General features: G+C 31.9%; 2 protein-coding genes across 2 annotated transcripts; one reads left to right on the top strand and one right to left on the bottom strand.

Annotated features, from left to right (window-relative positions):
- Positions 1-15,323: 15,323 nt before the first annotated feature.
- LOC134702407 (uncharacterized) lies at positions 15,324-22,569 on the bottom strand. Its single transcript, XM_063563310.1, has 5 exons — positions 22,461-22,569; positions 19,462-19,522; positions 17,986-18,228; positions 16,950-17,134; positions 15,324-15,532 (listed from the first exon to the last, which is right to left on the bottom strand). The coding sequence occupies exons 1-5, from the start codon at positions 22,461-22,463 to the stop codon at positions 15,479-15,481; spliced, it is 546 nt and encodes a 181-aa protein (XP_063419380.1). The 5' UTR covers positions 22,464-22,569; the 3' UTR covers positions 15,324-15,478.
- Positions 22,570-41,063: 18,494 nt separating this feature from the next.
- Positions 41,064-59,154, top strand: LOC134702405 (uncharacterized). Its single transcript, XM_063563307.1, has 2 exons — positions 41,064-41,286; positions 56,232-59,154. The coding sequence occupies exon 2, from the start codon at positions 56,515-56,517 to the stop codon at positions 58,747-58,749; it is 2,235 nt and encodes a 744-aa protein (XP_063419377.1). The 5' UTR covers positions 41,064-41,286; positions 56,232-56,514; the 3' UTR covers positions 58,750-59,154.
- Positions 59,155-72,089: the final 12,935 nt, after the last annotated feature.

The raw sequence follows: 72,089 nt of genomic DNA, 5'->3' as shown, positions 1-72,089 counted from the left end.
CCACAATACGCATGGATGTTCTTAAAATAAAATATTATCTGAATTTACATGTTAAACACTTGCTAAATTTCAATTGTTTTATTTTTCGTCAATTGTTGACAAACGGGTGGCAATCGTTAAACTTCGGCTTCAAAACACGAACTTTAATTACCTGCCATATTTTCACAACAACACTGACCGATTGAAAAAAAAATGACAATTATACGAAATTTACACGAAAAAAATGATAAATTCGAGCACATAAGACTAAGTTTATGATATTTGTATGCATTGGTTCAAGAATTGGAAGAACATTATTTTTCACCGGTCACTCGTTTCTTATGACTTTAAGATGTATATATATAGCAAACAGATAGATAATTAAATGAACGTAGTCACCTTTCATATTGGCAGACTACAAAAGATAACTAGATAACTAACTAGATAGATAACTAAATATTTACAATAAATGAAGCATCCAATAAAATAAAATGAATCCTGGGATACAGAGATTCATTATTTTTTGTGTGGTGGGTCCTGGGATACAGAGACCCCCAATATCAAATGTTTTGGATGCTAATGGAAATATGCGACAAAATGACTCATATCTAAAGTAAACGCAGCGAAATGTCTCTAAAATACTTAGTCTTGAAACAGAACACGCACATAACGTTAAGAAGGTAAACTTCAACTATCAAAATACGGACTTGTCAGAGATACGTACACTGGATACCAAACTGATACGCTCCATATACAATTGACTGCTTAGTTGACGTCTCGAACCATTAATTGTAACAGGAACATTCTGAAAAAAATACATCAACACACAGCAAAAATTGTCCAAATATATTATAAACATATAGCGGTGGGTGGGTGGGTTTTTAAAATCCTCAAAATAAATATACGTCTGCTTTCGTCGAATGTAGCTATTGAAAAGATTGCATTCGCAGTCATACTGCGCGTGATCAATCGGATAAGTGATGACCCACATTAGACAAAAAGTAGCACGGTCAAAGACACAAATTGCTTACACTAATAACCGAATTTATGCTAAATCATAAATTCTATTATTATTGATGCGCAAATTTCAGAAACACAGTTTTGGCAGTATTTGGCCACAGCTTTATTACAAACTACAAAATTATAAACATATATAACTAGATAAACAGTTAAGATATATATATATATAGCAAACAGATAGATAATTAAATGAACGTAGTCACCTTTCATATTGGCAGAATACAAAAGATAACTATATAACTAACTACTAATAGATAACTAAATATTTACAATAAATGAAGCATCCAATAAAATAAAATGAATCCTGGGATACAGAGATTCATTATTTTTTGTGTGGTGGGTCCTGGGATACAGAGACCCCCAATATCAAATGTTTTGGATGCTAATGGAAATATGCGACAAAATGACGCATATCTAAAGTAAACGCAGCGAAATGTGCCAAATTGACCAAGGCAGTCATAAATTACTGACGGGTCAACCGCCATTCCAAGCGGATAGGGCTGCGTAAAATATAGAAATGTACCATACATTTTAGTGTCTTTATTACATTAACCGCAGTGAAGCCAAGGTAGACAATGCTTTTTCGAGGGGTACCAATCTCACAGCTATGTGTTATGTAATTCATTATACTGAATGTCCTAGTAATATTGTTTTATACAGATTAATTTTATTTTAACAGTTTCTATGAAGATACGTACATTACAACGTTATTGGTATCAGAAAAAAGAGTTAAGCAAGATGGTTTTTGTTTTATTTTGACAGTCAAATAATAAAAAAATCTGAGCCAAAACGTAGAGCTTAAGCATTGTGTTTAATTACTTGATGTAAATTAAATGCATTGTCCTTTAAATTGACGATTCGACGAGAGGGTAACATACCAAAATAATTTCACCCGCTCAGCCATGTGATAGAGTAAACTAACACTCTCGCGTTAGCCAATCAAATAATGGCATTTTAACGTGAAGTATAATAAAATAAATTGAAACATAAAAAGTCGTTGAGATCACATATGTTGACGAATATACATCTCCTTTAAAAAAAAGGCAAATACCTGGGCATTTATTTTTGGAACAGTTATTGTGTAAGGACCACATCTCTCAAAATTCAATAAATTACAAACGAAACGACTTAATTTTGAAATTATGATTTCCCGCACCTGAAAAGTAATATACTAACTTCACCTGCATATGGGATATATATTTCTTAGCTGCTATTCAGACATGGTAAAACGTCACTAGTGTCAGAATAGAAATTTGACAAACCAGAGGTATGTTAAAGTAATGTTTTGTCCTTTTTCCTAAAAAAAACCAACTCATTGGAAGGTACCAAGACCTTGTGATAAATAATTTCGTATTAACATAAAAAAAAATAACCGAAGGTCTTGAAGGATAGGTTCCGGGAACTGACGTTGTTAAATCATATTAACTAGTTATCAAAAGTACCAGGATTATAGTCTTATGTGTTATAGTCTTCTTTTATTAGTTTGTATGATTAGATTAGATTTTATTTTATTTAAAGTGCAACCTGATACAATATACGTAAAATTACAATTACATTTCAATACATTAGCAATAGTATACCATATCGGCCAGCCTTTAGAGGCTTATGAAGCACTAACAATATTCATACAAGATTATAAACATATATGAATATACCCTTTACTGTTTAGGCTATTTGTGATGATATCCATTTGACATAGGTCTGTATTATATCTACCATGATTGTGTTATTGTGCTATGATTGATTTCGTTCCTTTCATTTCTGATAATGTGCTTTGTCTATATACCTGTTTGTGTTTCTTTGTTTTCATAGTGATTAAGATAATAACAAAAACATGACTGCTGTATCCATATGTGTGACATTTTTACCTATTATGTACATTGTATATTTGTTTTGTTCACACATCGTTGTCAATAAAATGGGATTTAGTGTGATTGTCATACAAGTGAGAGGTTTAGCTTGCTATAAATAAAGGCAACAGTAGTATACCGCTGTTCCAAAGTCATAAATCGATCGAGAGATAAATAAATCCGGTTTACAAACTAAAACGAGGGAAACACATCGAATTTAAGGGGAAAACAACGTTACAACAAAAACACTGAAGTGCAACCAAAAACAATCGACAATGGCAACACACAAAAATGATCTATACGACAACAATTGCCATTTTAATGACTTGGTACAGGACATTTTAAGAAAAAAAGGTGGGACCTGTTTTTTTGGCTACCCAAACCTCGCGCTTTTATAGCAATGTTAAAAATAACAATAACATGCCAACATTACATGACAGGAATACAGTACAAAAAAATGCAAGAACAATCAGGACAGAGAAATACACAAAAAACACTAGTGTAACAATAGAATATTTCAACATGCTAACCACATAATAAAGACGAACACGTAAAACATCAAATCAAGTTTAATCCACCATTTTCCACATAAACACATGTCTGTACTAAGTCAGAATTATTACAGTTTTTACTGTTTCGTGTTAAAGCTTTTGATTTTGACATTTTATTACGTACTTTCCGTTTAGAAATTTCCACGGAGTTCAGTATTTTGTTATTATTTTTTTTTTCAATGCAAATGTTGAAGCGTAAACAAAATAATCTGTTTCGCTTTTCCGCATCATTCCTAAGACGAACACATAAAAATGCTTGCATCTGGCAAATATCTAATTGGGTAATACTGGGAATATCAATACGGTAATAAACGGATGAAAAATGTCAGTTCTGCTTGTTTGTTTTATATTTTGAATAGAGTGATGATCACCTTAACTGTATTTGGCAGAACATTTAGGAATTTTTAGTCCTCAATGCTCTTTTTTATTTGGCCTTTATAACAATTTTAATTCGAGCGTCACTGATGAGGTTTTTTGTAGGCGAAACGCGCGTTTGGCGTAAATATTAAATTCTATTTCTGGTATCTATGATGAGTTAATTCATGAATATATCCATATAGTTTGCAAAATATGACCAAAAAAAAACGAAAGATATCAATGAGACATTCAAACAAAAAAGTCTGAGGCAAACAAACAGTGTCATGACAATAGACTAAAAAAGAAGAAAGAGCGAACAGCAGTACATAATATACAACATTGAAAACTAAAAACTGAGCACTACAAACAACTCACAAAAAAAACTACAACGATCTCAGTTAGACCGGAAGGGTAGAAGATTCTTAAAAAGGACGAAATTGTGATTACGACAATTGGAGAAGACCCGTCGTGAACCAGATAGTGCAAAACAGTCAACAATTGGTTCGTAAAATTATAGAAAACATGTTTTAAACTTCACTACATTGAACTCTTTGTTAATTCGCTTCTTTGTAAGCATCAACCACGGATAAAGGAAATCATGATAAAAAAATGGAAGCTGTGGAATAAATTGTAATAATTTATGGTTAACGATACCAATGTTCTTGAGCAGATATGCATTTCGGTAGTACGTTTCTCCAGGGATGCTCGATGTCATCATAAATGACAAATGGAAGCATAAAAATATATGCAATATATTGATATATTGATTTACTTATAGGGTCTTTGCATTGGAACTAAACAAATTTATTAAAAAACAGTTGTTGGCATGACACGGGTAACCGTTGTGTTCTTCTCATATATGTTAATATGATGGTATGATACTAAACCCCCAACGGGAAGGATTATGCCTGATGTTCATATGATGAAATCATAATCTTTCAGTCAGTTTTATTGAAGTCTGGAGCTGGCATGTCAGTTAACTGCTGTTGTTATTTATGTATTATTGTCATTTTGTTTATTTTCTTTAGTTACATCGTCTGACATCAGACTCAGACTTCTCTTGAACTAAATTTAAATGTGCGTATTGTTATGCGTTTACTTTTCTACATTGGCTAGAGGTATAGAAGGAGGGTTGAGATCTCACACACATGTTTAACCCCGCCGCATTTTTGCGCCTGTCCCAAGTCAGGAGCCTCTGGCCTTTGTTAGTATGTATTATTTTTATTTTGGTTTCTTGTGTACTATTTTCAAATTAGTATGGCGTTCATTATCACTGAACTAGTATATATTTGTTAAGGAGCCAGCTGAAGGACGCCTCCGGGTGCAGGAATTTCTCGCTACATTGAAGACCTGTTGGTGACCTTCTGTTGTTGTTTTTTTCTTTGGTCGGGTTGTTGTCTCTTTGACACATTCCCCATTTCAATTCTTAATTGTAACTTTGAAGATCTCCTTATAATTATAATGACTGAATAGCACGGAACCTAACAAAAACTATTGGTATTTATTCATATAGACAATGAAATTCTACGATTACATGTAAATTGTGTTATACATTTAAATAAACCATTTAAGTATGTATATTTGTATTAATTTGAATTGCATGCATTCACATTTAAGATTCTTTAAAATCCAAAAAACGCTAACGGAAATATTTAAGTCAAAGAGTCAACAAAATGAGTTAAGTTCTTTGTTAGGAAAATAATCATACACCTTAAAAGTAATCTTGTATAATTTAGTAAGTTTAAAAGATCAACTGAAATTGTAAACCATAATTATTTACTTGATCCGTTATCGTGGCTTAAATTTCTTTTTACATCAATTCAAAGATTACTGAAAATCAAATAATTTTATATTTCATCCGTCTTTATTCATATGATTTTGAAATTAAGACCTAGGGTTCATGCAAGAAATAGACATTTGTCAAAATGTCACAATCGAAAATAGAGCAAAATCAGAAAAAAATACAAAACAAAAGACTGTATTGTTATCTTAGGATAAAAAAACTGCGAAAACAAGTGGAAAGTGCTCATGAGTTTAGAAGCAATGTATGGATAGTCGATTTTAGTATTTCTTCTTCATAACTCTGTTTGGTCAGTTCTTAATGTAAGGTTCGCATTATTAATTTAATTAAGGAATAACTGTAAAAAAAATCTGTCTATGAAGAAGTAACATAAAAAAATTGTTTCACACTGAAAAACGCGCGAAGCGGGTTATTTAACAGAGTGCGCCATGAACATTTTTCATGTTATTTCGATTTAGACAGAAAAAATGTAAGTCATTTCTTATAATTTAATTCTAAATTCCATTTTAAACCGTAGAAAAAAAACGTTGATGACCTCACGGTCACATGGCTTAATTATGTCTATGGACTGATAAAAAAATAACGTCAGCCATTCAGGAGACGCGTTACATCCAAAATTTAAATATTTGCTCATATCGTGAACACAAACGAGTATAATGAAGTAAACCAAGAGACAACATAAAATTCGATCAATTAGTTTTTCTATATCAATTGACTCAAATTCAATGAAAATACAACCGAAACTCAAATATGTCATCGCATGCAAATGGCGATATGTAAACAAGATAACGCGAACCGGACACTTACGACTGAACACATTTTCCTAAAGCAGAATCGCAAATTACATTCATCAAGCATTTGAATGCGTATATTAATAAGATAAGATAAGATTAGATAAGATTTGTTTTAATCCAATCAAGAAACCCATAAAGGGCATCATTTTACAACACAATATGATTGGAAAAAGCAAAACATGTATATATGTAATATGTAAATATCGGTACGCCATTAAACGAAATAAAAAGTTTCAGTCATGTGTAGATTGTAGTACGATGGATACTGCAATGCTCTTATTAATCAGTTAATGTATCCATTTAACTTGCAAAATATAATAAAAAAAAAGACAGGTAAACTTTGCTTAAATGACTTTCAAACTCTTAATTAGAAAACAAACTTACAATGTCTTGGTAATAAAAACAAATAGCGACGAAAAAAGTACACAGAGACACAATCTCAATAACTAACGACTGGGTTACACGAACCCCCTGAAAAGGTGCTCCGAAAAGGGCAAGCTGATCCAGTTCTACTTTTGACACACATCATGTCGCCCATGTAAGTACCAGGCATGGGGTAATCGTAATTAGTAATCGTAATCAGCTGTAATCGATTACATTTTGCAGTGTAATTCTATGTAATCAGTGATCATGCCATTTCTGATTACTAGTAATCTTAATGTAATCAATTACATGACCCAAAACAGGTGCAATCAGGATTACTTTTAGATTACTTTAAGATTACATTCATATTATTACTTGCTGATTAAAAATCTTGAATACTGGTATATATATAGGAAAATAGTTTTTGACAGACAATATGAAAATGTAGAGCATGAATAAAAAAAATCATTAAACTGGTATTCACTACGATGGGACTTTTGTTTAATGTGATAAATAGTATCATCTAACATTTGAGCATTCTTTTTAATGTATATCAGCAACACACGTGGAAAAACAATGTGCTGATTGAGTCATCATATATAACTGGTGAGTACTTATACTCGACAATACATATTATAAACTCATACACATTTTGTGGGAAAATATGAAATAAATGCAGAAAAGGAAAACATACATTGTGAAAATTTGCGTTTTAAAATGTAATGCAAAACATTCCTAAACAGTCAATAAAAGGAAAATCACAAAAATACTGATCTCAGAGGAAAATTCATAACAGAAAAGTCCATAATTAAATAGCACAATCGAAAGCTGAAACACATCAAACGAATGGATAACAACTGTAATATTCCTAACTTGGTACAGGCATATTCCCATGTAGACAATAGTGGATTGAACCTGGTTTTCTAGCAAGCCAAACCTCTCACTTATGAAAAACATAATCAGCTGCGTATTGATGCACAATTGTGTTATAGTTCTAGCATGTTTCTGATTCGATCACTAAAACTAACTTAACGCACCATGTAATTTCAGTGCTGGTTTTTATAATAGTTTCTAATTCTAAGTTTTTGCGTAAACTATTTATTGTCTATCCTAGTTATTCTCCCTCTTGCAAATGAATTTTCAAAATAGTATCATCTATATTACAAGTTTTGTGTAACCAAATGTTTTATTTTGTTAACAGTTTACTAAAGGAATTTGCTTTCCAGTGTGTGTGAGATAGAGCTGTTATGATATAAGAGTTTGTCTTAAAAGCTTTTTTGTTCATTGATTGCAAAATTCTGATATTACCTCCAATTTCATTTAAGTATGTACAATATTTTTTTATAAAACTACAATGAAATTCAATGGAATTTAAAATCATATTTCAATTTTGACAATGTTAATAAATTTTGTTTTCCATAAATATTATGACATAATATGTATTCAAAATTTTCAAACAAATGATAACAATTAACCATGTATAACTTTATCGATATTGCAATTAAGACAATACAATTTTAATACCCAAGCTCACCTTTTGTTTGTTAAAAAAAATGGAAGTAGTGATTAACACCTGTAAAAACATTTATGGATGTGTCAATTATGTCCTCACTGACAATAAGACTATACTTAATTGATTTTTCATTATTTGTCCATTTTTTTTATGAATTGGGCAATTTGTTAAATTTTTAAGAAAAAACAAAGTTATATCTCTTACATAGACAAAGGACAATTGTTTATAGCTATGTTATCAAATTACACTGTACTGGTCTTAATTCTTTTAAATAAGATTAATAAATCACCTTTTTTGTTAATATAAAAACTTATTAGAAATTCTTTAATAATGCAATATACAATGTAATCATAAGTAATCACAAGTAATCATGATTACTTTAAAGAAAAGTAATCTAATGCTGAAATAAGGTGTAATTGTAATGTAATCAATTACATTTTATAAGCAAAGTAATTGTAATTTAATCGATTACATTTTAAAGTAATCGACCCCATCCCTGGTAAGTACACATTTCTTGATTTGTGTAATTCAGTAGATCACATTCTGGAAAAATAAAAAGAATAGCGGTTACACAACTGGAACTATCCGTCATTACTGTGACAACCAACTCATGATAGCCTTCTAAAGCAATCTGGAACGATTAATCTTAATTTCTGATAGATTCTTTGTGAGATGACCCCCTATCACGGAAATAATAGGAAATACAAGCTCTTGAATATTATGATATCATATACGATAACAACATCTGCATCAGATGTGCATTTCGATACTTTTTGTTTCTCCAGTGGTGCTCGATGATAGAATATTTGAAAAAATAAAACATAAATTTATCTCACTAATTTTATAATGCTCGAACAACAGGAAACAAGCTAAAACATTCTACGATGTAATGTTAGTTGTATATACTTTATCAAACCATTACTATATCTATAATATATTTAAATCCTAAACACACTAACTTTAATATTTTAAGTCAAAGAGTCAACAAATTTATATAAGATCTTTGTTACCAAAATAATTACACATTATCAAAATAATGTTGTATAATTAAGGAAGATTAAAAGATCAACTGAATACGCAAACCATAATTTTTTGCTTGATCTTATACTTTGGTTTTAATGTCCTTTTAAATCAGTTACAAAATTTCAAATAATGACTAATTTAATCTGTTTTCATTCATAAGGTTTAAAATTAAAACCTAGGGTTCGTGCAATTACATGACATTTGTTTAAAATTGTTTGTTGTTAAACGAATTTGTTAAAATGTCTGATTTGTAAAGAGAATGATACGAATTCTTTCAACAATGATACCAAACAATTATCTTCCTTCGAAGTGGTATAAATTCATTGCACTTTTAAACTTGATTTAATGCTCAACATAACTTGAATTTTTGTTGCTTACGTATTCCGAACTAAACTTTTAAAGAGTGGTACCGTAGATCATAAACATATCTACACTAATTATATATATATAATTTAGACTCGTTTATATATTTATATATATATATAAACGAGTCTAAATTGAAACCTACGTTTAAACCTATGATTGCGTTGGATTAAAACCGCTATTTTTATGAATGTGCATGTAAAACAAATTTCGTTGTAGAAAGGTCTAAAAACAGCACAAACAACATTTTCCAAAAGACCAAAAAAGTATAAAAGTATATTTTAACAAAACACATTTGACTAACAGGTCGAACAACTGATGTTCTTTATCCATGCTGACTGCCATTGGCGATTGCCAAATAAAATTGATCACAAGATGTAACAAAATGGATCTTAATATAAATTTAATACTAAACAGAAAAAAGAATAACTTGTGGCCACGATGTTTTGCCACAAACATAAGGTTTCAATATTTTTTTAGTACACCAGATCCGGATATATATATATTTTCTGTGACTGTATCTTCCATTAATTTGTAGGATCCTTTACAATAGATAATTTAGCTGATCTGTAACAATAACATCTTCATGCCTTATATATCATGTACTGTAGTACGCCGCTAGATTAAAACTAACGTGGAAAGGTAACACATGCCCACCGAAAGCTCTTTTTTTGAGAGCCCAGGTGGTCGTGTGGTCTAGCGGGACGGCTGCAGTGCAGGCGATTTGGTGTCACGATATCACAGTAGCATGGGTTCGAATCCCGGCGAGGGAAGAACCAAAAATTTGCGAAAGCAAATTTACAGATCTAACATTGTTGGGTTGATGTTTAGACGAGTTATATATATATATATATATATATATAAAACGTCTGAATAATAGTCAACGATTTTTCCCACGAGGGCGCTGGATCGTTACAAGTAACGATACATGTACACAATAAAATAAATTATATAAACGCCTAAAAAGTGTACATAACAACACCAATAACACAAAAAGGAACTATAAATGTAATTATTTATAAATATTTCGGATAACAGATATCCTTCGTCAGTCAGATTCTGATGTTAAATGAATCATCTTTAAGTCTTCTTAGATTAAACTTTTACTAAATCTTGAAATTTATACAATAAAAAAGGCAAACCGAACATCAGTTAAGACTCTTGCATCATTGCAAAAATATGTTGAATATGAAATAGGTTATATGACTAATTACATCAGAGAGTTCAAATAAATGTTTTAAATAAAAATAATAATGTGCGATATGAACTAGCACAATTCTAAAGCTTTAACAGTGTCGATAATTATGATGTTACAAGAAAGATTGCGTCAATAAGAATTCCAAATAAACAGCATTGAACGGTCTTATTTCTAAATATTTCAGATTTAACAACTGTAGTGTAGTTACATTAGAGTCTGCGATGTTTAAAACAAACGGCCGTTTAAAAAAATAACAAATTTGGACTAGTAAATTAGTTGGACGTGGCTTGGTACTTATACATCCCTCAAAAAATTAAGCAATTTAGATTGTTATATTCAACAGATATATTTTAGAAATGAGTAAGGATAGAAATAAAAACGGGGACTGTAATAATAAGTTATATAACCCAGATGTGAAGCACTGCATGGTGTCGAATTACATCTTTTCATTTATCCCGTTTGGTGCCAAAGTTGTTAATTTTCTAATCCAAAATCTTTCCCGAGTAAGTCTATCCTCCCTAGACCAAGCAGAGTTGTGGTCAATGATAGTAATGGTCAGTCGATTGAGATCTGCCTTAGTGTGGCCAGGGGATCTCAAATGACGACTAAGAGGGAGGTCTGGCTTGCATTGGTAGTCGCTACGATGACCGCTCATTCGTTTGTGAAACGGCTGTTCTGACTCGCCAATATATATATATATATAAGTACGTCTGAGTCAGTGACAACCCTACAACAGATGTATCCATCGGATCGCCATCTTCATGCCTTATATATCATGTAATGTAGTACGCCGCTAGATTAAAACTGACGTGGAAAGGTAACACATGCCCACCAAAAGCTCTTTTTTTGAGAGCCCAGGTGGTCGTGTGGTCTAGCGGGACGGCTGCAGTGCAGGCGATTTGGTGTCACGATATCACAGTAGCATGGGTTCGAATCCCGGCGAGGGAAGAACCAAAAATTTGCGAAAGAAAATTTACAGATCTAACATTGTTGGGTTGATGTTTAGACGAGTTGTTATAATGAAAGGATAAAATAGGAAGTCGGCATACAGAAAAATACAGATTTTGTCAATAAAAAAGTTTATAAGGTGGTCTTATTTGCTTTATTGTCTGATTCTTTAGATATATATATTTAACAAGAATTCGATTTTCGGTAAACAAGTTGATTCCGTAAAACAGATTTAAAAGGCGAAGTCTTAAAGGTTTAGTGTTTGTATTCACATAACAGAACCTGTATGCCTGTATGTAATAATGATTGGGCACCAAAAAATACCTGATATGAAAATAAGTAATTGGTAAATGGTACACCTGTTCTTCATTTCCTCTTTTATTAGGAAAAAATGTTCACCACATCATTTATTTCGAAAACTGACTTACTGATTTGGATTTAATGAATCGTTAGAATTGCAGTATCGGCCATATTAGCCAACATCTACGTTTGGAAATATTTATACGACACAGCTATATAGATGATGTTCTTTCACTAAATAATTCAAAATTTGGTGACTATATGGAACGTATCTATCCCATCAAACTAGATTTAAGGATACTACAGATACAGTTTGGTCGGCCTCATATCTTGACTTACATCTAGAAATTAACAATGAGGGTCGGCTGAAAACAAAACTTTACGACAAAAAGATGATTTCAGCATTATAATTGTGCACTTTCCATTTCTAAGTAGCAACATGCTAGCAGCACCTGCATACGGGGTATATATATAATATGTTGTAGAGATGTCACTGACTCAGACGTACTTATAAATATAATTATTTTCTGTGACTGTATCTTACATTAATTTGTAGCATCCTTTACTATAGATAATTGAGCTGATCTGTAACAATAACATCTCCATGCCTTCTATATCATGTACTGTAGTACGCCGCTAGATTAAAACTGAGGAGGAAAGGTAACACACGGCCACTGAAAGCTTTATTTTTGTAGTGCCCAGGTGGTCGTGTGGTCTTGCGGGACGGCTGTAGTGCAGGCGATTTGGTGTCACGATATCACAGTAGCATGGGTTCGAATCCCGGCGAGGGAAGAAAAAAATTTTGCGAATGCAAATTAACAGATCTAACATTGTTGGGTTGATGTTTAGACGAGTTGTATATATATTTTTGTAGTGTACTGCATCATTTTTATATGATCCATCGCCTCGTAAGATTTATCGTTGACTATTTATTTAGTCATTTAATATTTATATATATATCACAATTGATACGATACTCCCGTGCTTGCATTTCATGATTTTCTTGGTAGAGGGTTGCTGCTCATAAGGAAACTATTAAACCAAGAGTTCCAAATGATGAAGTTGAAATCGTCCCTTCGTAAATTAGTTGACCGTTATGGAATAAAAGAGGGATGAAAGATACCAAAGGGACAGTCAAACTAATAAATCTAAAACAAACTGACAAGGCCATGGCTTAAAATGAAAAAGACAATAGTACACATGACACAACATTGAAAACTAAAGAATAAACAACACGAACCCCACCAAAAACTAGGGATTGGTTTACCGTTTCTGTGACTGTATCTTACATTAATTTGTAGGATCCTTTACTATAGATAATTGAGCTGATCTGTAACAATAACATCTCCATGCCATCGATAACGATCATATCATCTCCATGAAAATAACCGTTTCACAAATGATATCGGATATGTTCCTTACGTCGTAACTACAATCCCCTTCCCTTTCATGAATGTGACCTACCGAATTTAGACTATTTACCGAATTTGTAATCACATAATAAACACGACGGGTGCCATATGCGGAGCAGGATCTGCTTACCCTTCCGAAGCACCTGAGATCACCCCTAGTATTTTATGGGGTTTGTGTTGTTTATTCTTTAGTTTTCTATTTTGTGTCATGTGTTTGGCTGTTTGTCTTTATTAATTTTTAGCCATGGCGTTGTCGGTTTATTTTCGATTTATGAGTTTGACTGTTCCTTTGGTATCTTTTGTTCCTCTTTTAAAGATATGACAATCGCCATCCGTACTTTTTTTCTTTCTTTTTTATAACTTGGCTTTGGTTGGAAAATAAAATCATAAAACTTAATTTAAAAAAGAAAATACACAAATAGATAAAACATTCATATAAGTCATTGTTACATATTTGTTTGTGGTTTTTTTTTTTGTGATTAAGATTATAACACAATATTGACTGCTGTATTAATTAAATATTTGATTCTTGTGTCTGTTAGCTTTGTTCACATATCGTTGTCAATATAACGGAATTTGATGCGAATGTCATATAAGTGAGAGGTTTGGGTAGCTATAAAACCAGGTGCAATTCACCATTGTGTTACATAGGAAAATGCCAGTACCGGATCAGGAATATGACAGTTGTTATCCATTCGTTTGATGTGTTTGAGCTTTTGATTTTGCCATTTGATTAGGAACTTTCCTTTTTGAATGTTCCTCGGGGTTCAGTAATTTTGAGGTTTTACTTTTTACTCAAAATACCAGTACAACAATGTTAAACATACAATTTTGTTTACCTCACGAACTCAATGATCGTAGGAGACAAGATTGAACAAAACATTGAGATATCGAGACAACATCGCCTACACTGTGTCCAGCACTTCAGACCACTCGACCACCTAGACTCACATAACGCACCATATAATTTCAGTGCTGGTTCTTATAATAGTTTTTAATTTTAAGTTTTTGCGTTAACTATTAATTGTCTATCCTATTTATTCTCCCTCTTGCAAATGAATTTTCAATTCAAGAATATAAGTTGAACTTCTTGATAACCGATTGTTTTCGTCAATTTTTGTATGGGGAAACAGTCAATGATATACTATGGTAGGAAAAATCATAAACAACAAATAATTGATGTAGGCCAAGTCGAAATGTAGTAAAACTCAGGATAGATTACATAGAATAATATTCCTAACTGATGGCCTCGCCAGAGGCAACCTGAAAAGAACCATAACATAATTTAACATAACACAAAAGAACAATACAAAGGGGATCCTGGTAGAGTTATCAGATTCCTTGCAATATTTGTGGCATTAAGTCTAGAGGCAAAAACTTCACACACACCCAATGAGAGACCAAATACAAATAAATGGCAGACTTCACAAAGTAAGTTGACCAGGATGAAGGAAAGGGACTATAGATTGCTACTTGAAGAGAGGGTATTTTGGATATTTGTCAAATTTACCTTACAACAGACCAATTAAAGCCAAGCAAAAAGTTGTTACAGTGGTTCTTTTTCTAGCAGAGTGAGTTGAACTCTACTAACTTCAGATTTAAGTGTTAACATATGATTTTACTGGACGAGAGTGTATATTTAAACATCCTACATAGCACCACCTCTCCCTTTTGAACCTAGATCTATCTGATGGATGAGTGATGCCCTGAAGACCACTTGGGTTTATTGATAAATTATTAGTATAACACACATTTATATATAATTTTCAAAACATTACACATCATTTATTTTATGTTTATAACAATCTTTCTAAATGACAATTTGACATTTCCTCAGAGTTTTTATCAGGTCACACAAAATATTCATTCTATGATGTAATTCATTCAGTGAAATTGATGGTTATCTACACTTCCATCACATGCACAGCTCTTGATACTGTTGAATGTCTGTAAAAACTCATTCATTTATGATTCAATCATTCTATGGTAATACAGCCACATTTTCCTTATAACCTGAAGTTAATTGTCATTCTGTTCATTATTTCATGGTCAGGAATCATCTAAAACAAACACAATAGACATTTTATTATCTAATGATATATTTAATTGTGCTTTTTCTATCGAAACCTTTTTCAGGTGGTATTTACAGATATTCCTGCAGCTCAGTAAAATGTTTATCTCTTTCACATTATGTATGTTCTTAGCTTAAGTATTAAGATCTCTGGTAGATAGTTGTTTAATTGTCAATCATACAACATTTTCAATTTTTTTTATATTATTGAGGTTATCAGCTTCCTACTTTTAGATTCATTCCTTAGAAAATTATAATAATTGGTTATTCAGAAAAGGTGTTTTATTAATTTGATATCTTTCCTTGGAAAATGAGGTTTTTAATGTTATCACTGTTATCAATAATATTTATTGGTACTTCATATCCAATTAAAGTATACCTATCATATCTCAAATTTGTCACATGTATTATGTTATTGGTTCCAACCTGATGAGGAATTAAAAAAAATATAATATGCAGTGTGAAAACAATAGCCTGGCATCCTGACCAAATCTAATACTTCATCTATAGTCGAGCAGTGAGCTATGATCCCAGGTTAGAAAATGAAAACAATATACTTAATACTTTTAATACTTGGTAAATAAAACCAAAATCAAACTTTTCTCATAACGATATTTGGGTAAACAGTAAATAAATATACTACTAAATCAGGGACCACCAATTTGGGGGAGAGCTTTCTGTATAAAACTAAAGTCAGGTGCTTTTCTGATTGGTAGATGTTTGTACTAAATATGTTTTGATAATTGGATCAAAACTAGAGTTGCAAAAAATAATAAAATAAATGCTGAATGTACTAATTTTTTTTATTACAGAGTTGAAAAGTAATGGGGATCAGTGAAGGAATTGAGTGCGAATCTACAGTGTTTGTAAACAAGGCCATGTGAATGCCCAAAAATGCCAAATGCCCCTGTTTTTATTGTTGCAAAAGATAGGGCTACATTTGTACTTTCATGAATGATATATAAAATTTTCTAATTTCTGAAGGTAAATCAGGTATAAATTTAATTCAAGACATAGATTAGCATTAAAGTCAATGGGAGATTTTTTACTGAATTTACCCCTATATCATCATCATAAACTTAGTTTAAACATATTTATTTAGAGTGGATTGGGAAACAAGTTTTGCAACTTATATTAATCCCTTTCCACTTAACATACTATGTAATAACTATGTAATCAGATCAAAGAGGGATAACTCAATATTTCAACATAAAAAGACACAAAAACAAGTTCAATTTAAAACCTGATCAAGCACTGTATAAAAAAGATCAAGGGATGTATATTTGAGAGAAAAATATGTTTTTCAGATTAAAAGCTAAATATATGGACAAATATCTTGCTTTGTCTTTTGTGCTCTTTTCAAACTTTTTAAAAACGTTTTGTATATTTCTCAAAAACATAGTTACCTTTAAAAATTCTTGCTTAGTAAGTTGTCCCTTGTTTTGTAGTGTTGGATGGTTGAGAGCTTTAAACGTCATTGCTAGGATATGATCATCAGAAATTGTGTGAGAAAATAGTAGTTTATACATTCTATATATCTCATCATGTGTCAACAGTCCTGTTCCATAGATGTTCAATAGCTCAAACAAATCTGAAAATATAATGTCTTTTGTTCAAAATTGATTCAGAATTGTCAGTCAAACAAAATATTGTAACATTCTTGGAATAAATGAATAGGGGATGGCAGATAACAAATTGGAGTTGATCCAGCCATTATTAAAAAGGGGGTTCCCTACCAAGGAGAAAGTGGGGTTCCAACTAGATATGTCCCCATTCAAATGCATTGATCATCCCCCATCAAGGGGGGTTCCCCTGGATCTGCCTCTGGACAGACATATGTTACTTTATCCTAAATGTCCCACCATGACAAATATATCAAATAATCATGTCTTATATCTTTTAGATAGATCAAAATAAACATTAACCCATCTTATTCACTAAGAAATGATTAAACATGTTTTCCTACAATTAAACTAGATTAACTATTGCACTTCGATAAAGTGCAGTGCAATGAATGGATAAGGAAAATATAATAAATGGACTTCACTGGACTTCACTGGAACAGATACAATTTCTGCTTTTAAAAATTGCTTCGATCTTTATCAATTGATTTTTTTTATATGTCCAGTCGCAAATATTTCATGCATGTTGGGAAGTTCAATCTTGAAACACAATCTTTGTCTGACAGAAGCTATATAAATTTGCAGGTTTAATAAAAACTCCTTGAATATGATAATCATAATTTAACAGATATCTTCCTTCATAATTGGTCAGTGCACGATTAAATTTTTTAAGGTAGTTGGAAAAAGTAGTATTTGTCCACCTAGAAAACTTAGTAATGGGATAGCTTGTTTTCAGATATTATACATTTTGTGGTTTGATTTCGGGGAATTATCATAACAGATTTAATGTATGGCTCCAGGAGGAAACAAGTTTACTTACATTTTTTTTTCTCTTCAGCCTTGATCTGTGTACTTAATGTGGAACATATTTTTATAAACTGTCTGGCATAAATACGTTTTGTTTTGGTATCCACATTAGCTGCTATAACAAGTGGGGCAAACACACTTCCTATAAATTCTGGCATATATAGAACGTCATCATAGCTGAGTCCTTTTGAATTGTTTTCTGAGATGTCCACCTCGTCATATCTGTTTAGCAATGATTTCACTTCAGCATCAGTAACTACAAAACAAGATGAGATATTAACACCTGAATTATCCACTTTAATTCTAAATGAATATGACAAAATATGAGCTGCGTACGATAGAAATTGACTTTATGCAAGTGCAAGTATACATGTACATCAAAGTGTTTGATTTGATTCTGGAATATACAAATACAAAATAAAAGATTTTGGTCTTTATTGTAGGGTTGTTATATCAACTCAATTTTCATATTCAATTATTTAGTAACATGTATACTCAGCATGGATATTTTCAGCTCAAATTATGAGTTAACCGATGTATTGAATATATTCTTGATATTCATTTGCATAAAGATCGATTTTTATCCCATGCAACTCATATGTATATTTATACTACATGTATAACAGGATAATGGTGAGACTGGAGATGGGGGCGGTAATTCATTTTTGCAGTATTTTTTTATATTTTGTGAAGTTTTCTCTTCTTTGTTTTAATTTTTATCATTATTATTATAATTACTATCTACTTTATATTTTACCACCATATTACTTTCAAATCTGTATGTCTATGCCGCTAAGCAAAGGGAGGGGGCATTAATTGCTATCCCTGTCTCTTTGTAGTTTGTATATCCCAAAATTAGTTTTCATTCTGTAACTTTAGTTTGTCTAAATGTACACCAGATATCTTATGAAACTTATATACATAAACCAAGGTTTTTACTATAAACCACAGAAAAAATTTGGGTGGCGGAACTTTTAGTTCTCTATTTATGTCTTTATAATGTTATATGCAAGCAGGGACATCTTCAATTTATTATCCCAAATTTCAATATTTTTTGCCCACTATTTTCTTTTTTGTGAACTCATAATATTCCAGCCCTGATAACAATGAATAATAGTCATCTCAACTTGATTGCTTTTCTCAATTTCACCTAAAGGGCTCAAGCGAGAAAATCAATCTTGTTGAGATGATCAGCAATAATCTATAATTATATAAAAAAAAAAATATAACTCAAAAACTCAAAATAAATACTTTAGTGGGGGCATCACAACAGTAAATGTATTAAATGAATAATTGGTAAAATTTCAGTGGTTGTTTATCATGTTTATCTTCAAAGTTGTTTTTTTTTATATATTTTTTTAATAATTAATTGGATTGAACGGACGGATGAACAGACTTACAGGCTGAAAAACATCATGATCATTGGACCAACAAAAAATGATAATTCCATTACATGGATTACAAGACTATCAAACACAAAAATACTAACATGGTGTTTCATCTCTTATTTCTTGAATTTCTTTTTCTGTTAGGATGGCCTGACCATTTCCCTGAAAAGATAAGAAACTTATAGCATGATTTTTTTTTTATCATACAAGAAGACTTCTTTATAATCTGATATTTGTTGCCTTCAAGACTACCAGTTTAGAAAAGACAAAAACTTGGGAGCCACTTATATATTCATTACAATGTAACATGTGTAACATGTGGCTACATGTAAGTTCAAAATATATGAGAAACAGCTGTATTTACAAAGTACAACCTATACAAACTTTTATTAAAAAGAGATGCATGTAAAATATATGACAAGGTTGCTGATTAAATCATTAGTATTTCTATCTATATCATAACTTAGTAATTCAATTTTATATGAGCTGAAAGTTTTTTTACCATCAGCTCATAGAGATAATTTTTAACATTTTTTCACGTTCCTCCATAAAAATGGAATTTCGAATTAAATTATAAGGAATATGACTTATAATTTTTGTGTCTTTTTTAAATAATTTCAAAACTGTGATGCACATTTTCAATAACCACAGTTATATATTCAGTGTGCACCACATTTATGATGTTATTTCTTCATTGACAGTAATTCATTAATTGAATGTTATTTTTAATTTACAGATACTAAAAACCAGTGTTGTAAATATATCAGATATTTTCAAATCTATTTATTTCTCCATAAAATAAAATTATCATGATATACACATGTACAAACGTCATGAATGTAGCTTTAAAAACATTTTTACTAGTACAATCACAATTTATATTTAAAAAAAACCCCAACTTTCTGATTACTAATTTGCATTTTTCATATTAGATGTTTCATCAGACCAAGAGCCAATGGCTCAAGGGCTGATAATGACCAAGGGCTGATATTAGTCTAATGACTAATGACATGATATAATTTTTTTTTATTCATAAACATGTACATGTACAATTTGAATAATGAACAATGGAGAAAAATTAAAGTTTTATATCATTCAGTGAGTGGCCGATCCAAAAATGTTCATAAAAAGGGGGGGCTCTGGTTGTCCTAATGGGGTTGGCCCAGGCCCCCCTGGGTGCACCTATGAAAGTGATCTTTTTAAGTCGGAGGTTCAAATTTGTTTATCATATAATACTCCATGCGGAGACATTTCAAATATTATAATTACTAGATGCAATTGATAAAATTTTCTTATATCAGCCTCCTAAGCATCCTTTCCCATTTGTGAATGTATGTAAATTTAATAGTATGCTATCATGTCTATCATCATACTGTCATGACTGTAAATATTAATTTATTTGCTCTAAGTACAATGTATATGATCAAATTGGTTATGAAACCTCAGGTAATTAATGATGTAGTGATTGGTTAAACTGCTCCATCACATGGTGACCCCCTAAGGCTAGTCCTATGGATCATTAGTGGGGTCAGTAGATTTTATAGGGGTATCAAGATATCATATCTTTTATAAACATCTGTTTCCTATAGCACTGCTATTGAACTTCATTGTTTACTTTTATACAAAACTTGGTATAACAAAATTTCTCAAAAGAAATAAAGTATGACCCAAGTAGGGAAAAATTCTTAAGGGTTCCGCGGAACCCAGTGTCTCGCCTACTTTGGCTGTTAATTGCCATGATTGCAGGCTCAACGAAAAAGAGGAAAAAAATCAATGAAAATATTCCTCTTGATACTATCTTTTGATTATAAGAAACTTCCATCCAAGTTTGGTAAAGTCCAGGATAGTTTATGAATCTAATAAATTTAAATGTTTTGAAAACTTTAACTGCAGATTGTATGTAATGTTAACTGGGAAAAACTAAGTCTATTTATAAGTAAAATACAGATACACAGGTACAAAGTTTTAAAAAAATTTCCTTCTAGGTACTAGCTTTTGGTCATAAACAAGCTTCTGTCTAAGTTTGGTACAAATCCAAAATAGAATAAGAAAGTTCATAATATTTTAAAAACTTTAACCACAGTGTGAATGTGTAGTTTCCTGTTAGAAAATCTAAGTCCATTTAAAAGTAAAATACCGAAAAAATGTGTTTTTTTTTTTTCAAGATTTACTTCTGGATACTATTTTATGATCATAAACAAGCTTCTGTCCAAGTTTGGTACAAACCCAGGATAGTTTAAGATAGTTATTTAAATTTGAAAAACTTTAACCCTAGAGTGAATGTTATTTTTCCCGGCAGAAAAACTAAGTCCATTTATAAGTAAAATACAGAAAAAATGGAATTTTATTTTTACAAAATTTAATTCTAGATACTATCTAATGATCATAAACAAGCTTCTGTCCAAGTTTGGTAAAAATCCAGTATAGTTTAAGAAAGTTATTTAAATTTGAAAAACTTTAACCCTAGAGTGAATGTTATTTTTTCCGGCAGAAAAACTAAGTCCATTTATAAGTAAAATACGGAAAAAATGGAATTTTATTTTTACAGAATTTAATTCTAGATACTATCTAATGATCATAAACAAGCTTCTGTCCAAGTTTGGTAGAAATCCAGTATAGTTTGAGAAAGTTATTAAAATTTCAAAAACTTTAACCACAGAGTGAATATTTGTGGACGCCGCCGACGACGACGCCGACGGAATGTAGGATCGCTATGTCTCGCTTTTTCGACAAAAGTCGAAGGCTCGACATAAGGGGGATGGGGTGGAATGGTTCAAATGAATACCCTAGGCTTGAGAGCCGACCATACTTTCAAAATTAAAATATCCTGCAACACAAAATGAAGGAAACAGTTGTGAAGGCAAGTGAATATAATTTTCCGAAGGAAATAAACGTTAAGCATGCATATTGCCATTGACATATTGACCATGTCATGCATGTTGACAAATGAAAATGAGTGAATATTTATTTCTAAAGTAGTAAAGACCTTTCGCACCCAATCATCAAATAGTCGTGCCCTAAAAGTAACTGTTCTTGATAACCCTTTTTTAATGGTTTAAATCAAGGATTTGTATTAGTTTACACATCATGAGAACCTTACCATGTTTTTTGTTCTTTTGTTTACATATTTGTCAAGGAAGTTTAAACTTCCAACACTAAAGATTAATCCAAGGGGAAACAATCCTTCATGGTTTTGATAATTCGCTGTGATAATTTTGCAGCCTAAATAAATGAAAATTAAATTGATTAATTTAAAATAAAAGATATAATTACATAATACTTAAATAAATAAAATTAAAAACTGAAAATTTTTAATAGAGAGAAAAAAGGGGGGGTGCACCCTGTGCATACCTCATGCAGTGCCAACATTTAAAAATGCCAATTGGGGTTTTACGTGGAGCATGTCTCTCATAGTCCTTCACAACCTTAAAAGGGGCATTCAAATTTGATTTATGTTGTTTACTTGCTTCCGTTCGTTGTTTTACAATCCTATACCCATCACCCCGTATAACCCCGATACAAATTAATCCGGACGTTGGAACAAGGCGTTCGAAGCGATAAGCAGGACAAGATTTGGGATGACAATAACTTTGAATGCCTCTCTAGAACTTATTTGAGTATATATAAATATGTCAATGAGCATGTTAGTATCTTTATTCAATTATACAGTTGTTGTAAGTTTAAGATATTGTATAAAACGTTTGATTAAACTGCTAGATGCAAAACACACAGACATGGTGCAATTTCATACGGTTTACGATGTAAACAATGCTGAATATCTGTTCGTGCATACACCTTTGAGTATTAGTACCTTAAGCAATACTAAATAACTATACATTGAATTACTACGTGCCTTCAAATGTGCCCTAGAACTTAGAATAAACGCAATATCATACAAAATAAATTTTCTCTGACTGTATTGTTCGTTCCACCAAATGTGTCGCGTTCGTTGTGCGTTTTGAAATAACTTCACTGTACAGTTCGTTGACAAAAACCGTGACAAACACTTTCTTGTCAAGGTTTTCGAGATGGTGTCGGCGACCCTTTTTCTGTATTTTATTGTAAATGTTTATCTGTTAACTTAGTCAAAGTAGTTGAACTTAAAATATCTGTCATACAAAGCCAAAATTGAAATATGTAACTCGCGTACATCTGCATGGAATGTTTCTATTGAAAATTGAGACTTTCAATGTTTTTCCAGATGAAATGAACAGTTAATAAATATATTCCAGAGGAAAGAAAGTTTCAAAAAGTATAGTACAGTCATTAAAACTTTAATGACTTTCTTTTTACAATTTGAGGCTCTTCCAAATGCCGATGTTGGTTCAAAGTCGCCTAGACGAAAGCAGACATACATGAAGGAGCTCGTTGAACTTAATTTGCCGAATGCCATAGATGGCATTCCAACTGCTTTAATTTTTTTATTACTTTTTTTTACATGCGGAGCTTTGTAGATGTGGTGTGATGGCCAGTGAGACAACTGTCCATCAAAGTTTAAATGAATTTGGCGTATAAACTATTATAGTCCAATGTACAACATTTAACAATGAGGAAAATCTATACCATACAGTCGCCGAAAAAAGGCCCCGATATGAAAAAAAAATATGAAAAAAACGATTAAACTAACGGTTAATAATTTAAAATTTATGAAATGACAGATCTATATAACCAATGCACTGCAAGATTCTGACGTTGGACCGACAAAACAAAGTGCGGCAGGTTTAAACATGTGAGCCCCCAACCCTCTCCTTAACATGGAACACTGGTGTAACAGCACAACATGATAACAAAGTTCAGTTGTAATTGGCTAAACTCAAAATGTCGGTACAAGGCACAAAAACCATATACATAAAATATCGACAAAGGAGTAATTGTAGTAACTGATAGTTATTTCAAAGCGAATTACAACTAAGAAGTAAATCGTGTATCCAAATTGTTTTAATCAGTATATCCTACGCTTTTAGGTAAAGACGTAATAAAACGCACGAACTTGTGCAATGCCAAATATGAGCAGTATCGAAAGGATGTACGGTATTATGAGTTCTCATAAGTGTGCGTAAATTATAATAATGTTAAGTGATGTTTTGATTTAACAGGTAGAGCAAAACTTTCTATATTGTGGCCAATTGGTTTTTTTTATTTATGAAAGAATTTGGTGAAGGGTGACTGGGAGATATACTATAAATTATGATCACTTTGGTCTTTTTCCGATCGGCAGTAAAAACTGACTGAAGTTGGCCACCCATTTAGTTGTGTGGGATGTAACAGTACACAGTCACGTCCTGTCCGAATGGGAATATAAAATCCAATGTCTCGTGTAAAGAGAGTACCACGCTAACTACACAGTAAGAACCCCTGCAAAAACTTCAAGAGAGGTCTATAAATAGCCTGTTGAAAGGCACCATTTGTGTCTTTATGAAATATACATCATTTTATCCAGTGGCAATCCAAACGTCCCTGACGTAATTCCGGAGGGTCTCCTCACAGGACTTACATGTATGTGTTGCTTCTTTGTGCTTATCCTGAACATGCATGGCATATTTGCAAGTGATCGTTAAGCAACCAACAATCAGCCATTACGTACGCGTGTCATAAACAAATAAAAGGGTCTATTGTTAAGTACCAACAATAAAGAAGAAACACAGCAAATGTCTAAGGTTAGGTTGGTGATTGATGCTTTGCTAACCCATAATTTACCAATGACGCCAAGGGTAACTGGGGAATATAAATATGGTTCCTGTGGTCTTCTGTGAAATTAATCAAAATTTGAATGAAATGCATATGGGTGAGTATAGACTTTAAAGGTGTTTATAATAACCAGAATGACCTGACCAATCATTTAGATTTTTGCACCACAGTAGAAAGACTGTAATGTTCGAGGAATTTAAGCATTATCTTTATAGCATAAAAATTAAACAAACACAAAAACATAATTAAAGAAAGCAAACCAGTTAATATTGAGTGTTGTCTCTTCATCTTTATATCTTCACATTGAAGTAACTGTATTACTATTGATGGCTATCAGTTACATGTTCCTTGCATACACCTATTCTTGAGCCTTAATGTAACTCTATGGTAATCTATGACCCCCTTGGACCCGCCTCTGAGATTCAGGCCAAAAGGCTTAACCTATAATCCATTGATTATATTTGATTACTTTCTATATCAAATAGAAGATGCGGTATTGAAACAGCTTTTCGCAAGAGACCAAACGAAACAAAAATGAACAACTATAGGTCACCGTACGCCTTTTAAGGTTCATGTGGACCCTATGGCTAAAATGGCCGTATTTTTATCTCAAAATTTTCTCTGAGTACAGGCACCCCTGTGTATCTGGAAAAGTTTTAAGGCATAGCATGCCCTAGATAAATAGAATTCAAATGCATTGTATGATTTAGAAAATTCATAACTTAAATGGATTTTGCCGTACACTTTTTTTCGTATCTGCAGAAGATGATAAAATTAACAAACAGTTGAGTTTACCTTGATATTGTCCACTCAGGTACACAGTTTAAATAACCAATTATTGTCAGGTATCTATTGTCCATCTAATGTCCATGTCAATTAAAAAAGTCCACTTTAATTTTTACCTATGGGGAAGTTCTCAAACCTGTTTCCCAACTTAGTTTATTTTGGCACCTTCTGGAGGAATGAAAAAAAGTGCACGGCAAAATCCTGGTAAGTTTTTATTTTTCTAAAAAATACTTAGAGTTCATTTATCTAGGGCATGCTATGCCTGATTTTTTTTTACAGATGTGCAGGTTTGTCTGTACTCAGAGAAAATTTTGACAATGAAAAAGCCCACACCGCTATAAAGCACACCGAAATAACAAATGTACTCAGTGCATACGAGAAAACTAATGGCTCAATTTTTGCACAAAAGTCACACCGGTGAACAAAAAAATATATACAACCACTGAATTACAGGCTCCTGGCTTTGGACAGGCACATACAGAATATGGCGGGATTAAACATGTTAGCGGGCACCCAACCCACCACCTAACCGTTCATTGACTGTTGTATGGTAAACACTTTCAAATATGCTTTGAAATTAGAAATCGGACGTGTGTATCTGTATGCTTTGTCATAGTTGCATCTGTTGAGTTATTGTATTTTCCTACCAATTCACACTTTTGTATACATGAGGATTTTTTTGAATGTAAAAATTTCCCCCAAGTGTTTTTCGACAATACAACTGACCTTATGGGTTGCTGTCTGCATGTTATGATGGTAAATTATTATTTTCAAACATGCATATTGGTTATAATCATATCAAAGCATAATCTAATACATGCAAAATTCATTGACAAACGCAATATTTTGTCAACGAAGCGTACAGTATAAAAAGGTGTAATGACAACGAAGCGTACACAACATGAAAATAGAGACATTTTAAAACGTGTATTTTTTTGTTTCTAGATACAACATAAACAAACGATCTTTATAAGTTTGTTAATTTATACTATGAAGTTTTCAAAAATGTAAGTTTTAAAAACTATGAGGTACGAGAAACATTAAGTTTTGAATGTTTAAAAATACCAAGCACGTTTTATCATTGATATCGTCGTGCGTTTTTTTATGTTTGTATAAAAAATGTCACATTTTTGAAAAACCTTTTAGTAACTCATAAGTATTATGGCAAATAATATATTGGCGCAAAATATACGAAGAATAGATATTGGATTGTCTTTAAAAGTATGAATTCCTTACTGTCTGAACTCAGTGCTATACTGTGTGCTCGACTCGAACGCGTCAACGTCCGGTTTCATCTGTATCGGGGTTATACAGGGTGCCCATGGGGTAAAATTTATTGTAAAATATTGTTTGAAATTGAATTTGTCAGTTGACAAAATTGCTCTTTAAATATTTCAATTTTTGAGCTTCCGTGGTGGAAATTAACCGCAAATAATGACAGTTGAAAGGTATGACAACCAAAAGCCGGGAAAGGAGGAAAGGCCAATCAAACTTTACGACACCAGTGAGCGGCAATTAACAACATAGTCATGGAACACCACTGACATGACTGACCAGCCACATAGAGATTCATTTGGGTAAATTTGAGATACCAAATCGGTTAGTTATTACCATAGGCACTTGTCTCATATCAGACAAACAAAATCCTATATACCTTGATATTTTATGTTATATATACATGTAGGAAAAAGAAATTCTGAGATAAGTGCCTGTGCTTATTAAGTATAAGTACTGCATCCATATTTATGTGAATTTATCAAAAAGAAGCTAAGGTATTATTGCCAATGAGACAACTATCCACAAAAGACTAAAATGACACAGACATTAACAACTATTGGTCACCGTACGGCCTTCAACAATGAGCAAAGCTCATACCGCATAACGGTCAGCTATAAAAGGCCCTGATGTTGTCAAAAGATTTTTTATAAAGTCACATAGGTCTAAATATGTGTATCAAAAAAAATTAGTATAAGGTTTTTCCATCGGACTGCACAAAAAAAAAGAAAAGGAAATAAAAGAAAAGGAAAGGAAACAAAAGAAAACTAAAGTGTTTATTGTGTATGTATATATAGTTTTGACTAGTTTTATCTAGCCTTATGTTATTGCAGGACTGTAAAGTGATAACTAGTACACCGGAACGCTGTACTAATTGATACTCCTCCCCTTCCCAGCTTTAAAGAATATATTGGACATTTTTTTTTAGCAAATTCTAAAAAAAATATGTATTATATATTTATCCCCCAATATTTCCATATTCCTTATATGATTTGACCGCCCATTTATTATTTATTTGTAATCTTCTTGGTATGTTTGTCTCCCTTCTTTTTGTTGTCTGATCTGTAATCCAACTCAGAACCTCATATTAAGAGACACAGATTTTAGCATCACGACGGGTGCCACATGTGGAGCAGGATCTGCTTGTCTTCCTGAACACCACCAGTTTTAGATTGGGGTTTCGTGTTGCTAGACTTAAGTTTTCTATGTTTTAACATGTGTACTAGTGTACTAGGGCTATTATTTTTCTTTTTGTCTTTTCTTTTTTAGCCATGGCGTTGTCCGTTTATTTTCGATTTATGACGGTTTATATTTCTGGTATATTTTGCCCCTCTTTTACATGAGTCACCAGTTATAATTATATTTTATACGATTTATACGGAAATGATAAATGATACAATGAAAATAAATATTGAATATGTTTTGTCCACATTAGTATCCTTTTGCACCTTATTAATTAAGGACATGCGCAGCTGTTTAATCATTTCTAAACTGAGATTACTGTTACACCGCTGTCCCAGGTTGGGGAGGGTTGGTACCTTCATAAATGCTGCATATAGTCAGCTTGCCCCGAAATGACATTGTAAAACAATTCAAAAGAGAAAACTAACGGCCATAATTTATGTACAAAAAGTGAACGAAAAACTAATATTTAACGCACAAACAAACGACGACCACTGAATTACAGGCTCCTGACTTGGTACAGGCACATACATACAGAATGTGGTAGGGTTTAACATGTTAGCGGGACCCAAACGCCCCTCCTAATTTGGAACAGTGATGTAACAGTACAACATAAGAACGAACTATAAAAATCATCAGATAGCTACAAATACAATTACTACCCAGAGTGGACGTGGACGGGTAAGTGCTGCTAGCTGGTAGGATTAAAGGTCACCGAATATGTGATTTCTTTGTTTCAGTCTGGTTGCTGGTACGTTCCTGACTTGGGGCAGTCACATACAGTATGTTGTTTTTCAGCTTTGTATCGATCTGATGAGTTGAGCCCTTCCTGGCGAAAAGATTTACGTACATTGTAACAGTTGTGATTCGTGTTAAACAAGCGTTCAGTGTCTGCAAGTACTCTTAATATATCGATACTTTTTGTGTATTGCTTAAATGTTGCGGTATTATTTTTTGTGCAAGCTCCGTTACGATTTTTTTATTTTTAGTATTTTTAGTTAAGCCATCTGCAACTGACTATTAAGTATGTTCTTATATTATGCTGTTGAATGACTGCCTAATATTGGAGACATGGTTGACACGGCCTTAATAACATCTTTAATGTCACATTTTGAAGTGCATGTCCCAAGTTAAGCGCCTGTAATTCAGTAGTTGTTGCTGGTTCATGTCTCTCTTATTTGTTTTTCGTATGAATCAAGTTGCACTGAAGCTTTAATTACGTTTGAAAGGTTCCACAATTTTCATGTCTAGGCCTTTACGACTGGATATAAGGTATTGTTTTAGTTCTCATTGTTAAAGGCCTTACGTTTTAGGCCTATATTTTCGTATATCAACGTAGTTAAAACTCTGAACAATAGTAGTCTAAAAGGAAGTCGTACCAGATCTCCATATATGTTTTTAATTGAAAAGGAACTAAAAACTGATATTTTCAAGTATCTTTTCATTGTCATATACTTTCAAACACATGCACAAAAACACCGCTCCTCTGGAACGATATTCAACGTGAAAGTGGTATTTCACAAGCAGGGTCATCTGATAATGTTGATCTATAGGTAGTGCATAGCCAAAACTGTTTTGAAAACTTGAAGAAGAACAATAAATTTAAAACAAAAGCATTTTTATTTTTAACAATAGTAAAATGTAAAATGAATGCATACATGTATGTATAAATATTTCATATTTCAAATAAACAATGAATCTGGCAAAAATAATCACAACAATTAAATGCCCTTATTTTTCACAATGTATTACTGGCTGTAATATAAAAATATGTAAAAAAAAATGTAATAAATGAACTGTTTAACAAAGTCTGACTAGGTTATACATGTAACTTCAACGGTTAATATCACAATTTTATGGTAGAAATAACACTGTTTGTTGAAAAACTCAAAAGTTCATTTAACACCATCAAAGTGATGCAACTAAATGACATAATCATTCCACGACCATGTAAATATTTTCTACTGTTATTTTTTAGTCCAAATCCAAGAAGTTCTAGCACAGCAGTGTTGTCCGGACGTAGAAATACTCCACCAACTACAGCTGAAACGATAGCTATTATCCCCATTGCATACAAAGTCACTGTTCCATAGTATGTGTAATCTATCACAAATTTGGCGCAATAAATAATGTAAATCGGTCCTAATTTACTCCGTAGTCCTTGTAGTTTGGCTTTTAGCTGTGATGGCCTCCGTAAAAACTGCGGAATGACAGCTAGCACGATTCTTACAAAATTCATGTAACACGTACAGTTTTGTGCGCCGACGCTGTATGGTATCCCAAATAAACGTCCAACTGCTATAGATGTATCAAATTTGTAGTCATATGCTGTTAGAAGGATTGCCAGAAAGAAGTCTAATCGTACAGTGTTCATCCATTTCAGATGTTTAACAGTGTTGTATACAACAGAACACCACAAGATAAATGTAATAACACACGCTAATCGAGAACTACTCTCTACTGAACGATTTAACGATATACTTAACAGGACGAGGAAGAACACTAACGGAAGTTTATCGCTCCGGAAATTTCTCTTATAATACACTGTCACAGCTCCAGCAAAACATGTACAGGATAGTAAACACGGTAGCTGTTCCAAGATAAAATCTATTCCTCCCATTGTTAACGTGTTCATTGGTGTTATGTTAGAATAAATAGAATGTAATACTCAGGACTATACATTGTTTTATTTATATACTACTTTAAAGCTATAAATTGCATGCACTTTGTGCATTGATTGGCTTTGACAGAAAATTTCCAATCAGTCGGACTTTTCGAAAGTAAAACTTCTGGAAACATTGGAAAATGAAAGTACAAAAAACCATAAACTATAAATAGATCAACATAATTATGTATTGGCATGCTCGCACAGTCAATATATATGATAAACATTATATAGCGTGCATAGAAAATCATTGATACATCTAATTAACAGTATACATAATTATCTAATTTTTAAAAAAAAAACTTTTTTTTAAACTTATCTATTTTGATAAATCGATACATGCGATATAGATATGGATGTTGTTGAATTTATCGTACAAATCATGTATAATTTATATACATACATGACATACACGAAGAACATCCTTTGTTCGACCTTTTCATGCTGTTAGCATTGTGTTAGACAAATGCGTTTTTTAAAGAATATACTATTTCACTTCTTTTGGTCTTTTGGAAAATATTGTTTGTGCTGGTGTATTTAGAACTCTCTACCGCATGACATTTATTTTGCATGTACACGTATTCAAATAATTGCGGTTATTATCCAAAGCAATCAATATAGCTAGGTTTTACGTTGTTTTCAATTTAGACTTGTTTATATATTGTTTGGGCTTGTATTATATTTTCCTTCGGGTTTATATGATCCGCTCATCCTATTTCGACTCTTTAAAATCCAAGAGTCTATCCTAAATAAAGGTAACCAAATACCTTTCGATCCCTAACGTCAAGGAAGAGACATTATTTGACGAAATCCGGATATGGTGTACTAATTTTACACCTGTTCTTTGCGGTATATCATCTTTTCTGTAAGTTTATTGTTTACATTAATACTTAAGATTCATTTGTTACATTTGGTGATCCGTTTATTTTGCAATCGCCAAATTGAATGGCAAGGAGCGGGGTTTAAGAACTGGTGAAAAGCGTTTTGTTAAAATATATACTTTTTCACTGTTTTTTGGTAATTTGAAAAATATTGTTTACATCCCTCTACCAAGAAATTTGTTTTGCACCTATATACAAATTGCGGCTTCTATTCAACGCATTCATAGGTTTTAACGTTGTTTTCAATTTAGATTTGTATCCTGTATGGTCCGGAAACGAATATAGTCCCTAGTCTGGACAGTGTGCTACTTGCCATTTTTTTTACACCCTTCTTTATTTATTTATTCATGTGTTATGCCTCAAATAACAAGTTGGGGATGTATATAAACTGTTAAAAATTTGGGCCATAAGTTTTAAAGTAAAGTAGTGCCGGATTTGGTCCAGCTGAGAAAGGTTAAAAATTAGCATTATGGAAGCTGTCAAAAGATTTCAATTTCAAAATTGTCCATACTCAAACAAACAAAAATTGAAAAAAAAAAAAACTTTTTGTGGAAAACATTATGATATAATGATACATGTATGTACAGTTTACATCAATAAAAAATCGACAACATATACATGCATATACATGTAACAAAACAATACGCAGAGGTAAACAAATAATCTACACAATAATCATGGTCCACACTGCGGGATTGAGGCTGGATTTATAATTAACAAATAGTTTCTTGTTTATTGGTGTCATCGCGCCGAACTGAGCATGATGCAGCGATGCATTTTTTTACTCATCTTATTAACCGTGTTATTGTTTTGTTCTTATGATGTGCTAGCTGGTACATTAATTAAAATTGTTCTATGTTACATAAAGGGTTGAGCGCTCACAAAAGTATTAAATGCCGCCAAACTATCCTTCTTGTAATTCAAAGGTTGTCGTTGTATGCATGCTGTCTGTCATCTTTTTTCGATTATTGTTTTGAGCATACATTAGACGTTAGTTTTCTCCTTTGAACTGCTTGATATAAGTTTTGTTATGTCGGCGTGTCTTATTGTCTACTATACAGTACATATTTTGCCCATTGTTGAAGGCCGTATGGTGACAAATAACTATTTACATTCTCGTACTTTTGTGTGAGGTTATTAATTACTCAATGGCAATGATACCACATCTTATTTTGATATTCTATATATTCATCTACAATGTATTCAAAATATATATGTGAAGCTACAAATTGCCCAAATCTAAAATTTAAGTGTTGTAAATAAAGTAAATAGAAATAATCATAGATCTAAAATCGACACGTAATTTTTCAAATAATAAAATCATTCAAAAATGGAAAATGTATATTATATTGAAACGCGCGCATGCATAAGGGATAGACTTGGATTAAATTTTGGTAGACTTGGGGTTCGTTTTTTAAATTTTTGATATATTCCTCCTGGCTCACCTTCTGAATCTCAATCAACAGACTGACAAAAGGAATACAAAAAAGAACAAAATACATAATGCAGTAAAACAGGGGAGGGACAAACCCTAAAACTTATTATACAATTAGATAAAAAAAAAAAGTACAAACAAAACAATAATAAACAAAGATGTTCGCCTCTCTTTTATATATTACACAATCTGGTTGGATACTTGGCAAGCAGAAGCATTATTACCTGGCATCAAAATGTGTCCCGAACTGCAACAAGTTCTCTCACATACATGTTCAAGTGGAAAATATCGACCTCATTTGAACATGTAATTATGACTATACTATTTGGTAAAATCAGTTGGTAGGTCATTGTAGAAAAGTACATTTTGCTAAACATCATATCGAAATATATTTATTTTTGTTTTACACCTTTTTAAAAGTTTAAAGAAATGCAGAAAGCTTTTTGATGAATTATATCAATGCTTAAAAGTAAAAGTAACATGAATAAGCAATGATTACGAAAGTGAAAGTGCATGTTGTATTTACTTTTGATATATCACAACAACACATACATCACATGGCATGCATAGTTCGAGATATAGATCCATGAGATATTTATCATATCTACTTTGGGAAAACCAGTAAACAGACAGAATGCATTTTATATGCGTTGTACGCTAAAAGATAGTCCTCTGTTTTAATGTACTCACTTTTAACATGTTTAAAGGCCAAACAAATTGCATACAGCAAATTAAAAAAAAAATAGGAATACTAAGATTAAAAGTCCATAAAGTGTGTATAATTGCCTCATGCTTAAGCATGCAATGCTCCGTGTCTCTGGTCTTCACTTACAATGTAGCTACCACCAATATTGATAATGTAACATAAATAAAAGCCTCTTATTTTGAACATGTTTAAACTACGACCAGTCAGACAAAATTCTACGTGTTTCACCTCATTTGATTAAGGAGGATGTGATTCAACGATTTAGTTTTAAAAAATGTTTTATTTGTTATATTTTAAAAAAATTGATGAGACACAAGTACATATATGTTACGAACGTATACTACTGCTTCAGATGTAATGATCAAAGGGAAATGAGGATAGTAATTCGACTTTTTCATGTTTTGTGTCTTAGTGCTGACTGATTTCAAAAGGGAGCAATAATCGGCACGGTGTGACCGCTGTATTATGAGTAAAATTGAGAACGAAAACGGGGAATGTGTGTAAGAAACAACATCCCGACTAAAAAAAAACCAAGCCGAAAGCCATTACAGAGTCTTCAACTTCTAGCATCCGTAGGCGAGCTTCTGATCAGCTGGTCACTAAACAATTATGTATACTAGTTCGGCGAAAATGGAGGTCACACTTACAAACAAACAGACAAAACCAACAAAGACCAGAGGTTCCAGACATATTCGGCGTGGTAAAACTTGTTTTGTGAAATCTAAACCCTCCCTTTTTCCTCTACGGAACGTGGAATAACAAACACACAGTAATACGCAAAGTATAACACAGTTTATAAGAATTCCAAGTCCGGTTAGAATAGGTTACAGAAAAGACTATAAAAATACGCAAAACGACAACATGAACATGATAAAGTCTTCATAATATTACTAGTAGTACAATAAAAGTTTATATACAATCATTTACAATAAAAACAATATTATACGAACAAAAAGAAGCAATTCATATTTTTCTCAGACGATGACTTAGGTTTTGATGATGATGAATGATTATATGCCAGTACCAATTACTCTTTATGAGGGCATGGAAGTATTATATCGACTAATACTCCCATGATGAGGGTAATCTAACTCTATTTAGTCATTTCAACGGTCTGTCCACATTAACAGGAGTTCTCTTTTCTTGAAATCATGCCCAGGTGAGGTCTTAAAGACGGACAGTGTAAGTGAACTATAGATATGGTAAGGCACGTCTCTTTTTTAGAACATGCTATATCGAAAGAATTATTTTGATTAACACAATGAATAAATATATATGGAAAAAAGTTGTCTAATTGGCAAGCATACCACATCTTCTTTTTATAATTATGTTGACATCTTGGTTTCTATTGTATATGATTAACAAAACAATGTATATGTACATGTATGTAATTGAACATAATAAGATTTTCTTTCCGAATTTCAGCCAATTTCATCTCTGGTACCAATGTGTTACAGCTAGACACAATTGGATCGTAACTACTACGTGCACATTGTTAGTCAGCAACATCTACGACAAATGGATGTACTAAGGTGATTTAAGGCAAAATTAAATAAATCAAGAAATCCACAAGGAAGAGTATTAATTATAGATCAAAATAAGCTTAAAATATTGATAGGTTAAGGAGCTTCTTTTCGAGATATTTGATTTATAAAATATGGCGGGAAAAGGCTGCATGACTCGGACTTTTACATGTAACTTATATTTGAATTGGTTCTATTTGGGTCTCAAATCAAAAGAGAGAAAATCGACCTTTTATGAGCTATTAAATCTTATGCTAAAAGATAAATAGGTGCTATGGGGTAAACTATTTTTATCTTGTGTCGTATCGAAAAACACCAAGGATTACGAACATTTGGCACCTACAGGTATGCCAAAACCTCACATAAACTACATCCTTATGCGAAATATCTAAAAAGTATAATCTCTGATATATTTTCTACTTATATAAACATGACAAAGGGACCTGTTCATTTTGGAATAAAGCCCATCGTGCGAACATATATGTCTTCTTTGACTATTAATGACGTTAAAAAACTAAATCCCTGTGATGTGTATTAGTTGATTTTAGTCTCTGATGCATGATTTTTTTATTATTAATTGGTTTTGGCTTTTAACTAGCTGTCAGTAACTGCGAGTACTCTCAAATCGTATTTTCTTGTTAATTCGACCTGTTGATACTGTTTATAATGCTTTTTTGTTATTTTTATTTATATGGATCTTGTCTGTATACTAGCTTTGATTATTTGTAATATCTTCAATTTTTCACTTATTCTTACTACATTTGTATAAACTTGAAGATTATAATTATTTAAAAAAAACAAAAACGGTTTTTTTCTAAAGTGAATATTGATTGGTTAAAAATATCTCAGTGATGTCCTGCCATGGCTTTATTTGAATTTGTTTGTTAGCTTTTTGGTCATGAATGTTTGTCTCTAATATTTAATTAACTGTGCATTTGTATTCAGATATCGCAGATCAAATTTATTCGTTCATTGTGTAATCATACGTTTTTTGATTGAGTTAAGTCTGCCAATTGATATTTTATCGTGTGTTTTTCTATGCTGTGATGTTATGCTATTGTTTCAGAAAAAGGGAGAAGGTTTGGATCCATTAAAACGTTTAATCCCGCTGCAAATGTTTGCACCTGTCCTAAGTCAGGAATCTTATGTACAGTAGTTGTCGTTTGTTTATGTAATATATACGTGTTTCTCGTTTCTCGTTTTGTTTATATAGATTAGACGGTTGGTTTTCCCGTTTGAATGGGTTTACACTAGTAATTTTGGGGCCCTTTATAGCTTGTTGTTCGGTGTGAGCCAAGGCTCCGTGTTGAAGGCCGTACTTTAACCTATAATGGTTTACTTTTTAAATTGTTATTTGGATGGAGAGTTGTCTCATTGGCACTCACACCGCATCTTCCTATATCTATACATATATATAATTGTATACATCACATACAAGTCACTATAATAAATAATTTACTTACTTACTTACTTACTTACTTACTTACTTACTTACTTACTTACTTACTTACTTATTTACTAACTTACTTATACTTACTTATACTTACTTACTTACTTACTTACTTACTTACTTACTTACTTACTTACTTACTTACTTACTTACTTACTTACTTACTTACTTACTTACTTACTTACTTACTTACTTACTTACTTACTTACTTACTTACTTACTTACTTACTTACTTACTTACTTACTTACTTACTTACTTCAAATATAATTAAAAGATCAAAATCAATTAGACTTAGTTTACTTCCAAGTACCTTAGTTTTAGTAGCATAACTACACAAGTCGTCTATTAAAATCATATTGTTATATTATACCATCACTATCCATGAACTGATTACTGGACAGTGATTGTTGACATGTTAGGGCATATTATATACATGTATACTAAAGTAAATAAAACGTTGTAAATATTTCACCTGACTTTCTGAAAATTGATTTTTATAAAAGTTTATTTCGGCTACCTATTGAATTGAAACAATATTTCTAGTAAATGAACTCCCACAAGTATGTCAAATAACGAGTAATCTTGTAACTTAAGATTGTTTTTTTTTGCATTACTAATTATGCAATTTCTGTCTTTTGATGAGGAAAATATGCGGTTGTATTGACCTTTGAAAAACTAATATTCACGGAGACCAACAGCCGAAGTGAATGTCACAATAGGTTTTTATATAAGCATATTAGAAGTACTTTGTCTGTTTTTTTTAGAACTTACATGGTGCACACAGATATACTCTGCCATATTGCAAACTAATTTGTGGAAGTGCTTTAAGAACTAACATTACGTTTCTTTATACAAAGTCATAGGAAATATGCATCAACAGTAGCTCTCCAAAAAGTATGTCTGCCGATGTCATATTTATATATTATTACACTCATTTAAAATAATTTGTGCTCAGTGCCCTTTATGGAGCTTGAAAATTCTATCAACATTAGCAACATTGTAAGCACCTAACTCAATCGTGCAATAATAATTGAAATATGAAAAACATTTTACTGATTCACGAAATTTTAAAGGAGTAGGTCTGGTAAGGGCTGATTTCGGCCTCAATTTTCAAGTTCATCTAACGAAAGATTTTAGACATTTTTTAAACACTTAAATGACTATTTCAATTGATTCAATTAGTTTATGTGCAATATTTTAACTGATTAAGTCATTAAAAACGCTCCGATTCAAGCTAAAATATGAAAAATCTTTCAAATATGCCAAAAATCATCACTTTTCAGATGTCAAAAAAGATAGTGGCCGCATCCGTGTTCATCCTCATCCTTTATGTATATTATTTATTATCATCATATACAACTTACATTTCAATATTATGGATGAACACGAATGCAACCACTTTCATTTAAGACAGAAACCGTTTAAAATTTTACTAAAATGCTAAAATTGTGAAGATTTCAGTAATTTAGCATGACTTAATGATGCTAGTACTCGATATGTGTGCATTGTATTGTCAAACACAGCACATATTTATGTAGCAGAAGCATTCTACTTTTTTTAATAAATATCTTAACGATTACAAATTTACAATTTTCTTAAACTACTATATTTTGGGGCCAAAAAGGGGTCTAACTGAACCTACTCCGTTGTTAACATTAGACGCAACCAACTACAACTTTCTACTGAAAGAGGTGCGAACAATACAAGAGGGACAGTCAAACTCATAGATCGAAAACTAACTGATTGAAAGCCGTAGGGTGACCTATATATATATACAACTCGTCTAAACATCAACCTAACAATGTTAGATCTGTAAATTTGCATTTGCAATTTTTTTGTTTTTATCTCGCCGGGATTTGAACCCATGCTACTGTGATATTGTGACACCAAATCGCCTGCACTGCAGCCGTCCCGCTAGACCACACGACCACCTGGGCTCTACATAAATAAAGCTTTCAGTGGCCGTGTATTACCTTTCCTCGCCAGTTTTAATCTAGCGGCGTACTACAGTACATGATATATAAGGCATGGAGATGTTATTGTTACAGATCAGCTAAATTATCTTTAGTAAAGGATCCTACAAATTAATGTATTAAGATACAGTAACAGAAAATAATTATATATTTATAAACTTATTAATTTCTGTGTCATTTTGGTCTATTGCGGGGAGTTGTCACCTTGGCAATAATACCACATTTTCCTTTTCACACTTTTTGTAGCATTGTATCGAATAAATATCAGAAAATGTCTTTTTTTTGTCCTTGTGGTTGAAATATATTTTTTAGGTCTGACCTTTGACCTCAATTTTACAAAAACGTGACCACTCTGGATTTTCACGACAAAACTTTTCTTATTGTACACGTTTTCCTCTTTCCGTCGATATATAATTTATGTGTGTGTTCTTCCGGAACATTAAAGTTTTAAAAAATGAACCCTGGTTGCAGTACATATAGGTCTTTCTTTAGATAAATAACCCTGACCATGACAAATGTCAATGCCATGTGCTTCAAGGCACAAAATAATGACACGCGGAACTTCATTATAATTATGTATCTTAATTAGAATACAAACTTATTCTTAACTTAAGTGTACGTAAACATTTACACCCAGTATTCAATAACCTTGACAATTTTCAATACCAGCCTAGTTACTAGTCTAGACTATCACACGGCGCGCACTTATTGATTGTTTATTGTCATTCTTTTGAGAGAGAAAAAAAAAGATAGCAGAAACCTGTTTCTTATATGAACAAGCGATATTGTCTTATATGAAATTGTAAACATACCGACACTCCAAATTGTTTTTGGTAATGAGCAATATATTTCATATTTTTATAAATCAATTCAATAAATCTGAATCGTGTAACAGAGTTTCATATGACACACCCACCCAAAATGTATTTTTCTCCAATTAGAAAACATTCAAAAAAGGTTTCTTTATAAAAATATGGTGCATAGCTTTTTTATATTACTACTTAATATAAACATAAAAATTAGTCCTATGACATACACGTATGACCTCGGGGACCGGTACATCGGGGCATTGTTTAATATTTCTGTATTTACTATTTCGGATATTTTTTTCTTACTATCAATGTGTCACCCGAGCATTAAAAAAATTAAATAAAAAATGAAAATGTTAGTATAAAAACGTTAATTGAATAAGAATGCGAAGTCATATGTTATTGGACTAACATACATAACAAGTAAAATATGAAATAAAACAATTTCGAACTCCGAGGAAAATTAAAAACAAATTTTTGAGTCTGGAATCAAATAGCAAAATCAGGAGCTCAAAAACATCCAACGAATTGATAGCAACAGTCATATTCCTGACAAGAATCGAGGTAATAACCACTTTAAGAAGCCAATCAAGATCATAGCAGTCACTTGTTTCCTGCATATTTCTTCAAAACCAAAAATCTGTATCAGACTCAAAAGTTCCAAAAATCTCAAAACCTTAGTTTAGCATACAAGTAGTATGACTGCGGAATTCGTCAATCGTTGTGCTAATATTTAGAGTGATTTTGCATATATGTGTTTTCATCTGTTACAACTCTGAGTTCTACTTATGAGGAAATGTAACACTAGGCCACCGAAATCTGATTTGTTTTTGTCAAATCAAGGTGGTCGAGTGCATGGCCTACAGTGCTGGGCACATTTAATAGCATGATTTCGATTAAAAACGAAGGGGGAAAACGAATATTTGCTTACGCAAATGTGCAAAATAAATATTATTGTGCCAATATTTAGAGGGATTATAGTGGTACATTCTCTTTATGGTTTTTCAATGCATTATCTTGTCCTGCAAATGCATGACATATTTGCCACTGGACATTAATCGACCAAATTCATGACTTTAAACAAGGTAACAATGTACATGTGTTGTTCTTTATTTTTATTAAAGAAACTTCCAATTTTATAAAACAGATTTAAGAGCCAAAGTTTGAATAGAATGATATATAAACATCTTTGCAAAAACTAATAACACACTATTTATTTTAATTTTAATTTAATTTACTGTATAACCAGTGGCTATATTTGTTTTATTACATTGATTACGATACCGTGAAATCTTACCCATGTGGTCATTCATGCTGAGTTACGTATTTCTTAGAAAAAGTATATGGACTGTGAAAATTAGAAGGCAAACTCAAAAATCTTTAAGTATGTGCTAAATAATCTATATTACATTAACACGGGTAGTAATTTCATTATATCGATGATTTTGACATAGTTTAGTTAAGTTAGACAATGTTTTTGATGACAAAGAATGCCAAAACATAAACATTTGAATATTTTGTTAAAGGAACTTGTGACCAAACATTCTAGCTGGTAAGTATCTTTGTTTATAACTAATATGTTAGAACATCACAATTTGTATCAAATAGTAAACTTATAATTATAATTTGACACATAATAAATGCTTGCGTATGTCAAAAAATACTAGTGCTTCGTTTCTAGCGCGTAAAGAAAAATGGTTTGCTTTTTGTCTATTACACCACATATTTTGCTGTGATATAAAACTGCCGTCAATATTCAGAAAAATACCCCAGCTGCTCTTGCACACAATTTATGATAATAGAAAATTTGGTTTCACTGCTTGGTTATGTCGTATCATTGTTTATTTCACGTTAAACATAATTCAGTTATTTAATATGAAGGAAGTGTAACAATCAAAATAAACAGACAATATACAACTTATGTAGTGTACTGCATCATGTTTATATGATCCATCGCCCCGTAAGATTTATCGTTGACTATTTATTCAGTCATTCAACTATTTAAATATATATATATATTTTTTTATATATATGAAACCGTTTTAACAACATATGAACGCATATACAATGTAGTATTCAAGAATTAATTTATGCAAGCTATAATAATACTATATTGTAGTTTAAACATGGGTAGGCATTATATTCGTGATTATTTTTGCCACAGCGATAGTGAGAGCTACGATAACACGAATATAAATGACTTTATAACCTCTACTGTTCTTGTTAATTTTTAATGATAAGATAATTTTCTTATTAAGTGACATGACAACAGCCACAATAAAATATATATTCAACAATAGGCTGTCACAACGACAGCAAACCGGATTTATTAACATTTATTTGTTACCTGGCAATATCACAAGAACCATAACTGATGAATGGTGAAAGTGAAATCGTCAATATCAAATTTGACCTCCATTTTGTCATCAGTATCAACATATTAAAATTTGAAAAGCTTAAATTGAGTGGTTCGTGAGTAAATGCAACAACTTGAATGGAAACGCCATTTTACGATCTTTCAAGAACCATAACTCATGAACGGTAAAAGTCAAAATCGTCATTATTGAACTTATCCTCTATTTTGTCATCAGTAACAACATATAAAAATTTCAAAAGCTTTGGTTGAATGGTTCATGACAAAATGCACGGACACGACTGGAAACACATTTTTTAAAATCTTTCAAGAACCATAACTCATGAACGGTAAAAGTCAAAATGGTCATTATTGAAAATGACCTTCATTTTGTCATCAGTAACAACATAATAAAATTTGGGAAGCTTTGGCAGAACAGTTCATGCGTAAATGTACGGACAAGACTGGAAACTCCATTTTTCAATCTTTCAAGAACCATAACTCCTGAACGGCAAAAGTCAAAATCGTCATTATTGAACTTGACCTTCATTTTGTCATCAGTAACAAAATATTAAAATTTGGGAAGCTTTGGTAGAACATTTCATGCGTAAATGTACGGACAAGACTGGAAACTCCATTTTTCAATCTTTCAAGAACCATAACTCCTGAACCGTATAAGTCAAAATCGCCATTATTTAACTTGACCTTCATTTAGTTGTCAGTAACAACATATTAAAATTTAAAAAGCTTTGGTTGAACGGTTCATGCGTAAATGCACGGACAACCGCCGTACATCCCCAAATCAATAACAGACATTTTTGTCCCCAAAATCCGGTTAAAAAGCGGGTTTTTTTTACATCCTTTCATATTTTATATGATTCTCATATCAACTAGATGCAGTGTATATAAAGTGCGAATCCAGCTAGTTCATTTTTACTGTTATATGCGGGTATGTCTATTGTAGAATAAAGGATCATGGGAAAACTGTATTTGTTTACGTTTTGAAAATATCAAGTTAGAGGATTTTAAGTTAAGTTTTAACAGATTTTCATTGTGATATGTCTTTATAATATACACACATAGCATTAAAGTTCAAATAAGTGTTATAAAAGCATCATAATATAGCATATCGATTATTGAAAGCGATCCATTTTAACTATAGATGCGATGAATTATCACTGTTAGTCCAGTCATTATTAATGTAGAATTTTCAAAGATGCGAGGAATTTTCATTGTAGAATTATGTGATAAATGCACTTGCAACAAATGAAAAAAACCTTAGTTGATGACTTTAGGATTTATGAAACATGTATTTTCAAATTGAAATACAAACTCCTCATTCATTCTTCATCAAATATATAGCTTTTCAAACTTGTAACAAAAGCGATTCTCAAAATGTCATATTGTATTCTTCAGATTACGTTTCTCCTTGATTTTAACTTATATAGGGAATCACTGGAAGGTGACAGCAGCGGGCCCTCTTAGGCAGTCAGTGGGCCCCTACTTATGAAAAATTGTAGATCCGCGAATGGATACTACCGCAGAGGTAAAACCATGCACATTTGGGTTACTGTACGCGAAATGCATGCTACAATTCATTTTTGTTGATTTTACACCCTTAGGAACTCTATGTGGGCTATTTCAGCAACTAGGCAAAAGAAATCCCCAAACTAGATACACGGTTAGATTCAGCATGTCAACGAATTCCAAATATCTATATTAAAGGTCTTTTGTCTATAAATTTGGACCCCACAAAATTGAAAAAGGGACCAAAAATATAAAAAAAAAATGCATGCATCGGATACATTTGTTCTTCAAGGCATGACTGCAACAATAGGATGAATATACAAAAATATCTTATTCTTGGGTTTCATTGGGGGGTTCTGATCCCGGATCCCGCTTACTGTTTTGTCAGATTCCCGTATTCAGCTTATTGTTTTGTCAGATTCCCGTATCCCGCTTATACTATGCAGTTCTAATTTTTATCCGTGTCCCGCTAGACTTCATTTCCCGTTTTTCACTACACAATCATTTGACTTTCACCTGTCACGCTTGCAAAAAATCGGCAATCCGGCGTGACGCTTCTACCCAAATGCGACCCACTATTTTACTCTATTTTGACTCATATTAATCCCATTATAAATATATTAAAAAAGTAGCGTAGATTCTTTTATCCCTTTTTATCCCGTCTCGTTTCGTTTTTGAGCCATATATAGATGTTGTATGTGACAATGAGACAACTCTCCATCCGAGTCACAATTTATAAAAGTAGACCATTATACGTCAAAATACGGTCTTCAACATGGAGTTTTGGCTCACACCGAACAGCAAGTTATAAAGGGCTCCAGTGTAAAACCTTTTAAACGGGAAAACAAAGGTGCAATCTATATCAAGATGTACGTAATTAGTGGTGAAATGTCATGGAAATGGATAAAAAAATAAGGATAAAGATCCCTATACGCTTTATAAGAAACTAAATGGAATACATTTGAAATTAATGTTATTTCTATTGACTTTATTAGAGTGTTTTAAAACCAAACTTTCCTCCGTAAGTTAAATTTGATCAAATCTTTCTCTTACTTTATCTATAATTGTTTGAGCAAGTCGGCTAAATTAAGGCTTTACAGCTAATTTCCTAATGCATGTAAAGCAAAACTTTGGTTGGCTTGCTTTGTTTGTATAATTGTTTATACAAACTTTGTAAATAAGATTGACATTTTTAAACAATATGAATAGGCATAGTTTAACCTGTATTTTTAATATTTGAATTAAATTGGGTGTTATCATAATGATTATCAAATAAAAAAAAGCAAGCAAATCAACTAAAGTCTTGCTCTACATGCTTAAAGAAATGAGCTGTAATAGATAAAATAAAATAAAATTATACAGTGAAAATGCACCGCATATACAATAATAATGATTCGCTCCACAGTGAAAATGAAAGAATAGTATCATTATTCGACAGTAAACATGACTAGCATTACGAAATCATCATAGTGGAATTTAGTTAAATATGAAGAAACTGAATGACAAAACATATTCTACGTTATACAACTTTAATAATTGTATTAAAATGAATATTTTTTACTGCAACAACATCTAACCTGTTAGTTATAAAGCACCTGCACGATCTGTTCGTGAAATGTCCTAAATATTCACCTATTTTGGTATATATTTAACAACTGGATGGCTTTAGGCGCGATAAAACCCCGCTCGCATCTCTTACTTTGTTTTATTAGTATTATGTATTTCTGAACATATACATTTTAACTAATTTTCTTGATTTTCTTCAAAAATTAAAAAAAAGTTCGTCTGTTTATTTATCATTCTACAGTAGACATTTATGGCATATACAGTAAAAATGATATTTTAGGATCCGCACTTTACATACACTGTAGATGTGTCTTTTTAACAAATCTTAATTTTCCTTAATTCCTTAAAAAAAACCTCTATAGATTCCTTTTTTACATGTGTACATACAAAAGTTATTCAGTTTTCTTTTTAATGCGGTAACAGCAGCCAACACATATGCTTTTTACAACATATGCAACTATTACAGTCATAATCACGTTCAATAACTCTGCATGTGACTGGTTCAATTAGGATTTTTTTACTGGTTACCTGATGAATTATTTAAAGATAATTGACAAATATATTTAGTTCACCTCGGTTTATATCCATTCGACGTCTTCTTTTATGAATATAAAATAATATTGCAAAGAATTTCATTGATAATCGGACAACACTAACCGGCAAAGGTATTGTCAAAACATGCATTTACATGGGTATTGTCAAAACTTACATCGTGATTAGGTGCCATGTTTGTTTTCTTTGATCACGTTGATGTTATGACTTAATTAATATCTCCTTTATCTTGCTATGTCTAAGGCTATTCTTATAGTTACAATAACGTGTCATATTTAATTGCAATATAAACAGAGAAAATAAATTGAATTATGTGCATTAACAAAATAAGTGTCGAACATCCTCTACGTTTGAAAATTATTTGTTCGCCATTTTTCCAAATTTTATGAAAATAACAACAGCATGTTTAAGCTTGATAAAAAGGAACCAATGTTCGATTACATGCTGCTTTAAGGTAAGACAATGAATGAAAACGCGAGCATCCAACGGTTATTTAATTTTCATAGTAAAAATCGTACAAATAATATTTTTACCATGTCGCCCCACGCTGTCAATCTGGTCGCCATCTTGAAAAATAATAGCAGATTTTCTGAAAATAGCTTATTTTCAAATCAATTTGGAAGGGAAATAATAGAAAATTAAACTATTATATATACGATATTTCAAATATTTATGAATATAATAATAAGCACAAAGACCCACAATTATTCCATCTGTTTTGTTTAAATTGCAATTTAAGGTTAAAGATGACAGAAAATCCAATATTTATCGTAGTTGTATGATTTAACAGTGTGAACTATCGAGGCAACAAGACAAATTTTCAAAAGCATTTGGAAGGGAGAAGATCAAAATTTAAACTATTCCAAAAGGAATATTTATATTTCTAAATATATGAGGAATTACTACAAAGACCCACACTTTTAGTATCATGAACTTAAAGTAATGTATTTCATCGATTCCAGAAAACCCCTATGCATTTCTATACAATTTACTTGGGCTTGATACGGGTGATGTGTGACGTCACAAAAGTCACGTGATGACTGCTATAGTTGGATATGATAAACCGTTTATTTAATTATACAATGTTGACTTCCATCGCTTAATAGATCTTATATATTTTTTTTCTTATAGCTTTAGTTAATAAAGTATACATTTGCTGTCACCTTAAACAAAGTAGTGATAAACTATGATAAAAGTTCATGGTTACTAGGTTTTTTTAATTTGTTACTATATTATTTTTTATTTTTTTTTAATTTTCTTTGATTTTCTTTTTCTTCAAAATTTACGAAATTCAACAAATTTAAGATGATCTCCAAGATGAACCGCTATTCCTCTTTAGAGACAATGCGTCTTTTCGTACACACATCAGAACATATTATTAATAAAGAAACACTCTGGGCGCATAATTAGGATTTTATTGTGCGATATATTTGCAGAGACGCTGTATATATACCATTCTAATACAGGTAAACACGTTGATTAATATATATTTAAAATCTGTAAAAAGAAATTAAACAGACCTAGAAAAATCAAATTGCACGAGTTCTTCAGTCATTTATACTTATTCATTCATTGAACATACAATAAATGAATATAAGTAAACGTCACAACATAATTATACACAAAATATTAGTATAACAGCAACATATACAGTAAATACACACAAACAAAATGACTTTTTATACAAGTAATATTTAAAAAAAAAATACTGATGCAGTGAACATCATATAATGATACTTTTAATAACACTGTCTTAGAGATCGACTATATTCTGCTACACACTGGATGTCATGTGCATGACACAGCTTGAGAAATTTAACCGATTCAACTATGTTTAAAAAAAATGTCAGTTGTTTTCGACCAAGTAACATTTGAAACACTAGACATCGCGCTGTGCATAAGTACTTGGGCAATCGCAACAAGCGTGTACATAAACATATTCAAAATTCCTTGTATATATATCACATGTATTACTTGTTGCATTTGGTATTTCAGTTACTAATTTAGTCATTAAAAAGGAATTTTGAATCTCCTGAAAATAGTTTGAGTGTTTCCGAAATTCCGTAATTGTCACTGATGTGTGAAATTTTCTAAAACGTGTGAAGCTGTTATCAGAAATAACACGGTTTAACTATTTTTTAAACTCTAAACTATCAACTGCGCTATAAACGATAGACTTCCAAATTTGTTTTGATGAGAATGTTCCATCTTCAATATATTCAAGAAGGTAACTCATAATAAAATTTGGGATGGAAATGGGGAATGTACCAAAGAGACAACAACCCGACCATAGAAAAAACAACAACAGAAGGTCACCAACAGGTCTTCAAAGTAGCGAGAAATTCCCGCACCCGTAGGCAACCTTCAGCTGGCCCCTAAACAAATATATACTAGTTCAGAGATAACGAACGCCATACTATTTTCCAAATTGTACACAAGAAATTAAAACTAAAATAATACAAGACTAACAAAGACCAGAGGCTACTGACTTGTGACAGGCGCAAAATGCGGCGGGGTTAAACATGATTATGAGATCTCAACCCTCCCCCTATACATTTTTTGTACCTCTAGCCGATGTAGAAAAGTAAACGCATAACAATACGTACATTTAAAATTCAATTCAAGAGGAGTCCGAGTCTGATGTCAGAAGATGTAACCAAAGAAAATAAACAAAATGACAATAATGTATATAAGTGCTGATAAATATGATGTTGAAGATTACAGTATGTTTATTGTAAACTTTTGGTTTAAATGCTATATCAAATATATTTTGGATTTCAAATTGTTGTTCATATTTCTAGCCAGAGGAAATACAATAGATAGATAAAAACAAATATGTCTAGGTTGGTTAAAGAGTATAGCTCAATCGAGTTATATTAAGAGCCAGTCTGCCATAAAACCATGCAAAATCTCAAATTTCGTCCAAATTGGTAGTAATAACTTTGCAACATTATATATATTTCCAAAATCTTTGGGTATTTAGGAGTTAAGATAAAAAAAAAATTTTGGTTAATTCACACGATTTTCCATTTAACAGCCTTATTTGCATATTTGTGAATTATAAAAAAATAATGCCAAAAAATCACCAAAATTTAGGTTTTTTTTAAGGTCTGAATAGTTGATATATCTCTTAAATATAGCATTATCTTGTTATATCTTGCAAAGAACATTATAAAACAAAAAGAAAAAATGCATTTTGACATACTTTTTACCTTTTGGCAGGTTGCCAGAGAGATTTGTGCAACAGCTGTATTAGATAACTTGCATGTAGTACATGTACTCAGTAGGTGTTTTCTCTCAAGATCATATTTTTTTTTTTAATTTTTAGGATTTTTTTAAGGTTGCATATCAGTTCTAAGACAAGTAAAAAATTTAAGCCTGGCAAATAACGGGAAATTAGCAAAAAATGCCCCCAAATATCTATAAAATGCACTATTGTAATAGTTTTTGGACCTTAACATTTTAACTAAAACTGATCAAAGTAGACTTATATTTCGGACAATAACTTTAGTTTAAGTGTATAGATCTTAATGATTTTTTTTTCAGAAGGTTCAATACCACAAAAGGAAGCTTTGGAACGATTTTGGGGATGATGGTCCCTACCGTTTAGGAATTAAGGGCCCAAAAGGGGCCCAAAACAAGCATTTTATAGTTTAAGGATAATAACTTGTGTATAAGTATTTCAATTGCTCTGATATTGTATCATAATGTTAAAAACCACAAGTTGAAGGTTTGGATTCCTTTAAATGGGTCATGGAATCAAAGTTAGGAATAAAGGGCCAAAAAGGGGCCAAAAACAAGCATTTTTCTTATTTCAAGACGATAACTTGTGTGTAATTGTATGGATCTCTTTCAAACTGTACCATGATGCTCCATATAACAAAGGGGGGGGGGGGGGGGGCTGGGATTTAGTTTTGGATTAATTGCCCAAAATATGTAGGAATAAGGGGCCAAAAAAGGCCGAAAAGAAGCTCATTTCTAGTTTCCAAACAATAACTTGGGTTTAAGTACATGTATATAGATCTCTCTGTAATTGTACTACAAGGTTCTATACTAAAAAGGAAAGGATGGGATTGTTTTAAGGGTAACTGCTGAAAGGGGGTTTCAATAAGTTTGGGGGGGGGGATTTGTTAAAAAAAATTAAGGGATTTCTTTTCTTTTTTTTTTTCAAATTTCAAATTTTCTAAATTTTCAAGAAGAAATCTTCAATTGCACAGTATTGTGCAATAGATTTGTTGATCTTTGGCCACATTTATTTTGTAACAAAAACCTTTTTTTTTTGCACAATCCAAATTCAGACAGCATCAAGCTTCAATATTGTGACCATATTTAATTTGCCCCAACTGTTCAGAGTCCAACCACTGCGGTTGTATAAAGCTGCGCCCTGCGGAGCACCTGGTTTTCACATACTTTCAATTGATGACAGTCTTTTAAAAAGCTTCCTATATGAAACAGAGTTGTGAACATACTTGTACTTCAAAAAATCTTCCTCTTTGAAACTTTTGATTGGAATGCAACCAATTATAGGGCCAATCACTCATTGAGTGTCTTGATTAGAAAGTTGTGTCTATTAGAGCATATGTAAAAAAACGTGTGGCCATTTTGTTTTATCTACGAAAAAAATATTATGTTTGCATATATAATGTGCCATATAAAAGTTTTTGATTTATATCTCAGATAAAATCAAGATAAAAGACATTTGATGTTACCCTACTTCTTCAAAAATCGAAAGCTTTTCCAAAATTATCTTGAGTGTTCCCTCTCCAAAGAGCATCTCTTTCATGTTTGTTGATACTTTTGAGATTTTGTTTTTTAGTCCTCTAACGGCTATCGACTAAGTGGACTTAGATTTGCACTGCCTGTCTATCTGTCAGTTCGGTAAATCTGACTTTTTTGTGCTTGTAGATTTTGATTTGATTTATCATGACAAGTTACAGGTCAAATTCATTATTCACGCTTTATAAGCTTTTCTCTTTGTTCAGTTGAAGACCTTTCTATAGAATTAAATTTTTGATGAAATACTTATTCATTAGAAGACTTCTGTTCAAACGGAAATAACTCATTTTTTTAAAGACAAAATGACATTTTGAATGTTTTTTTCTTTTCTTTGGTATTTAGTGATTCAATTTTGTTCCAGTTTGATATTTGTGTGCAGAGTTTTGGTCTTTGGACATAGGAAATTCACTTAGATAGTCAGAATTCAACAAATGTTAACGTTTTGCTGGAATATTTTGTCTCGATATTTTTATGTAGTTTACATTATTACAAATTATAGATCAAATTTTTGTTCCATTACAATGAATTTGTAACGGGTTGGGGACTATGTATTGCCATGTATTTATTACTCACAGAATGCTTGTTTTTATCAAAAAATGTTCAACTCTGAAAAAATTGTTTAATATTTAGTTAAAATAGATATTGATGACTTTATTATGTGAAACTTTGTTTAGATCTATCATACTTTTACTCTTTTTTGCTAATACCTTCATCATGTTTATTCATGAGTAAAAACTTGTATTTAGACCATTTTGCACGTTTTTCTTTACGGTAGACCACAATAATATTACATGTATATGAACAGTAAAATCTTACCGTTTTAATGACAATATAAAAAAGATGATGTGGTATGATTGCCAATGAAACAACTGTCTTCAATTAAGAGACCAAAATGACACAGACATTAACAACTATAGGTTACTGTATGGCCTTCAACAATGAGGAAAGCCCATACCGCATAGTCAGCTCCGACAAGACAATGTAAAACAATTCAAATGAGAAAACTAACGGTCTTAAGTATACAAAAAATGAACGAAAAACAAATATGTTACACATAAACAAACGACTTCCACTGAATTACAAGCTCCTGACTTGGGACAGGCACATACATAAATAATGTGGCGGGGTTAAACGTGTAAGCGGGGTTCAACCCCCCCCCCCCCCCTAATCAGGGACAGTGGTATAAAAGTAAATCATAAGAACGAACTATAAAAATCAGTTGAAAATGGCTTAACTCATCCGATGGACAAAAATACAAGTGGACGTGGTAGGGTAATTGTATGTCTGCTCAACAGTTTAACCATTCATCTGTGTATATTTGTTTTTATACGACCGCAAAAATTGAAAAAAATTGGTGCTATATTGGTATGACGTTGTCGTTGTCATCGCCGTCGTCATCCAAAGACATTTGGTTTTTGCACTATAACTTTAGTATAAGTTACAAGGTTTATGACCATAACAGAAAGGTTTGGATTGATTTTGGGAGTTTTGGTCCCAACAGTTAAGAAATGGGGGCCAAAAAGGGGCCAAAACTAAACTGTTTGCTTTCATAAAAAAATGAATTATTGGGTTTCTTTGATATGCCAAATCTAACAGTGAATTTAGATTCTTAATTTTTGGTCTTGTTTTCAAATTGGTTTACATCAAGGTCCAAAGGGTCCAAAATTAAACTTAGTTTGATTTTAACAAAAAATTAATTCTTGCGGTTTTTTTATATGCTGAATCTAAAAATGTACTGAGATTTTTTATTATGGGCCCAGTTTTCAAGTTGGTCCAAATCGGGATCCAAAATTAAATTTTGTTTGATTTCAACAAAATTGAATATATGGGGTTCTTCAATATGCTGAATCTAACCATGTATTTCGTGTTTTAATATTTGGGATCGGTTATCAAATTGCTCCAAATTGAGGTCTTAAGGGTCTAAAATTGAAAATTATTTGATTTCTGACATCAAAAAATTGAATTCTTGAGGTTCTATGATATCTTGAATATAACCATGCATTTAGATTTTGGATATTGGACCATAATAGATAAAAAAAAAAAAAAAATTTCTAAGTTTAAGTTCTTAGACCACACTCATTGTGTTGTGTCAACTATTTAATCCCAATCCAAAATCAGAGCTATATCAAGCTTAAATGTTCTGTCCATACTTGCCCAAAATGTTCAGGGTTCAATCTCTGCGGTCGTATAAAGCTGCGCCCTGCGGAGTATCTGGTTCTTACATGTGGTTATGAAATACATTTTATTGCAATTTGAAATATGTGTGTTTGTCTCAGCTGGTAGTAATAGGCCAACTATATTTTACATGTCTTATTCCCAAGCTTCAAATTGCAAGAGATTACATTCTAGGAGGAAACTTAACATTACTGTTATGTCCACTGTTCTCCCAAAATTGACATAGGGATAACTAACTGGTTCATGTCAGCGTCACACAATTTCAGTTGCCGTTTTATCAGGAACTTCTAGGAGTAGTCTCTTTATATTTGGCATAAAGCTGTATCATAATATAGAAAATATAGCCCTTTTCTAGGTAAGAGGCACAATTCTATGAAATTCACAAAACTATTAAAGCTTCCTCTTTTCTGGACATAGATTACATGAATGTACAAGGCTTTCACATTTATGAATCATTATCAAATACAACATGTTTTAAAAATTTAAGACTGAACTCAATTGTGGCCACTTTGAATTTAGACAAAAAGCGTCTAAAACTAGACTATTATAAAATGCTAAATTTGTGAAGAACTCATGGTGATATTACCTGATGAGTGTGCATAGTATTGTAAATAAAACTGCCCATTTTTAAGTTACTAAAGTTATTTTCTTTGGAATAGGTTAATATTTTAAACATATTGTAAAAATGCTCAGTTTAGAGGCAAAAAATGAAAAAAGGGGTCTCCCCGGGTTTACTCCTTTAGTATATTTTCTAATTTAAACTTAGTTGAACTTGGTTTATTCAATTAATATAACCAGTTAACATTAGTTTAGTCATTATTTTTCTTATATTTTGACTATCACATACTTTTGAAAAGTTTCTATTGAAACAGATCAAAAATTCAAAAAATCGGCAAAATGGCCTTCACGCCTATCTTTAATTGTTATTTTATCGTGATAAGGTATCATTTGCCGAGCACCATTTTCTAGCATTTTGTAGATGAATATATAAGCTTCATGAAATATTACATTTTATTGAAAATAAAACATGATCTTACAAGATTCAAGCCTTTAAAAATATACAAATTTTGCTGAATCGGCACTTTTTCAAAACCATGCAATTTCAACCTGTCAGTAAGGGTATTGAGAAATCTCACAACTTTTTGAATTATCATAATTTCCTTTCATTTTAAGTTGTTTGTTAAGATATATGTTATCATTAAGCTAAATTTGTTCTATAAATAAAAAAAAATCAGGTCAAAATACCCTAAAATAGGCTTAAAATGGCCATTTGTCAGTACAGAAATGGACAATTTTCGAATGTTCGGCATACACAAATAATGGCTGAATATTTTTTCAAAATATTTTGCACAAATAGTTATTACATATAAGGTATCTAAAATACAAAATATCAGCCTGATTGGAATATTTTGGATTTGGACCATTTTGCATGGTTTTATCACAGACTGGCTCTTAAGTAAATTTCAGACAAATTCAGATTGTCGAGGGAAAAAAAAGTGCTGTCGAGTACAAATACAGGCTATCTAAGACTATAAGTAGTTTTTGGTGTTTATGCTCAATAAATGGAAAGGTTCGCTATGTCATATATAATCTATCAGAAAGTACAATATTTAGCTCATTAAGTCCTAAACTTTCCAACATCGGTTAATGCAATTCTGATTGATTAAAAATATCACGTAAAAACAAAGTGATAAACCTCGTTTTATAGGTAGTTTCCCCTTATAAAAACAAAAATAGAGAATACTAATACGATAATAGTGGTCTGTGTCTTTTTTGATAATATATTGTATCGTAATATATACTTATTCCCGCCTCACACTGTCCCGATTTTTATATACGATGGACAATCGAATGCGAAAATTGTAAGTTCGTACGAAGTGCATGGGTCCCGATCTTGTTAAAATACCAAAAAGTGGCCGAAGCAAGTACGATGAATAACGAAGTCTATATGATGGTGCCGAAAACATATACGATAGCAAAAGATGGAAATACGAACGTTAACCGAAGACTGGTATTTAAGCTTCATATCTCAGCCGAAGCCTACACGATGGATCACGAAGGCTACACGATGGATTACGATGATGGCGCGATGGCCATACGATGTCTAAAAACGTCGTGTACAGCTTACGATGCATTTAAATTATATGCCGAAGGCACCCTTGTGGACACTCTAAAGCCAATATGCTTCAAAAGATTTTAACCACATTTGGTATATTTTTCCTCCTTATAATGATCTGATTACGTTCAATGCCAAAGGTCAAGGTCATGCAGATGGACTTGTTTTTTCTCCTTAAAATAGCATAATACACAGGTTATTGGTTGCTCATTTTTTTACCTGCTGTTTCTACAGACAAAATTAAAGGTATTTCAAGTTACTGAATGTTTTGGTTGATTTCTGAAAAAATAGTTTATGTATCAAATATGCATATTCAATTTACCATTTTCTGCATGTATCATATACACATATAGTGTCCTTATTTGTCCCCAATATGTTACATACGAGGGGAAGCCACGATCGGCATTGCCTTGTTGAGACTGTAAATGTACTAGTCTGAATAATCACCCATAATTATGCCCATGTTTATTACTGATCTATCTTAAATGTAAGGTAATGGGTTCGTTGATCCCTTTTATTCAAAAAGAGCTCTTTCCAGGAGAATGTCATAATAATATAGACAAAAGGAAGGATGTGGGGAAAGCAACAAATGCGGCAAAATATGACATATAGAAAACAAAATGGTTATGGATTAAACATTCGTGTGACAACAACTCAGACGATACATAAAAAATCAGAATAATGAAGAAAAAGTTGGTTTCCCTATATACGTGTACCTGCAGTTTTGGTGTACGATGCGCGTTAATGATTTTCATTATGTTACTTGATATGAAAAATTGACAAAAGATAATATTTTACTTGTAAAAGTAAATCCTATGCCTGTAATAGCTGCTCTTTTTGATCCATTTGAATTAATAGAGACAACGCTGTCGCCTCTCTTGTACTCATAGAATCATATGATATGAGCTCCATGTTTTGTGGGCGTCTTTCTTAACTGTCGTATTAGACTGACCAGTGCATATCGCGAATGGCACTTTAAATGTATTTAAGCGCGAAAATTAACTTACATTTAGCTGGATTTATTGCCGTCGTAGTTCCATCTTGTCGCCTTCGTACTTTTATTCGATGGCAACACGACGGGATTACAAAGTCTTCGCGAAGTCGTGTTGCCATCGTAAGACCATGGGGTAGCTTCGTGATTCATTTCTGTAGACATCGCAATGTCAAAACTGCCCGATGTTAACAAATTTAGAACCCTTCATGAAGTTGTCCCCGAAGGCTAGAAAAAGTGGCCGATGGTTCTACGATGGTTAAATATGGCACAACGAATATCCCGATCTGGATACGATCAGTCCCGATTTTGAAAATTTCCAAAATCGTGTTGTCATCGGCGTAAAAATCGGGACAGTGTGACGCGGGCACTTAAGATAACAAAGACGAATCGTTCATAGAAATACAGGTTCCAATCACGATATTTATATTATTTTTATAGGTCTATTTCCATAGAGGATCACGGGTCATCAGACCATATAGAGTTGAGGGAAAAATAAAGAACAAATCACACAAAGAGAGACAAATAAATCTGATAAAATCTACAAGATCTGAATTCTGATTGCAAAGGACAGAACACAATAGCATTGTCAGGATGCAATTACATTGCACATTAACCTCCCGAGAGAACTCATGAGAGGTGTGGTGATTGAAAGGCAATTCGAGGCATGCAAAAATTTCATATTTGATACATAGTTCATGCACAAACTGTCATAGGTGAAAACATGAAAGTTCGTAAACCACATTTTCGAAATGTGATTTTTATTTTCGTTTGCATTGGTTTAGTAGCTGTGATCTGTTTAAATGACTTGACAAAACACGCCATTAATAAAACTATGAATGAAATGCAAGGCAACAGTCATATACAAGAAGTTTTTGATGAAAAACTTTTTTCAGCTTCGTATGGAAACATAAATCAGTCACTTGATAATGACATCCTATCGCTAACATCGAACAACGAAAGTGATACGTTTGATGGGAATTTACAGTCCAATGGTACTGGTGGTAAAAGTCATCTGTTTATCTTTTTCGGAACAAGACCGGAACTTATCAAATTAGTCATTCTAATTCAAAAGCTTAGAAAGTCTACAAATTTCATTGCACGAACTGTATTTACTGGACAACATATGGAAATAATTGCTCCATTTCTTAAACTTTTTAATGTAAAGGTAGATATTACATTCAATCATACACTACAAAAAGGCCAATCACTGAATAGTTTAGTAGGCAAAATATTTTTACAGGCAAATACACTTCAATCGAACCCCAGAGACATTTGGATAGTTCAAGGTGATACAACGTCAGCAATGGCAATAGCAATATCAGCTTTTCATAAAGGAATACGAATTGCTCATGTCGAAGCCGGGCTCCGTTCGTATGACATGCAATCCCCCTTCCCAGAGGAATTTAATCGTAAAACAATCACATATATAGCTACTTATAACTTTGCTCCAACTGAACGAAATCGAAGAAATTTACTTTTTGAGGGAGTAGATAGTACTCGTATTTTTGTTACCGGAAATACAGTTATCGATGCAGTAAAGTACATACAATCAACTAACCAGACTAAACAACCTATTAGACTGAAAACATTATCAGTTGAAATGCTAGTACTTTTAACAATGCACCGAAGAGAGAACATGTCTAGGATGACAAATTTGTACAATATCATACAATCCGTCAAGTGTGAGAAGTGTTTGTTTGTAGTGCCAGTACATCCAAATCCAAGTGCTGCTAAACCTGCATTACACATTTGTAATGTAGATAAAAGATTTCTATGTACCTCTCCTTTATCATATGAAGAACTCCATTGGGTCTTAAAAAAATCAAAGTTCTTATTAACTGATTCTGGTGGACTGCAAGAGGAAGCAACTTGGTACAATTTACCAACATTGGTTCTAAGAAATAGCACAGAACGAGTAGAATGTCTGATGGAAGGTTTGTCGACATTAGTTAACGAAGACACTTTATCTGCTGAAATGAACAATTTGATTTCAAAAACGAATCATAAAAACAAAACAAAAACATATCCGTATGGTGAGGGTGATGCTTCTACAAAAATTGTTAATACACTTACTAAAACCGATCTGTCTATACATAGCATAATTAAAAGGCCTATAGATTTCACACCACCATCAAATCATTCTATTGCCGTTGTTCTTCAGGTCTTCAAACGCAACGGTTTAGATAAGCAGTTACGTGATGCCGTGTCACAAACACTACAGCCTTCTACAATTGTAGTACTACAAAATGGATTCCATGTTAATGTAGCACAAACAATTAACATTTTCCGAAAAGGAAATCCTAAAATAGATATACAGCATATTGCATCAAGTAAGAACTTGCGCTTCCATAGCAGATTTCACATAGCATATTTATTAAAAGAGGATTATGTTTCTGTATGGGACGATGACATGACAATAGGAAAAGAATGGTTAAGGTATTGCGTTGATCTGTCTAAAACATATCACAATGCCGTTATTGGTGCTAACGGGAGATCATTCAAGAAAGTCCATCTGGAGAGAAATATGATGGTACAAGAAGAGAGATTAGGATTTAATGATTTCGTTGGTCATACCTGGACCTTACCTCGCGTGTTTCTGAAGGCCTATGTGACAATGACAACGTTTACACTTTACACTGGTGAAGATGTTCAGGTAGCCTACGCAATGCAACAAATTGGTATCAAGTGTTTTCGACCACAACAGAGTGGACAAAAATTTGCCAAAAATACACCGAGCACTAAGGATAAAAACGCATCGTTTAGAACTAACCAGACACCTAGAGAATTATTATTTTGCACACTTTTAAAGCACAATTTCAGATATATAAACTGCATTAACTGTAATGATACACATATTATCGATGAATGTTTAAGTAAAAAATATGTTCAAGCTATGGCTGTAGAAAAGGCTGCGATCGAAAAAGACATAACGGATAATGTCCATGCATGGTCATAGTTACAACGGTTTTTTATTCAACTTTTTATGAAATAAACGCCTCTGACAAAAGAATGGGGGTGAATGTGCCAATAACTTTAGGAAATATATGTGTGACCAGGGAATATAGCTTAGAATAACTCATAGCGGAACGTTCAAATACTTTACAAAGTGAAATATATAGATGACAAACAAATATAACTTTCTGTACAAACAAATATATATTAATATATCATTTTGTAGCAAATAATGTATATTATGTTTAATTACAAAATTGCAAATATCTATTAGTACTAGTAATTAGTACAAAAAACAGATTCTAATGTAATCACCTTCAAGTTGTTAATTAAGACAAATTATCAGAAAGGTACATTGACTATATATATATACTATCAAAACAATATACTGTACAACATTTGAAGTTAATTGCAGGTAAATGAGAAAATATAAAGTTTGAAATACAATTAACAAAGTATTGAAACTTAAAGAAATATATAACACACAAAAAACACAGATTATTTTTTTAAAACCTAGGAATTATAAACACCTTTTACTGCTGTCTACGGCTTATAGTGTTGCTTCTTGTCTGAATTACTCAGCATTGACAATATACATAATATCACAGTTTAAGCCGGAAAAAAATACAAGGTCACATAAGGCAAAACCAGATACATTCTATAACAACTTTTCTGAAATGTAGTTTGTCCAATAGCCAGAAGTGAGAACAAAACAAAGAGCCTACATGGAGTAATTGGATTCTTTTGTCTACTCCTCAGATTTGTTGTAGGCATATCGTAAATGCATGTGCATTAGGTCCGAGTACACAGTTATCGTCCTTTGATTTTCGTTGTCCCACGAATATAGTCCTTAAGGTGGACAGTGTGTTACTTGCCAATTTATGTTATACCCCTTCCAAATTTAATTCTCCATGTTTTATGCCTCATATAGCAAGTTGGGGGGTGAAATGACACTGTCAAAAAATTTGGGTCATAAATATTTAGGTAAAGTAGTGATTAGGTCCAGCTGAAAAAGGTCAAAAATTAGCACTTCGGAAGCTGTCAAAAGATTTCAAGACCCCCTTAACACAAAATTGTCCATATTTTGAGTTAGAGCTGATGAAGTTTTCTATAATTTTGATATAATTTGTCCCAAAAGTAGTACAACACACTGTACAAATGTTATTGAGAAAGCGCAGGTGAGATTTTTTTTATTTACATTTATTGTCTAAAAGAAATGCACTACGAAATAACTGTGTACTCGGACCTAAGAGGTGAAATCAGGAAATATAGAATCTGTACTTTGGCAACTTCCCTGAATGATCTGATGGTGTCAATTTGTCAAATAGCATAAAACTAAAGGATTTAAACTTTTATTTGATAGAATTTCTGCAAAAATGACCAATTTTGGCATTATATGGTCAAAATAAGCATTTCATAGCTTTTTCAATTTTGATGCATAAGTGGCATTTTGACTTTCTATCTGACATGTTTTCATGTGTCAATTTTTGTGTTTCTATGCTTTAATCCAGTTGTATTACTCATTTGTGAACTCTGAATCTACAGAAAAGAAGATTATCTCAGACAATATGAGCAAAGTGTGTTGTATAAATGACCCTCATCTAACGCCCTGTTTGGATCAAGTTAAATGGGAGGAGCATGGTACATAAAAGTTGAAGTCCATAATAAAGACCTCACTAAAATCGTATAAAAAGCATTTAACAATGTCTTTTGTACCTGTTTCATTTCACATAATATCTTTCTTTACCTCTTTAGGATACCATGTGGTTCAAATATAATAAAATTGAGAATGGAAATGGGGAATGTGTCAAAGAGACAACAACCCGACCAAAATAAAAAAAATACAACAGCAGAAGGTCACCAACAGGTCTTCAATGTAGCGAGAAATTCCCGCACCCGGAGGCGTCCTTCAGCTGGCCCCTAAACAAATATATACTAGTTCAGTGATAATGAACGCCATACTAATTTCCAAATTGTACACAAGAAACTAAAATTTTAAATAATACAAGACTAACAAAGGCCAGAGGCTCCTGACTTGGGACAGGCGCAAAAATGCGGCGGGGTTAAACATGTTTGTGAGATCTCAACCCTCCCCCTATACCTCTAACCAGTGTAGAAAAGTAAAAGCATAACAATACGCACATTAAAATTCAGTTCAAGAGAAGTCCGAGTCTGATGTCAGAAGATGTAACCAAAGAAAATAAACAAAATGACAATAATACATAAATAACAACAGACTACTAGCAGTTAACTGACATGCCAGCTCCAGACTTCAATTAAACTGACTGAAAGATTATGATTTCATCAAATGAACATCAGGCACAATCCTTCCCGTAAGGGGTTTAGTATCATACCATCATAACATATATGAGAAGAACATAACCCGTGTCATGCCAACAACTGTTTTTAGAATAAATGTGTTTAGTTCCGACGCAAAGACCTTATCAGTGACTCAATATTAACGCCAAAATATGCAATCTTTAATGACTTGACAACAGTATCGTAATTATACCCCTTCTTAATAAGTCTATTCAAAGGTTTTGTAAGTTTATGAGGTGAATACTGACACCTTTGTGCTTTATAAAGAATATTTCCATAAAAAATTGGATGTGAAATACCTGAACGTATAAAAAGTCTGCATGTTGAGCTATATTTACGAATGATGTCTTTATACCGATGATAAAATTTAGTAAATGTTTTGACTAGTTTGTGATATCGAAAACCCTGGTGTAATAATTTTTCAGTAATACATAAATTTCTCTCGTTAAAATCTAAAACATTGTTACATACACGAGCGAATCGTACAAGTTGAGATATATAAACACCGTAAGATGGTGACAAGGGAACGTCACCATCTAAAAACGGATAATTAACGATAGGAAATGAAAAATCATCCCTTTTATCATAAATTTTAGTATTCAGCTTTCCGTTAGTGATATAAATATCAAGATCGAGAAAAGGGCAGTGGTCATTGTTAGTATTAGCTTTATTTAAAGTAAGTTCACCAGGATAAATTTCATTAATATACATACTGAAGTCGTCATTATTGAGAGCCAAAATATCATCCAAATATCTAAAAGTATTATTAAATTTGTTTATCAGATGTTGTTTTGATGGGTCTTTGCTTATTTTTGTCATAAATTGTAACTCGTAACAATACAAAAAGAGGTCCGCAATAAGTGGTGCACAGTTAGTCCCCATTGGAATTCCGATAATCTGACGATATACGGAATCCCCAAAGCGAACAAAAATGTTATCTAGTAAAAATTCAAGGGCATATATAGTATCAAAGCATGTCCAATTAACATAGTTTTTTTGTTTATTGCTACTAAAAAATGACCTAAAAGAGTTAGAACATATATATTCACATTCTGATTTTTTGAATGCCCATTTAATTAGGTGTGTGAATTTTTTCTTAATGAGAATGTGAGGCAATGTGGTATACAGGGTAGAAAAATCAAAACTTTGAACAGATTCAAAATCACCAATATAAGCATGCAATTTATCAAGTACTTCCAACGAGTTCTTGACACTCCAAAAGTAATTTATTCCACTATTTTCGAAGGCCTTATTTGAACAATTTATTATAAGGTTTTTAATTGTACCAAGTGTGCTTGTAAGAATAATAGACAATTTAGTAGTTGAACAATGGCTTGAAGACGAAATAAATCTATATTTGTAAGGGGTTTTGTGTAGCTTCGGAAGCCAATACATAGTTGGGACTTTCATTGTATTTGGCTCTGCTTGTAAAGCGGTGGCTAAAAGTTTATGTTTGTTACAGATTTCGTTTTCTGAAAATGGAGTCAGTTGGAATGTTGGTGAATTGGTGATTTCCTTTTTCAGAACCTCAATGTAAAATTTACGTCAAACAATAATAATATTATTAGCAGCTTTATCGGCCGGGACAAAAACAAATTCCTTGGCTAGTTCTTTTAGTTTATGTTTGATGCGAGAAATAGGTTTATTGTGGTTATTGTTAATAGTAAAATGTTCTTTAAAATGTTGAATACGTATATCAACTATCTTCATTACTGAATTAAAAAAAGAGTCCAAAGATTTTTTGTCAGCTTTTTCCCGTTTTATCCATTTCATACAGTAAGAATGGAGTGAGTCGTGGATGATATTACGACACTCATTCCAATTAATAATTGACGGGGGACGATATTTAGGTCCTTTACTGAGAAATGATTTTAACTCTCGGTCTTGAACGATGTTAAGATCTCCTGTTATAACATGGGAAATGGGTCCATAAATATATTCGGAATTACTGCAATTACATGAAGTAGGTGTATTTTCACTGATATTAACATCTTTACACAAGTGACTATAATTAAACACAAATTTCCGGGTAGATTTCTTGTAAATAAGCCTGTTGAGACTAAAATTGATGCAAGTATTTCACTAAAAAGTGAAAAATCTTTGTATCAGACCATACTGTCTGCTCAAAAAGTTGAATGTAATAGGCTTTTTGTGCTCAGATTTATTGTATCATGTCACCTGAGTATAGAAATGATAGAAAAGACACATTTTTTTTATTTCCTATAGCTTCAATATGCATTTTTAAATGTAAATATGTGCTACGGCCTAAATTGACCCTAAATTTTTTTTAGTCATACTTGGCCTAAGACCCTTTTAAACTAATATGATATGTTATTTGAAAGTTTTCTTTCCATTTAAAGTACATTAAGTACATATGTAAGGATTATTTATAATCAAAAACCTTCACAAATTTAAAATTGCTGGAAAATATTACATCTTCATGTAAGGCTCCCCTTCATTGGAAAACCTCCATTTTTAGGCACAGGCTCATATAAATTTGACTTTTGAAAAATTATGCTAAGTCTGATATATAAAATGGGTACTGTATTGCTTTAAATACATGATGCATTATATATTAAGGCATTTTAAAGTATATTTTTGCAATATTTTAATTTTAAAAGCCCCAAATGTTGATAGTTGAAATTTCTCAATTTTAACGTCCAAATTTAACACGTAAAGTTGAGTATAGAATTAATCATAGTGTCTATAATATATATCCTATTGCTATGAAACTTTGTATGCAGTCTTAAAATATATTAAGCTTTTGTCATACCAAGTTTTATAAAGATTGGGCAACTTTTTCTATCCTAAGAGGTGAAATCAGGAAATATAGAATCTGTACTTTGGCAACTTCCCTGAATGATCTGATGGTGTCAATTTGTCAAATAGCATAAAACTAAAGGATTTAAACTTTTATTTGATAGAATTTCTGCAAAAATGACCAATTTTGGCATTATATGGTCAAAATAAGCATTTCATAGCTTTTTCAATTTTGATGCATAAGTGGCATTTTGACTTTCTATCTGACATGTTTTCATGTGTCAATTTTTGTGTTTCTATGCTTTAATCCAGTTGTATTACTCATTTGTGAACTCTGAATCTACAGAAAAGAAGATTATCTCAGACAATATGAGCAAAGTGTGTTGTATAAATGACCCTCATCTAACGCCCTGTTTGGATCAAGTTAAATGTGAGGAGCATGGTACATAAAAGTTGAAGTCCATAATAAAGACCTCACTAAAATTGTATAAAAAGCATTTAACAATGTCTTTTGTACCTGGTCCATTTCACATAATATCTTTCTTTACCTCTTTATGATACCATGTGGTTCAAATATAAGCCTGTTGAGACTAAAATTGATGCAAGTATTTCACTAAAAAGTGAAAAATCTTTGTATCAGACCATACTGTCTGCTCAAAAAGTTGAATGTAATAGGCTTTTTGTGCTCAGATTTATTGTATCATGTCACCTGAGTATAGAAATGATAGAAAAGACACAACTTTTTTATTTCCTATAGCTTCAATATGCATTTTTAAATGTAAATATGTGCTACGGCCTAAATTGACCCTAAATTATTTTTAGTCATACTTGGCCTAAGACCCTTTTAAACTAATATGATATGTTATTTGTAAGTTTTCTTTCCATTTAAAGTACATTAAGTACATATGTAAGGATTATTTATAATCAAAAAGCTTCACAAATTTAAAATTGCTGGAAAATATTACATCTTCATGTAAGGCTCCCCTTCATTGGAAAACCTCCATTTTTAGGCACAGGCTCATATAAATTTGACTTTTGAAAAATTATGCTAAGTCTGATATATAAAATGAGTACTGTATTGCTTTAAATACATGATGTATTATATATTAAGGCATTTTAAAGTATATTTTTGCAATATTTTAATTTTAAAAGCCCCAAATGTTGATAGTTGAAATTTCTCAATTTTAACGTCCAAATTTAACACGTATAGTTGAATATAGAATTAATCATAGTGTCTATAATATATATCCTATTGCTATGAAACTTTGTAAGCAGTCTTATAATATATTAAGCTTTTGTCATACCAAGTTTAATAAAGATTGGGCAACTTTTTCTATCCTATAATAAGAGGTGAAATCAGGAAATATAGAATCTGTACTTTGGCAACTTCCCTGAATGATCTGATGGTGTCAATTTGTCAAATAGCATAAAACTAAAGGATTTAAACTTTTATTTGATAGAATTTCTGCAAAAGTGACCAATTTTGGCATTATATGGTCAAAATAAGCATTTCATAGCTTTTTCAATTTTAATGCATAAGTGGCATTTTGACTTTCTATCTGACATGTTTTCATGTGTCAATTTTTGTGTTTCTATGCTTTAATCCAGTTGTATTACTCATTTGTGAACTCTGAATCTACAGAAAAGAAGATTATCTCAGACAATATGAGCAAAGTGTGTTGTATAAATGATCCTCATCTAACGCCCTGTTTGGATCAAGTTAAATGTGAGGAGCATGGTACATAAAAGTTGAAGTCCATAATAAAGACCTCACTAAAATTGTAAAAAAAGCATTTAACAATGTCTTTTGTACCTGTTTCATTTCACATAATATCTTTCTTTACCTCTTTAGGATACCATGTGGTTCAAATATAAGCCTGTTGAGACTAAAATTGATGCAAGTATTTCACTAAAAAGTGAAAAATCTTTGTATCAGACCATACTGTCTGCTCAAAAAGTTGAATGTAATAGGCTTTTTGTGCTCAGATTTATTGTATCATGTCACCTGAGTATAGAAATGATAGAAAAGACACAACTTTTTTATTTCCTATAGCTTCAATATGCATTTTTAAATGTAAATATGTGCTACAGCCTAAATTGACCCTAAATTATTTTTAGTCATACTTGGCCTAAGACCCTTTTAAACTAATATGATATGTTATTTGTAAGTTTTCTTTCCATTTAAAGTACATTAAGTACATATGTAAGGATTATTTATAATCAAAAAGCTTCACAAATTTAAAATTGCTGGAAAATATTACATCTTCATGTAAGGCTCCCCTTCATTGGAAAACCTCCATTTTTAGGCACAGGCTCATATAAATTTGACTTTTGAAAAATTATGCTAAGTCTGATATATAAAATGGGTACTGTATTGCTTTAAATACATGATGCATTATATATTAAGGCATTTTAAAGTATATTTTTGCAATATTTTAATTTTAAAAGCCCCAAATGTTGATAGTTGAAATTTCTCAATTTTAACGTCCAAATTTAACACGTATAGTTGAATATAGAATTAATCATAGTGTCTATAATATATATCCTATTGCTATGAAACTTTGTAAGCAGTCTTATAATATATTAAGCTTTTGTCATACCAAGTTTAATAAAGATTGAGCAACTTTTTCTATCCTATAATAAGAGGTGAAATCAGGAAATATAGAATCTGTACTTTGGCAACTTCCCTGAATGATCTGATGGTGTCAATTTGTCAAATAGCATAAAACTAAAGGATTTAAACTTTTATTTGATAGAATTTCTGCAAAAATGACCAATTTTGGCATTATATGGTCAAAATAAGCATTTCATAGCTTTTTCAATTTTGATGCATAAGTGGCATTTTGACTTTCTATCTGACATGTTTTCATGTGTCAATTTTTGTGTTTCTATGCTTTAATCCAGTTGTATTACTCATTTGTGAACTCTGAATCTACAGAAAAGAAGATTATCTCAGACAATATGAGCAAAGTGTGTTGTATAAATGACCCTAATCTAACGCCCTGTTTGGATCAAGTTAAATGTGAGGAGCATGGTACATAAAAGTTGAAGTCCATAATAAAGACCTCACTAAAATTGTATAAAAAGCATTTAACAATGTCTTTTGTACCTGGTCCATTTCACATAATATCTTTCTTTACCTCTTTATGATACCATGTGGTTCAAATATAAGCCTGTTGAGACTAAAATTGATGCAAGTATTTCACTAAAAAGTGAAAAATCTTTGTATCAGACCATACTGTCTGCTCAAAAAGTTGAATGTAATAGGCTTTTTGTGCTCAGATTTATTGTATCATGTCACCTGAGTATAGAAATGATAGAAAAGACACAACTTTTTTATTTCCTATAGCTTCAATATGCATTTTTAAATGTAAATATGTGCTACGGCCTAAATTGACCCTAAATTATTTTTAGTCATACTTGGCCTAAGACCCTTTTAAACTAATATGATATGTTATTTGTAAGTTTTCTTTCCATTTAAAGTACATTAAGTACATATGTAAGGATTATTTATAATCAAAAAGCTTCACAAATTTAAAATTGCTGGAAAATATTACATCTTCATGTAAGGCTCCCCTTCATTGGAAAACCTCCATTTTTAGGCACAGGCTCATATAAATTTGACTTTTGAAAAATTATGCTAAGTCTGATATATAAAATGAGTACTGTATTGCTTTAAATACATGATGTATTATATATTAAGGCATTTTAAAGTATATTTTTGCAATATTTTAATTTTAAAAGCCCCAAATGTTGATAGTTGAAATTTCTCAATTTTAACGTCCAAATTTAACATGTATAGTTGAATATAGAATTAATCATAGTGTCTATAATATATATCCTATTGCTATGAAACTTTGTAAGCAGTCTTATAATATATTAAGCTTTTGTCATACCAAGTTTAATAAAGATTGGGCAACTTTTTCTATCCTATAATAAGAGGTGAAATCAGGAAATATAGAATCTGTACTTTGGCAACTTCCCTGAATGATCTGATGGTGTCAATTTGTCAAATAGCATAAAACTAAAGGATTTAAACTTTTATTTGATAGAATTTCTGCAAAAATGACCAATTTTGGCATTATATGGTCAAAATAAGCATTTCATAGCTTTTTCAATTTTAATGCATAAGTGGCATTTTGACTTTCTATCTGACATGTTTTCATGTGTCAATTTTTGTGTTTCTATGCTTTAATCCAGTTGTATTACTCATTTGTGAACTCTGAATCTACAGAAAAGAAGATTATCTCAGACAATATGAGCAAAGTGTGTTGTATAAATGATCCTCATCTAACGCCCTGTTTGGATCAAGTTAAATGTGAGGAGCATGGTACATAAAAGTTGAAGTCCATAATAAAGACCTCACTAAAATTGTATAAAAAGCATTTAACAATGTCTTTTGTACCTGTTTCATTTCACATAATATCTTTCTTTACCTCTTTAGGATACCATGTGGTTCAAATATAAGCCTGTTGAGACTAAAATTGATGCAAGTATTTCACTAAAAAGTGAAAAATCTTTGTATCAGACCATACTGTCTGCTCAAAAAGTTGAATGTAATAGGCTTTTTGTGCTCAGATTTATTGTATCATGTCACCTGAGTATAGAAATGATAGAAAAGACACAACTTTTTTATTTCCTATAGCTTCAATATGCATTTTTAAATGTAAATATGTGCTACAGCCTAAATTGACCCTAAATTATTTTTAGTCATACTTGGCCTAAGACCCTTTTAAACTAATATGATATGTTATTTGTAAGTTTTCTTTCCATTTAAAGTACATTAAGTACATATGTAAGGATTATTTATAATCAAAAAGCTTCACAAATTTAAAATTGCTGGAAAATATTACATCTTCATGTAAGGCTCCCCTTCATTGGAAAACCTCCATTTTTAGGCACAGGCTCATATAAATTTGACTTTTGAAAAATTATGCTAAGTCTGATATATAAAATGGGTACTGTATTGCTTTAAATACATGATGCATTATATATTAAGGCATTTTAAAGTATATTTTTGCAATATTTTAATTTTAAAAGCCCCAAATGTTGATAGTTGAAATTTCTCAATTTTAACGTCCAAATTTAACACGTATAGTTGAATATAGAATTAATCATAGTGTCTATAATATATATCCTATTGCTATGAAACTTTGTAAGCAGTCTTATAATATATTAAGCTTTTGTCATACCAAGTTTAATAAAGATTGAGCAACTTTTTCTATCCTATAATAAGAGGTGAAATCAGGAAATATAGAATCTGTACTTTGGCAACTTCCCTGAATGATCTGATGGTGTCAATTTGTCAAATAGCATAAAACTAAAGGATTTAAACTTTTATTTGATAGAATTTCTGCAAAAATGACCAATTTTGGCATTATATGGTCAAAATAAGCATTTCATAGCTTTTTCAATTTTAATGCATAAGTGGCATTTTGACTTTCTATCTGACATGTTTTCATGTGTCAATTTTTGTGTTTCTATGCTTTAATCCAGTTGTATTACTCATTTGTGAACTCTGAATCTACAGAAAAGAAGATTATCTCAGACAATATGAGCAAAGTGTGTTGTATAAATGATCCTCATCTAACGCCCTGTTTGGATCAAGTTAAATGTGAGGAGCATGGTACATAAAAGTTGAAGTCCATAATAAAGACCTCACTAAAATTGTATAAAAAGCATTTAACAATGTCTTTTGTACCTGTTTCATTTCACATAATATCTTTCTTTACCTCTTTAGGATACCATGTGGTTCAAATATAAGCCTGTTGAGACTAAAATTGATGCAAGTATTTCACTAAAAAGTGAAAAATCTTTGTATCAGACCATACTGTCTGCTCAAAAAGTTGAATGTAATAGGCTTTTTGTGCTCAGATTTATTGTATCATGTCACCTGAGTATAGAAATGATAGAAAAGACACAATTTTTTATTTCCTATAGCTTCAATATGCATTTTTAAATGTAAATATGTGCTACGGCCTAAATTGACCCTAAATTATTTTTAGTCATACTTGGCCTAAGACCCTTTTAAACTAATATGATATGTTATTTGTAAGTTTTCTTTCCATTTAAAGTACATTAAGTACATATGTAAGGATTATTTATAATCAAAAAGCTTCACAAATTTAAAATTGCTGGAAAATATTACATCTTCATGTAAGGCTCCCCTTCATTGGAAAACCTCCATTTTTAGGCACAGGCTCATATAAATTTGACTTTTGAAAAATTATGCTAAGTCTGATATATAAAATGAGTACTGTATTGCTTTAAATACATGATGCATTATATATTAAGGCATTTTAAAGTATATTTTTGCAATATTTTAATTTTAAAAGCCCCAAATGTTGATAGTTGAAATTTCTCAATTTTAACGTCCAAATTTAACACGTAAAGTTGAATATAGAATTAATCATAGTGTCTATAATATATATCCTATTGCTATGAAACTTTGTAAGCAGTCTTATAATATATTAAGCTTTTGTCATACCAAGTTTTATAAAGATTTGGCAACTTTTTCTATCCTATTAGGTCCGAGTACACAGTTATCGTCCTTTGATTTTCGTTGTCCATGAATATAGTCCTTAATGTGGACAGTGTGTTACTTGCCAATTTATGTTATACCCCTTCCAAATTTAATTCTCCATGTTTTATGCCTCATATAGCAAGTTGGGGGGTGAAATGACACTGTAAAAAAAATTGGGTCATAAATATTTAGGTAAGGGAGCTACTATTTGATTTTTATGGGGGGCTAGGATGAAATTTGAAAAAAATAGGCAGGACAGGAGTTTTGAGTAAAAAAAAAGGCAGGATGAGACACTTGCAAAAAAAAAAGTCAGGACGACAATTTAGGTAAAAAAAAGTCAGGATAAACTAAAAAAAAAAAGGCAGGACCGAACAGAGTGAAAAATAAAAAGGCAGGACAGAGATTACAGCTAAAAAAAAGGCAGGACAAAAATTTTCATCCTAGCCCCCCCCCCCCCCCCCCATAAAAATCAAATGGTAGCTCCCTAAAGTAGTGATTAGGTCCAGCTGAAAAAGGTCAAAAATTAGCACTTCGGAAGCTGTCAAAAGATTTCAAGACCCCCTTTACACAAAATTGTCCATATTTTGAGTTAGAGCTGATGAAGTTTTCTATAATTTTGATATAATTTGTCCCAAAAGTAGTACAACACACTGTACAAATGTTATTGAGAAAGCGCAGGTGAGATTTTTTTTATTTACATTAATTGTCTAAAAGAAATGCACTACGAAATAACTGTGTACTCGGACCATTAATCCAATTATCTAACGATTAACGATGTTCATCCGTCTGATGTGTTGCAATTATACAAATATAGGTTAGACAATACTTGATCATGTTTTATGAAGATTTAAGCCTCAGTGAATATCACTTCTTCAAAAGTCAATAAAACCACACATTTACCTCATCAAAAGACAGTAATTGTATAATATTGCCCGTATTATTTAAAGTTATTTCTAGTTCAAAAATGTTGTAAATGTATTGGAAGATATATATTATATATATATAAACGAGTCTAAATTGAAAACTACATACAACTCGTCTAAACATTAACCCAACAATGTGAGAATGTCCTTCGCCGGGATTCGAACCCATGCTACTGTACATGTGATATCGTGACACCAAATCGCCTGCACTGCAGCCGTCCCGCTAGACCACATGACCACCTGGGCTACTGACACCGTACTAAAAAAATATTGACACCGTATGTTTGTGGCATAACATCGTGGCCACACGTTAATTTTTATCTGTTTAGTATTAAATTTATATTAAGATCCATTTTGTTTCATCTTGTGATCAATTTTATTTGGCAATCGCCAATGGCAGTCAGCAGGGTTAAAGAACATCAGTTGTTCGACCTGTTAGTCAAATGCGTTTTGTTTAAATATACTTTTTCACTTTTTTTGGTCTTTTGGAAAATGTTGTTTGTGCTGTTTTAGGCCCTTCTACAACGAAATATGTTTTACATGCACACACATAAAAATTGCGGTTTAAATATAAATAAATATAATTAGATTACTCGTTTATATTTTTTCGTATAAGTATGTGAAGCCCAGGTGGTCGTGTGGTCTAGCGGGACGGCTGCAGTGAAGACGATTTGGTGTCACGATATCTCATTAGCATGGGTTCGAATTCTGGCGAGGGTAGAACAAAAAATTAGCAAAAGCAAACTTACAGATCTAACATTGTTGGGTTGATGTTTAGACGAGTTGTATATGCATAATGTACACAGCCAAGTATCACCA

The sequence above is a fragment of the Mytilus trossulus genome, unplaced genomic scaffold (assembly GCF_036588685.1).
Source record: "Mytilus trossulus isolate FHL-02 unplaced genomic scaffold, PNRI_Mtr1.1.1.hap1 h1tg000457l__unscaffolded, whole genome shotgun sequence".
Lineage (NCBI taxonomy): Eukaryota > Metazoa > Mollusca > Bivalvia > Mytilida > Mytilidae > Mytilus > Mytilus trossulus.
Note: the sequence above shows the minus strand (reverse complement) of the source record. Positions and strands in the feature narration are given on the sequence as shown.

What these genes read in the sequence shown, in the direction of transcription:
- LOC134702407 (XM_063563310.1), bottom strand. An exon ending in AATAAGAGATGAAACACCAT is followed by an intron (nt 18,229 to 19,461) that starts GTTAGTATTTTT and finishes CTTGTTTTGTAG; the next exon opens with TTACTGATGCTGAAGTGAAA. An exon ending in GGCTGAAGAGAAAAAAAAAT is followed by an intron (nt 17,135 to 17,985) that starts GTAAGTAAACTT and finishes TTATATTTTCAG; the next exon opens with ATTTGTTTGAGCTATTGAAC.
- LOC134702405 (XM_063563307.1), top strand. Translation starts at nt 56,515, where the DNA reads ATGAAAGTTCGTAAACCACATTTTCGAAATGTGATTTTTATTTTCGTT.